Raw genomic sequence first — 72,089 nt, 5'->3', positions numbered from 1 at the left:
GTTTTATGTCTAAATGGGTTAAGTATTCATTTTGCATGGTCTCAGCTGCACTCCAGTTCAACAACCCACAAGCAAGCACTCTTCTCAGTATATTTGGAGTACATACAGTTGATATACCTTGTAAAAGTCAGTACAGTTAATGTGTCAAAAGTAGAAATAAGCATTTAAAAGCTCTATTCTCCAATGTGGATGATAATCTGCCAATGGTGAAAAGGAAACGACTATATATAGCATAATATTGTATAGTGCTGAGAGATGAGTCGGCGGTGGTGTCTCGAAGGAGAGCGGTATTTATTAGCACAACATTTTATATGGAAATCACAACATTTATATGGAATGTCACTGTAAACCAGTGTTAATTTTGGCAGCTATTTTCATTTTAGTTTTAGTCTTAGTAATGTGTCAAGTGCTCCTTTTTCGTTTATCATATTTAGTCATTTTCATTTATTTTTTTCGTTTAGTCAGTTTTAGTCAACTAAAATGTCTGAGCATTTTAGTAAACAGATGACATTTTTGTCTATTTTTAGTCAATGGAAAAAAACTTGGCAGAAGTCAGAAATAGTCAACATGGAACATATTCTGATTTAAATTGCGTATTTATTTTTTAACCTAGGGGAATCTGAGTCGGCGGCACAAGTAATACACAGGAAGGGTGCAGCACTCACTGTCGATCTGTGAATGGAGAAATAACTTAATAAGACAGTCACATTATGTCTGGCCTTGCTCACCTGGCAGCGATTTTTTTGAAAATATTAAATAACAGTAACAGCAGCCAGTGTAACAGTGTCAACAACACTAACAGGATACTGTGTTTTGTAAACAAACAAACACAGTAGTAGTTGAACTTGAGTAGATAATAGTACAGTACAATAGTGTATAGTACACACAGTAGCAATCTGATTGCAATCTGCTTGCATAAACATAAAATGATAAATCACATTTTGAGGTTGTTGTGTAAAGTGCCACATGGTGATGGAAGGTCTGGTTAGGGGTTAGATTTAGAGGTGTTCTAGGTTTGGTTAGGGGTTAGAGTTAGAGATGGTCTAGAGGTCTGGTTATGGCCTCTATTACGACCCTGGCTCAAGGCCCGCAACCTATGTGCAAAACCGACACCAAAACCTGTGTATTAACTCAAAGTGCTACTATATTAAGGAACTATTAATATAAATGTTAACTAAAGTACTAAGGTAACCCAACGGACAAGGACTAGAAGAACGTGACAGCTCTTTCTCTCAGCACAGACAGTGCATGTGTGTTACTAGCTCTGCCTTTAAAGCTCCCCAGCAGGTAACCAATCAGCACTAATTGGCTAATTGGCAGGCCTCACCTGCATGCCCGGTGACACAGGAGTGATCAGGCCTCTAGTACATAACACCTCCCCCACCAAACTGGTTGCCCAAGAGGCAACCACTACACAACAACCCATAAACAAAACAAAAAAACTACTGTGACCCCTTAGATGTCAGGGCCACTACCACAACAGCGATAACGGGTACCACAAACACCGGTACCATGATCGTGAGAGGGCGACTGCTAGCACGTTGTCCCTCCCACGATGTGGCGAATATCCAAGTTATACGCCTGGAGGAACAAACTCCATCGCATCAAACGATGGTTTGAGTTCACCATGCTGCGAAGAAAAACCAAAGGGTTATGGTCTGTATACACAACAAGGGGTAAACTGGAGGATCCAACGTAAACATCAAAATGGTTCAAGGCAAGAACCGGGTCAGCCCCTGTCGAACACGACCACCGATACCGATCTGTCAAAATTATACTGCAAACCAAAATCAACCTGAGAACTGCGCTTAACAGAACAGAACACAGCACAACAAAACCATAGATCACTGATACCACCACCGCACCCATATCCATCCCACCTGGCACTGGCAGTTCAGGATACTGCACACCGTGAACATCAAGAGTAGGCTGTACCGCCTCAGGTACAGCCCCAGTGTACCGGGAACATGGCAGTACGACAGTCACAATAACGTCTGGAACACCATCTAAAATGGCGTCACCCAAAATAACATTGTCCTGATCAAAATCAAAATGGCTGCCACTCAACAGACCAGGTCGCGAAGGCGGCTCCTGCTCCACAGGACACAGGTAACTAGGTTGACCATCACACCTAGTGCATGGCAGAGAATCAGTGTGGACATGTGGATCAATGTCAGAATCATCAACTGACATACTAGGACCATCCCTGCCCACAAGTGAAACATTAGGGACAATAGAGCTACTGTGGGAAGGCTGGCAGCCTAAGTCAAGCTTAGTAGCCTCTCCAACTAGAACGGTGTCACATGAAACAACAGCACCTCTCATAGCATCCTTCCCACACTCATCCTCCAATTCGTTCGTGGCCTCAGCCACCGTACAGGCTGGGAAGACCTTGAGACACTGCGCTGCCATATCATCTCCTGTCACATGCTTCTCCGGCACGCATGTCAACTCTGGTTTCACCACCGGGCCTAACACAAAACCACAATCAAGAGAATCATTATGCAGAGGTACATCCACAGTGTGCTTTCCAAAATTCTCAACAGGTACACATTTTAATTCAACAAAGAATGTGTCACTAAGTGTAATGTCCCAAGTCGAAGTATCAACAACATCACTTTTGTCCTTTGACATTTCTCGTGCCAGCTCATTAGAGACCTCAGAAACCACAGGAATGGGAGTTACAACCGGAGTAGCCAACACTTTGTCACCAGCCAAATCATTCCCTAGAATGAAGGACACCCCCTTTATGGGAATGTGAGAACATACCCCCACAACAACATTGCCTGATACTAAGGGAGAATTGAGCGTGACCTCATGCAAAGGTGCATCCACAAATCCACCCCCAAAGCCCCGAACAACGACACCGGAATGCAAAGAAGAGTTTTCTGAAAACGGCAAAACCCCCTCCAGAATGAGGGACTGAAAAGCGCCGGTATCTCTCCAAATTGTTATAGCCTGTTTGGACTCTAGTGCATTAGTCAGGGAAACAAATCCATTCATCATAAACCTTGAGGAACCCTCGAGCTCTTTGTCCACACGTTTGATACTTTCCCCATCCCCATCTAACGTTGGCATAGGCGTCCTGCATATGGTTTCTACCAGAGCCACGGTTCTGAAATTTTTCTGCTCAAGCACCGGGCACCCAGCAACGATATGACCAGGTTCTTTACAGTAATAATAGATAATCCCTTCTGGGAATGCACCAGCAGAACCACCCCGCCTAGGAGGTGAAGTTAACTGACCAGCAGACACAGGTTTTGGGAAACGGCCCCCCTGAACAGGACGCCTATCCCCGGACTCAACACGGTAGTCCTCCAAAAACACGGACTTGTGTGTCAACACAAACTCATCGGCGAAGACAGCGGCGTCGCCTATCTTCGATACCCCACGCTCATTTAGATGTGTGGAAACGGTATCAGGAACACATCTTTTAAATTCCTCTAGGAGAATCAACTGCCTAAGCTGCTCTCTTGACTCTGCCCTCTGAGAAGTGCACCACCTGTCAAACAGGTTCTCCTTCTCCCTTCCAAACTCAACATAAGACTGCCCCTCCGACCTGCGATAACCTCTAAAACGCTGACGATAGGCCTCAGGGACCAACTCATAAGCCCTCAAAATGGAAGCTTTAACCAGCTCATAATCAGCGCTTTGTTCAAGGGACAGAGCAGTGTAGGCTTCTTGTGCCCTACCAACCAAAACACATTGCAGCAGCAGTGTCCAGGCGGTATCAGGCCACTTCAATGTGGTTGCCACCCGTTCAAAAAGGGGAAAATATCTTTCCACGTCTTTCTCAAAAAATGGTGGCACCATCCTAATATTCCTGCCTACATCAAACCCGGAACGTGACTCTGGATGCAGAGCACCCGCCTGCAAGGCAGCATGCTTATATTCAAGCTCCTTCTGTGCACGCTCGTGCTCCAGCAACATTTGTTTCTCCTTAAACACGCTCACGCTCATGCTCACGCTCCTCTTTCCTCTCTCTCTCCTTAAGCTCACACTCCTCTTTACTCTCTCTCTCTCCTTAAGCTCACGCTCCTCTTTACTCTCTCTCTCCTTAAGCTCACGCTCCTCTCTCCTCTCCTCACGCTCTAGCTGCCTTTCCCTAAACTCCAACTCCCTAATCCTCCACTCACCCTCTACCCCAGGTAATAGCGGAGACGCGCCAGACGAAGGAGGCTCCTCCACCCTCTCCTCAAGCACCTGCTCTCTAATGAGTAACACCCTTAAAGCACTCAAGGCAGACGGCTTCAAACGTTTCTCACTGGAAGTAAGCTCGACCTTGTAGTGCATAGCAAGCTCGAGAAGCTGTTCTTTTGAAAACCTCTCCAAGATGTCATGTGAAGGGTGATCCACAAAATCCCTAATGGAAGCCATCTTTTCTGCACCAGCGCCACAACCCGTTCACTTTAGAGTCACCAAAAAGCTGCCAAAAGCACCCTAGTACACACACAATCCACCTAAAGAGCCACCAAAGAAACACTAAAGAACCACTGAAGAACGACTAAAGAACCACGACGAACCACTGAAGAACCATACAGAATGCCAAAGCCACTAATAATAACCATAAAGGGACGCAGTGGCAATGTGTGCTACGGAGCGCACATTTCTAGGACGCAAAAAAAACATAAAAATAAAACATACCCACCCCAAATAGACGTGTCATACACTCAGGGTGTTAGGTGCTACCAGGTATGCTCACCAAACACTCAAACAAACAAAATAAATCCAACAAACAAATCCAAACAGGTGCGCCTTCTAACCTGATATGACTACATATGCTTCTACGTCTAAACTGCAGAAAAAACCGGCCCACCACATGTCTACCCTAAGAAACACTAAATCAAGCCCTACCACACTACCTGTGTTTTCTGGCCGCCCTAATCTACCTACCCTTAAACTAATGCCCTGTAGACCTAACTTTCTTCAACCACACCTGCTACCAGTCAAAGATCATATACCAATCATTTCATTGACCGCCCCAGGAGTACGTGGTGCACAGGACGCTAACCAACAACCAGAAAATAACGTCCCTATCTACATGTGGAGCCCACTAAACTATATATTTTAACAGCATAAGTAGTCACATCAAATTACAAACAAATACGGCATACTCACCTGTTTGATGAAATGGCTCAGCCCCCACGTTACACCATATGTAACGAACACCACCCAAACCATAATACGTTGACACCCCGTGCAACACAAAAAAAAAACCACCAAACAAAGTTCTAGGGGTAAAAGATCCCGGACGAGCGCCCAATTGTTACAACCCTGGCTCAAGGCCCGCAACCTATGTGCAAAACCGACACCAAAACCTGTGTATTAACTCAAAGTGCTACTATATTAAGGAACTATTAATATAAATGTTAACTAAAGTACTAAGGTAACCCAACGGACAAGGACTAGAAGAACGTGACAGCTCTTTCTCTAAGCACAGACAGTGCATGTGTGTTACTAGGTCTGCCTTTAAAGCTCCCCAGCAGGTAACCAATCAGCACTAATTGGCTAATTGGCAGGCCTCACCTGCATGCCCGGTGACACAGGAGTGATCAGGCCTCTAGTACATAACAACCAGACCTAGACCACCTCTGACTCTAACCCCTAACCAGACCAAGACCACCTCTCTGACTCTAACCCCTAACCAGACCTAGACCACCTAGGCTCTTACTCTAACCCCTAAGTTAAGTTTGGTGATGGTCATTGGCAGTGGTGCAGTCGCGGTCACACCCGGTTACACGCCGTGTTACCAGATCACTGAGGCAGAAGTACGCGCGATCACGCACGGATGTGTACTTGCGTGTACGCGCACACAAAAATGCGCTGTATCCATTCATTGTGACAAGTACCCGGCCACCGTTTTACATAACAAAAAGCGCAGGTAGACTAAGTGTCTGGGTGTTGGCTATCTGAATGCATCTCCCCCTTCATTCTGTGTGACACAGGCAGTGGAGGTGAATACTAATGTGGCTCGGAATTCGTGATGGGGGTCTACCTGCTTATGATATTGAATCAAGCGTCTGTGCTGCGCGCCAGCTTTCCACGCGCACATTCACACAAATAGAGAGCAAGAAGAGCTTGTATGATAGAAAGATTGCACTTGCGTATATGCGCTTGTGTGTGTGTGTGTGTGTGTGTGTGCGTGTGTGTGTGTGTGTGCGTGCGTGTGTGTGTGTGTGTATAAATCAGTTCTGTGCGCATGCACGTACCCGCGCGCGCGTGCACGTGGCGTGGCGTGTTACCAGTTCCCATATTAGGACTGCACCACTGGTCATTGGTCAGTGCTGGGCTGCTGCTGGCAGCGGTTTATTCTATAACAACATGATACTGTAAACTAAACACAGTAGTACACACTGATTGTAATCTGCTTGCATAAAAACATACATTCTGAGGTCAGTGTACTGTTAAAGTGCCACATGGAAGAGGTCTGGTTAGTGGTTAGAGTTAGAGGTGGTCTAGGTCTGGTTAGGGTAACTTAGGGGTTAGATTTAGAGGTGGTCTGGGTCTGGTTAGGGGTTAGAGTTAGAGGTGGTCTAGGTCTGGTTATGGCCTCTATTAACCAGACCTAGACCACCTCTGACTCTAACCCCTAACCAGACCTAGACCACCTAGGCTCTGACTCTAACACCTAAGTTAAGTTTGGTGATGGTCATTGGTCAGTGCTGAGCTGCTGCTGGCAGCGGTTTATTCTATAACAACATGATACTGTAAACTAAATACAGTAGTACTAGTAGTACACACTGATTGCAATCTGCTTGAATAAAAACATACATTCTGAGGTCAGTGTACTGTTAAAGTGCCACATGGAAGAGGTCTGGTTAGTGGTTAGAGTTAGAGGTGGTCTAGGTCTGGTTAGGGGTTAGAGTTAGAGGTGGTCTAGGTCTGGTTATGGCCTCTATTAACCAGACCTAGACCACCTCTGACTCTAACCCCTAACCAGACCTAGACCACCTAGGCTCTGACTCTAACACCTAAGTTAAGTTTGGTGAAGGTGAGACTTCCGGTTTTGATGTATCAGTGAGCAGACGTGCAAACGAGAGGCTCCGTCTAAAACTTCATTTAAACCTTTCAAATCGAACAAACCTAAACGTTTGTGACCACCTTGCATTTAAACACTATTTGTACAAAAGTGCTGTGGTACAATGAGCGATACAAAGCAGAAACAACCGACTACTTCAACTCGTGCAATGAGCACAGCTGCTAAGCTTGCAGAGGGCAACATTGATGATGCCGGGGAACTCCCAATCAATAAAAACGACCTGGAGGAACTACTCAGTAGACAACGTGATAGCTTCAAATCCGACATAGCAAGCTTGATACAACAATCAACAAAAACTCTGAAAAAGTCGGTGGACTCACTGGGACAACAGATGTCAACGTTCAAAATCAGGCTCGACAACACCGACGTGCTGGTGGGAGACAACTTCGCAAAACTCACCGAGATGGAAACCACTGTTGAAGGGCTGCGGTCCACAACCGAGTGGATGATCTTGAGAACAGATCCAGGCGTTCCAATTTGAGAATCATCAACGTACCCGAAGGAAGCGAGAGGGGCAAAGACCCGGCGGTGTTTATATCCGAAATGCTGACGGCGTTGACTGGACCTGGCGTCTTCAGCAGTCCTCCGGAGATAGAACGGGCCCACCGTTCTATCGGACCAAGGTCGGGTGAGAGCCGTGAGGGTAAACCCCGAGTTTTCATAGTTAAATTCCTCCGTTTCCAAGATAAAGAAAAAATGCTAAGATGGGCAAGGCAAAATAAACTGGAATACGGCGGCCACGAGTTAAGAATGTACCCGGATATCAGCGCCGTTCTGGCCAAAAAGAGAGCCGCGTTCAACGCCGTGAAGAGCTCCCTTTACCACAAGGGAATAAAGTTCTGACTGTTACACCCAGCTCGTCTTCAGGTCTCGTTCCAAAACGATACCCTCTACTTCGAGTCCCCAGAAAAGGCAAAAGACTTTTTCGACCAACACATCAGTGGTAACTAATGACTTTCCGACTTTATAAATTGATAGCCTAGTCTTAATTTCCCTTATTATTATTATTTTTTTTTTTACTCTTCTACCTTCACTATGCGCTGGTGACTGGGCCCTCCTACCTGAGCATCTGCAGGAGGAGGGATCTCGCGTTTCAGCCAACTGAGGTGTGGGTGTGTGTGTGTGGGTGTGTGTGTGTGGGTGTGAGTGTGTATACGCGCGCGCATACACTATGCGCGGACCCATGTGTGTGGATCTGTGTGTGGGTACCATTCTTTTGCATATAATACCCCCTTTTTTTGTACTATAATTTATGTTTTCACTCCTAGTTTATATTTTTTTGTTAATGATATTATTATATATATATATATATATTTTCTTTTCCAATAGATTTTTTAATTGTATTATTATTTTTTATTATTATTATTATTAATTTTTTTTTCTTTTATATATACATGTATTTGTATCTCTATTTTGTTTATCTGATATAGTCCAATAGGGCTGCCATAGGCTATTCATTTGACTTTACCCTGCTTGACCTGGTTCCCTACCCAGGGGGGTTGATATTGTTGGCTTTCATACGGCCTTTCTTTCTAAAACACTTGAACGTGCTGTATCCAACCAACTTACTGCTTATCTCTTACAGAATGACCTCCTAGACCCCAATCAGTCTGGCTTCCGGACTGGCCACTCCACAGAAACGGCCCTCATTGCGGTCACAGAGGCACTTCACTTAGCAAAAGCGAAAGGCCTCTCCTCTGTCCTGATTCTCCTAGATCTATCTGCAGCCTTCGACACAGTCAACCATCAGATCCTCCTCGCGGCCCTCGCAGGAATGGGAGTGGCTGGATCTGCGCTGACATGGCTGACATCATACCTCAACGACCGCTCCTACCAAGTGTCATGGAGAGGGACTCTGTCGGCCACCCGCCCCCTCCGGACGGGTGTCCCCCAGGGCTCGGTCCTAGGACCCCTTCTCTTCTCCCTCTACACTAAATCACTGGGTAACATTATCACGTCTCATGGCTTCTCATATCATTGTTATGCCGATGATACTCAACTCTTCCTCTCCTTCCCTCCCTCAGATATCCACGTCTCTGAGCGGATCTCGGCCTGTCTGTCCGACATCTCCGCCTGGATGACGACCAACCACCTCAAACTGAACCTAAGCAAAACAGAATTGCTCCACCTGCCGGCCAAATCCTCCCCCCTGACCGACCTCTCCATCACAGTCGAGAATGCAGCTGTGACCGCGTCCCCGACCGCCAAGAACCTTGGTGTTGTCCTCGACGACCAGTTGAACTTCTCTGCTCACATCGCAGCGACAACCAGAACCTGCAGATTCCTCCTGAGCAACGTCAGAAGGATACGCCCCTTCCTGACAAAAGAAGCCACCCAACTCCTCGTCCAAACAACAGTCATCTCCCGCCTCGACTACTGCAACGCACTGCTAGCTGGCCTCCCGGCCACTGCCACCAAGCCTCTTCAACTCATTCAAAACGCAGCGGCCCGCCTGATATCAAACCTACCGAAGTCGGCCCATGTCACCCCACTTCTTAGGGACCTGCACTGGCTCCCCATTGCTGCACGTATCCGCTTCAAGGCCCTCGACCTAGCATACCGTGCAGCAAAGGGAACCGCTCCCGCCTACCTCCGGTCAATGGTCTCTAACTACACACCCTCAAGACCCCTACGCTCTGCATCTTCTGGCCGCCTCAGACCTACTCCTATCCAAGCTCCCGGAGGGTCATCAAAGAGAAGCCGCCTATTCTCAGTCCTTGCCCCACAATGGTGGAATGAACTACCCATCCCAGTTAGGACAGCCGAATCCCGTCCAATCTTTCGCCGTCGACTAAAGACTCACTTCTTCAACCATTATCTGAAATGATTAAAAAAAAAAAAAAAAAAAAAAAAAAAAAAATCTAACCCTGACTAACCTTACTGTCATGCACTTGTCCTAATAAACTAACCTACACTGTAACACGCAACACTTGATGAACATTGTTACTCAGCTGATAGAGTTGTACCCTTCTTGCTGTCTTGTCGTACAGAACTTGTAAGTCGCTTTGGATAAAAGCGTCAGCTAAATGACTAAATGTAAATGTAAATGTAAATGTATTCTAATATACTTAAATGGACATAACTGTGAATAAGACAGGAACCTCGTATGCTCAAGAATGTTAGTGATTATATCATACGGAAATGACACAGGAGCCCTGCTGCTAGTTCTAGTTCTTAGGACCTTATTGTCACTGCTATGGTTATAATTATTAAGGATATTTAAATATGATACTTGAGTATTATTATTTTGTATAAAAACAGGCGTAGGTATATGAATATATATGTAGATATATGGGTATATATACAACTTAGATATACATTTGGATATAATAATAATAATTTATTTATAAATAAATCTTGATTTTGTTGTTACTTACTCTATTTTGACTTTTCCATTTTTTGTTATATATAATGCCCCTTTTTTGTAGTATTTATGGTTTCACTCCTATTTTTTATTTTGTTAATGATATTATTGTACATATATATATATATACTCTCTCTTCTAATAGATTTTTTATTTTATTTTTATTTTTTTATTATTATTATTATGTATATATGTATGTATATATATATATATATATATATATATATATATATATATATATATATATATATATATATATATATATATATATATATATATATATATATATATATATATATATATATATATATATATATATATATGTGTATATATGTATATATATATTTTTTTTTTTTGTAAATTTATTTTTATCTTTATTTTTTCTATCTGATATAGTCCAATAGAGCTGCCATAGGCTATTCATTTGACCCTGTTTGACCTGTTTCCCTACCCAGGGGTGCTGATATTGTTGGCTTTCATATGGTCTATTCTAATATAATTAAATGGACATAACTGTGAATAAGACAGGAGCCTAGTTTGCTCAAGAATGTTAATGACTATGTCATACGGAAGTGACACAGTAATTGGAGCCCTGCTGCTAGTTCTAGTCCTTAGGACAAGCTTAGGGAGGTGTATGTTCTCCGCAAGGAGTGGTTGGGTGTCAGGGAAATTGGGTGTTAGATCCTACAAGTTTGTTTGTGTTAGTTTTGTCTGTGTTAGTTTTGTCCTCTCTCCTCGCCTCCTTTCAACAAGATCCTATGCTACCTCATCACATACCCTGATATCTGAATATGGCTAATGCATCGAATAAGAGAGGAGCAAGTCTAAGATTAGTCTCTTGGAACGTCAAAGGCATCAATGGCCAAGTCAAGAGAGGCAGAATATTCTCCCACCTAAAACAACTTAAAACCGAAATAGCTTTCCTGCAAGAATCCCATCTGACCACAAAGGATCATCATAGGCTGAAAGCCTCTTGGGTTGGACAAACCTTCCATTCCAATTTCAGTAGTAAAGCAAGGGGTACAGCTATTTTAATACATAAAACAGTACAGTTCAGACCAACTAAGGTTACAGCAGACCCCCAGGGCAGGTTTATTATAGTTTCAGGATCCCTTAATAATGTCATGGTAGTGCTAGTTAATCTATATGCACCCAATTGGGATGACGCAGCATTCATGGGAAAAGTAATAGCATGTTTACCTGATTTGAACTCTCACCATTTGATTTTGGGGGGCGACCTCAACTGTGCAATAGACCCACGGCTAGACAAATCTAATCCAAAGAATGTCTCTCCCTCTAAAATGGCAAAATCAATTACATCATTTGTGACCCAAATAGGATGTGTGGACCCATGGCGTTTTTTTAATCCGAGTAAAAAACACTTCTCTTTCTACTCTCAGGTCCATAAAACATTCTCTAGAATTGATTACTTCTATATTGATAAATATTTCATTCCGGCTGTCAATAATACAGAATACTCAACTATAGTGATATCGGATCACGCCCCATTACTACTTGACATCGCATTCTCACTCCTACAAAAATCACGCCCCCCTTGGAGGTTGGACTGCACATTGTTAACTCTTTCAATGCCATGCCTGGTTTTCCATTTTACCGCTTGAATGCCACCATCCGCGCCAATGTTAACGTTAATATCGCCTAATCTATGTTTTAAATTATGGCTATGTGTCTAATCTGCCCATCGCATTATCAAATACTATTTTCCAGTCAGTGCTGTGAAGGCAGATTATTTTTTTATTGCGTTGTTTCCGTTTCAGAGCAGAAAAGCCCCCGTTTTGATATAAAAAACAGCTCATTCTGGAGCATTCTATGAAAATCGTCTTTTAGTGGAATATTCCACAACGTTGATATTCGTCGGCCTTTTTATGAATCGTTTTCAAATAAACGCTAGATGATCAATATTATACGTGCACGCACGCACATTACGGCCGCGGACTGATAATCGCCCCGTTGATTTCCTCTCGGACTTTTACAATGAAACCGAAAGAAGACATTTCACAAAACAGCTTATAACTTCATCAAACTTACTCCGATTATCCTACCACTGATAACACAGAGTCCTTACCTGACATCAGATGGTATCCAACTGGTATATTCCAATTCCTGATCACCATTCGAAAAAATCGATAAGTGTATGGATCCAACGCGACACAGTAGATCTCTATGATCCGCGGGGATCTGAGGCTCCAGAATGAACTGTGGTAACCCCGGCTGGATCAGTGAACTGGAAAATGTGGAGTACCGGATTTTTTTCCCCATTCATTTTCATTGAGTCCATTCCAAAATCACTTATGTCATCTGGGAGACGACAGGGGGCGCTTTTTTCCACAGTGATCGTCGGCGCCCCTCGGCTATACTCGGGTAGGCTCGGGTGATGCAATAATTTTTCAGATCGCAAAAAAAAAAAAAAAAAAAAAATTCAGAGAAATCTCGTGAGTGGCTAGCAACCACCTATAAAAAAACACGAGACATCTCGTGAGTGGCACTGAAAGAGTTAAGTGATGATGGATTCTGCCAAACAATATCCAAGGTGATTGACGAATTCCTTATAACCAATAACCATGACAGCATATCCCCATCCCTACTCTGGGAGACCTTAAAGGCGGTAGTTAGAGGAGAGATTATATCCTACTCTGCAAGACAAAACAAACTGAGAAAACAAAAACAGGAGCAGCTCATGGAAAGTATTGCAAAACTAGACAGAAAATTATCAGTATCCCCAACCCCTGAATTAGACAAGGAAAGACAAAATCTCCAAATGGAATATAACTTACTTTCAACCTGTGAGACTGAAAAACAACTTTTAAGATTACGTGGGTCTTTCTACGAACATGGGGAAAAGGCATGACGCCTTTTGGCACACCAAATTAAGAGTAGATCGACATCCCAACAAATTGAACAAATAAGGACTCCCTCCGGAGAACTCACAGTCATCCCATCTCTTATTAATGAGACTTTTAAAACATTCTACTCCGAGCTTTATACCTCACAAACCCCTGCGGATGATACAGACATGACAAGGTTTCTTGACAACCTGGAATTCCCATCCATAACCCACACGCAAGCGAGCGAAATAGACCAACCTCTAGAACTTGGTCATATAGCAGACTCGATTGGACTGATACAAAGTGGCAAGGCCCCTGGCCCAGATGGCTATCCAATAGAGTTCTATAAAAAAATCATAGATAAATTAACCCCCCTCCTGTTAAAAATGTTCAATCACTCTCTGGACCAAGGGGCTCTGCCTCCAACTCTCACTGAGGCCTCAATAACCTTGCTATTAAAACCGGGTAAAGAACAATCTGACTGCAGCTCCTACCGCCCTATCTCCCTTTTAAATGCAGACTATAAAATCCTAGCAAAAACACTAGCCATGCGGCTAGATTTGGTTATGCCAGGTATCATATCATTAGACCAAACAGGGTTTATGAAAAACCGCAACTCCTTCTCTAATATCCGGCGCCTTTTAAATATTCTTCATTCTCCTGCATCCGGTGAGACACCAGAGGTGGTGGTCTCCTTGGATGCGGAGAAAGCATTTGATAGGGTGGAGTGGGGGTATCTGCTAGAGGTCCTTAATAGGTTTCGTATGGGCCCCAAATTTATTTCTTGGATAACACTTTTATACTCAGCACCTAAAGCATCTGTGAGTACTAATGGGATGATATCCCAGTACTTCACTCTTGGTAGAGGTACCCGCCAGGGATGTCCTCTGAGTCCTTTGCTATTTGCCGTAGCAATCGAACCTTTATCTATTGCGCTCAAATCCGCCAACTCCAATCAAGGAATCTTTAGATATGGTTCAGAACACATACTCTCCTTGTATGCAGACGACTTATTATTATTCATTTCTGATCCACTGTCTACCATCCCTCAGACTATCGGACTGCTGAATAGATTCGGAACCTTTTCAGGTTACAAACTTAACTTTTCAAAAAGTGAATGCTTCCCAGTGAATAATCTAGCCTTACAGATCCCTGAAAAGCAATTTAAAAGCTTTAAGATATCTAAAGACAGTTTTAAGTATTTGGGAGTGAACATATGTCGTACATTTTCAGACCTTATCGAGAATAATTTCTCACCCCTAATAGCCAAGCTTAAATTAGACCTGGAGAGATGGAATAGCTTACATATAACTATTGCGGGGAGGGTAAACTGCATAAAAATGAATGTGCTTCCACGTTTTCTATACCTTTTTCAATCCCTTCCAGTCTTCTTACCCAAATCCTTCTTTACTAAAGTAAATGCACTGATTTCCCATTTTATATTGGGAGGCAAGCCCCCCAGAATCAAAAGAGAGTTCTTACAGAGGCCTAGAGAGGGTGGGGGATTGGCACTCCCTGATATAAGAAACTATTATTGGGCAGCCAACATCCACAAGATGATTTTATGGACCCAAGAACCGGCACTGAGCTGGTGTGAATCTGAAGCAGGATCCTGCCAGACTACCTCACTATTGGCCCTGCTCTCATCTGAATTGCCAATCCGGCCGACCAAATTTTCAAGAAACCCAATTGTTGTATCGACTTTAAAAATATGGCTTCAATTCAGGCGCGCCTCTGGACTCCTTGGGTTCTCCAGCCACAGCCCCATTTGCAACAACCACCTATTTATCCCTCCCCACACTGATGCAGCCTTTTTGACCTGGCAAAGGTCAGGCCTAGTTAGAGTGAGGGACCTATACACCAATAAGGTTTTCTGCAGTTTTAGCGATCTGTGTGAAAGATTTGGCCTCCCGAGATCTCATTTATTTCGATACTTTCAAGTTCGAAACTGGGTTAAACAACACAATACCTCCTTCCCTACTATCTCCAACTCAGTAATTGACACCATTCTGGACATCCCCACAAATCAAAAAGGTCTTATATCAAGGATTTACACCCTGATCTCCCGTAACACAGAAACATGTCTTGATAAAAATCAAAGAGGACTGGGAAAAGGAATGGGGTGAGTCTATAGATGAGAATATTTGGAATGGAGTATTGGCCAGAGTAAATGACAGTACATCCTGCTCCAGGCTCAATCTGATGCAATTTAAGGTGGTCCATCGCATCTACTTCACAAACTCTAAACTCGCCAAAATATATCCCAATATTACAGACTCTTGTAATAGATGCCACATGTCCCCAGCAAATATGACGCACATGTTTTGGTCTTGTCCCCGCCTACACAGCTTCTGGACAGCTATTTTCAAACACCTCGCCGAGGCTTTTGACATGGAGCTAACTCCCAGTGCAGAAATAGCCATCTTTGGAGTCTTACCAAGACCAGATCACCAAGGGGTTAGGAGAAGAACAATAGATATAATTGCCTTTGCATCCCTACTAGCACGCAGAAGGATCTTGCTAGAGTGGAAATCACCAGCAGCCCCCAAAGCAGCCCTATGGCTTAAAGATCTCATGTTCTTTCTAAATCTGGAGAAAATCAAACACAACCTAAGGGGGTCTAGTGAAAAGTTTGAAATAGTATGGGGCCCTTTTATTGGTTACATAGCCAAGCTAAAGACATTAGGATAATGAGAAGGAAGGATGAGTGAGAGAGATATGTGTTTGTATGTTCTATGTTTCCTGTTGTGTATTTGTAGGATTGGGCAAGATAGGGGAGGGAAAATGGGAGGGAGGGGGGAGGGTTCGTACAAGGTCCTTGAAATGCTAAATACTTGTATTTTGACACAAGGTAGCGCTAACTGTCGGAGATTGGCTTTGAGCCATGAAATATTGGATCCGACTAAAGGTGTATTCTTTACTCTTTATTAATTATTATTATACATTTTTGCTATAGAAAACAGCACTTAAAAGTGAACTGTATCACTTTTATTTTCTAATTCTCTTTTCTGAGAAAGTCCTTGAATCTAATTTTGCAATGTATGTGGGAACCCAGGAGGGAGGGGGGAAGGGCGAAAATACAAAAAATGCCATTCAATGTGTAATGTATCCAGCTGTACCTTTGATGACTAATAAATAAATGTTTAAAAAAAAAAAAATTTGGTGATGGTCATTGGTCAGTGCTGGGCTGCTGCTGGCAGCGGTTTATTCTATAACAACATGATACTTTAAACTAAATACAGTAGTACTAGTAGTACACACTGATTGCAATCTGCTTCCATAAAAACATACATTCTGAGGTCAGTGTACTGTTAAAGTGCCACATGGAAGAGGTCTGGTTAGTGGTTAGAGTTAGAGGTGGTCTAGGTCTGGTTAGGGGTTAGAGTTAGAGGTGTTCTAGGTCTGGTTATGGCCTCTATTAACCAGACCTAGACCACCTCTGACTCTAACCCCTAACCAGACCTAGACCACCTAGGCTCTGACTCTAACACCTAAGTTAAGTTTGGTGATGGTCATTGGTCAGTGCTGGGCTGCTGCTGGCAGCGGTTTATTCTATAACAACATGATACTGTAAACTAAATACAGTAGTACTAGTAGTACACACTGATTGCAATCTGCTTGTGAGGTTTCTGTCCTTGCGCTCTCACTCGTTCTGTTCCTTTAACCACCCTCGCTATGTTTTCATTCAGTTTCTGTCAATTGGTTCTATCCCCTCGTTCACACGTTTCTCCCCGTTGACGTCATCAGAGACGTCGCTGATTGGTTCTCTCACTTCCCCACGCTTTTCAATCACATTCCCCAGCTGTCACTGCTTTCTCCCCGTTGACGTCATCAGAGACGTCGCTGATTGGTTCTCTCACTTCCCCACGCTTTTCAATCAATCGATCCCTCATTATTTATACCCCGTTTCTCCCCACCCTAAGTTGTTGGATCGTCTTGTTTTGTCGCCTTGATTTGTCTCTGGATATTTTTCCCCGTTGCTGTTGCTGCTGCTTTTTTCTCTGTGCTGTTCTCCAGGAATTCCTAGAAGCCTTCGCTTGGATACCTGCTCCCGTGGCGCGCGCTCGCCTCCACTGTTGATCCAGTTCCAATTACGCATCTCGTCTGGGTGAGTTATCTTTTTGACTGTTCTTGACCTATTCCATTTTTCGTGTGTAAATTTACACTGAAGACTACCACCTTTTTGTCAAACAGTCACTCACCCAGCCATTATCTATTTTTGCTATTTCCTTTATGGAATAATATTTTGGGATCTACCATCTCCCTCTGTGTGCTTGCTCACACCGAAGATATTATTTCACAATGGGACTGTGTGTTTACATGAAGAGATTCACTGTGTGTTTGCTCACACCGAAGATATTATTTCACAATTGGACTGTGTATTTACATGAAGATATTCACTGTGTGTTTACATGAAGATATTCACTGTGTGTTTACATGAAGATATTCACTGGGACTGTGTTTGGATTTAGCTCTCTGTGTTGTTAACACGAAGAGTTTCACTTGGGCTGTTTTTGGAATTGTGCTCTCTGTGTTGTTAACACGAAGAGATTCACTTGGGCTGTGTTTGGAACTGTGCTCACTGTGTTGTTAACACGAAGAATTGTACACCCTGTTCTCCTGCTCGTTTAAGACTGCTCTGTCACTGACTCGTTCCCTCTCTCCCTCTCTCGGTCTCGCAACAACATCTGAGAACCCACCGAGAGGATTCTGCAGAGCGGTTCAGAAGTCAACACCTGCTTCCCAAGACAACCCTCACGGGAGAAGCTGCAGAGCAGCAGAACTTTGCCCCTCGATCATTGTACCTGTCTTGTTTGACTTGCTTTCCCTGTTTCTCTTATTCCTAGTACCAAATAAACAAGCCCTCGTCTTTGGCAACTCTGTATCCTACTCTCTTGTGTCGTTGCGTTTGGGGTCGGTGTCAAACCATAACATTACGATCCAACCAACAATATGACGACCCCAGCCGACACAGAGAGGGTCAAAACCGCACTTGCTATTCAAGTCGAGTTGACCAGGGATCACGGTCTCCAATTAGAGCGGGCTGCGGCTGCGGTGCAAGACCTCAGGGACCAGGTCTAGCCTATGCAGGGTTCTATGGCCGCTATGGCGGGACAACAGTCCGAGATTCTCGCTCAGCTTAACTCGCTGGGCGACGCCGTTAACACTTTTCATCTCTCATACCCTTCAGGAACATTCCCCGCAGCCCCAGCAGATCTCGCACCTCGGGAACCCCATCTCTCCGTCCCACGGCTGTTCGACGGTAATCCCGAGGAGTGTGCCACATTCATCATACAATGTGAGTTGGTTTTCCGTCATCAACCAAGCCGTTTTTCTGCTCATGGGTCCCGAGTGGCTTTTATAACCAACCTACTTTCAGGCCATGCTGCCCAGTGGGTCACTTCCTCCTGGGCAATGGAAGCAGATTTTTTGTTCTCCTACCCAGACTTTGTGGCGGAGCTCCGCAGAGTGTTCCACCATCCAGCCCGAGGTCTGGACCCTGGAGCCCGGTTGGGGACCTTCCGACAAGGGAGCGGCAGGGTGACGGACTATGTCATAGAGTTTCGACTGGCGGCGGTGGAGAGTGGATGGAACGAACCTGCTCTTCGCCTAACCTTCATAAGGGGGCTCAGTGACGCAGTCCGGGACCAGCTCGCTACCAGGGAGGTGCCCGACTCCCTCGAAGAGCTGTTTAGCCTTGTCATCCGTATTGACGGACGCCTCCTGGAGAGAAGGCGCGAGAGGACCCGACTGTCACCTCCTGAAGCACCCCGGACTCCTGGACGCCCCGTCCCCAACACTACTGATGGTAACAGGCTTCCCCGTCCGGTGCGCGAAGAGGAACCCATGCAGCTGGGACGCTCTCATCTGAGCCAGGCGGAGCGTCAGGCAAGGCTCAGGTCCGGTCTCTGCCTCTACTGCGGAGGTGCGGGACACCGTATCGCCGACTGCCCTACCCGGCCAAAAGATCGGGCTCACCAAGACCCCGGGAGATCCTGGTGAGCCGTTTTTCCCAGTCCCAGCGCCGCGCACCACCTGACCATCTGATGAGCGTCACCCTGGCCTGGGGGGACCAACGTGCCACGGTGGAGGCCCTCATCGACTCTGGGGCAGACGAGAACTTCCTCGACTTCGAGTTTGCCACCCAAGCCAACATACCTCTTGAGGCCCTTGTGAGGCCCTTGGAGATCTTTTCGTTGGACCAACACCGCCTGGCCGACATCTCTCAACGCACCGGCCCAGTCGTGCTGACCATCGCTGGGAACCACGTCGAGGGAATCCAGTTCCTCATTACCCAATCCCCCCTTGTCCCGGTGGTCCTGGGTAGGCCCTGGCTCGCGCTGCACGAGCCCCACATCGCCTGGTCCTCCGGTACCATCAGGGGCTGGAGCTCCTCCTGTCACGCCCGCTGTCTGCAGGCGGCGTCCTGTCCCCCGCCCCGGAGACCGGCTGGTGAGTTGCCCCCGGACCCCTCGTCCATTCCTCCCGAGTACCACGACCTCATGGAGGTATTCAGTAAGACCAGGGCTCAGGCCCTTCCACCTCACCGCCCCTATGACTGCGCCATCGACCTCCGCCAAGGGGCTCCCCTTCCCGGCAGCCGCCTCTACAGTCTGACTGTCCCGGAGAAGAAGGCGATGGATCTCTACATCTCTGAGTCATTGGAAGCAGGACTCATTCGGCCTTCCTCCTCCCCGGTGGCAGCCGGGTTCTTCTTTGTTGGTAAGAAGGATGGGGACCTGCGACCCTGCATCGACTATCGTCAGCTCAACGAGATCACCATCAAGAACAAATACCCCCTACCTCTCATGAGCTCCACCTTCGAGCCACTGACCCAGGCCTCGTTCTTCACCAAGCTGGATCTCCGAAGTGCCTACCATCTTGTCCGTATTCGTGAGGGCGATGAATGGAAGACCGCCTTCAAGACCCCCAGGGGCCACTATGAGTACCTTGTGATGCCGTTCGGCCTCACCAACGCCCCGGCGGTATTCCAGGCACTCATGAACGATGTCCTCCGTGACATGCTGGAGGTGTTCGTGGTGGTGTACCTGGACGACATTCTTATCTTTTCCAGGACCCTCGAGGAACACATCCTGCATGTCCGTCGGGTGCTGGAGCGCCTCCTCCACAATCGGCTCTTCGTCAAGGCGGAGAAGTGCCGTTTCCACTCCAACTCCGTCGAGTACCTGGGCTTCATCGTTGAGAAGGGCTTGACCCGAGCGGATCCTCGCAAGATCCAGGCTGTGGAGGATTGGCCGGAACCCACCACTCGGAAGGAGTTACAGAGTTTCCTCGGGTTCGCCAACTTCTACCGAAGGTTCATCCGGAACTACAGTCAAGTGGCGGAGCCTCTTACCAAGCTGACCTCCCCCGCTCTGCCGTTCGACTGGTCCCCAGCGGCATGCGCTGCGTTCCGCTCCCTCAAGAGAAGGTTCACTTCCGCCCCTATCCTGCTCCACCCTGACCCCAAGAGACAGTTCATCGTGGAGGTGGACGCCTCGGATTCTGGTCTGGGCGCTGTCCTATCCCAACGTTCTCCTTCCGACCAGAAGGTACATCCTTGCGCCTTCTACTCGCGTCGCTTCCTCCCCGCCGAGAGGAACTACGACACCGGCAATCGGGAGCTACTGGCGGTCGTGGCTGCGCTGGAGGAGTGGCGTCATTGGCTTGAGGGTGCCGAGGAGCCTTTTACCATCTGGATGGACCACAAGAACCTAACGTTCATCCGCGCTTCCAGGCGCCTCAACGGTCGGCAGGCGAGATGGGCCAGTTTCCTCAGCCGGTTCGACTTCTCGCTGACCTTCCGCCCCGGTTCCCGCAACACGAAGGCCGACTCTCTGTCCCGGATGTACTCCAAGGGGGCTCCACCCTCTGAGGTCCCATCTCCCATCATCCCGGAGGCCCGAGTGGTTGGAGCCATCACCTTGGGCATCGAGGGTGTGGTGAGGCGTGCCCTTCGCTTCCAACGTGCTCCAAGCAACGTCCCTAGGAGCCGTCTCTTCGTCCCCGACTCTGTCCGGTCCCAGGTACTGCTGTGGGGCCATACTAGCCGGTTCGCCTGCCACCCAGGCGTCCATCGCACGTTCTCCTTCCTGGCTCGTCGTTTCTGGTGGCCCACCATGCGGAACGACGTCAAGGAGTTCGTATTGGCCTGCGCGGTCTGTGCCCGCAGCAAGGCCTCTCACCAGGCACCCTCCGGGCTCTTGCAGCCCCTTCCCGTTCCAAGCCGTCCGTGGTCACATGTGGCGCTCGACTTCGTCACTGGTCTACCCTCCTCCCAGGGGAACACCTGCCTTCTGACCGTGGTGGATCGATTCAGCAAGGGGGTCCACCTCGTGGCCCTCTCCAAGCTTCCCTCAGCAGCCGAGACGGCGGACCTCCTGACGCACCACGTGTTCCGCCTTCACGGCTTTCCCCAGGACATCGTCTCTGACCGGGGGCCCCAGTTCACCTCCCAGGTATGGCGGGCTTTCTGCAAAGGATTGGGGGCAACGGTCAGTCTCTCCTCTGGCTATCATCCCCAGACAAATGGGCAGACGGAGAGGATGAACCAGAGCGTGGAGTCTGCTCTTCGGTGTGTGGCAGCCGAGAGGCCGGCGTCCTGGAGCCGTTTCCTACCCTGGGTTGAGTACTCCATCAACTCAATGGTCAGTTCCGCCACCGGCCTCTCCCCTTTTGAGGCCTCCCTGGGCTACCAGCCCCCTCTTTTTCCCGCACAGGAGACGGAAGTGGCAGTTCCCTCCGTGCAGGTCCACCTCGACCGCTGCCGTCGAGTTTGGGAGATCACCAGGACCGCGCTGCTCCGAACATCTGAGCGCGCCTGTCGTGGTGCCGACCGGCGCCGGGTTCCCGCGCCGACTTACCGCCCTGGGCAGAGGGTGTGGCTCTCCGCGAAGGACCTCCCGCTACGGTCCTCGGCCAAGAAGCTCAACCCCCGCTTCGTCGGGCCTTTCGAGGTCCTGAAAGTACTCAGTCCGGCGGCCCTGCGCCTGAAGCTTCCTGCATCCATGCACATCCACCCCGTGTTCCATGTCTCCCGGGTTAAGCCCGTCTCCCTCTGTCCCCTTATGCCTCCGGCTCCTGGTCCGCCGCCTCCTGTGCTAGTGGATGGTCACCCCCAGTGGCAGGTCCGCCGGTTGATGGGCGTTCGTCGGCGGGGCCGGGGGTTCCAATACCTGGTGGACTGGGAGGGTTACGGCCCTGAGGAGCGTAGCTGGGTCTCCCGGCGGCTCATCGTGGATCCCGGCTTGATCACCGACTTCCATCGGGCCCATCCTGACGAGCCGGGTCGGCCTGGTCGCCGGGTGGCTCCCGTGGAGGGGGGGGTACTGTGAGGTTTCTGTCCTTGCGCTCTCACTCGTTCTGTTCCTTTAACCACCCTCGCTATGTTTTCATTCAGTTTCTGTCAATTGGTTCTATCCCCTCGTTCACACGTTTCTCCCCGTTGACGTCATCAGAGACGTCGCTGATTGGTTCTCTCACTTCCCCACGCTTTTCAATCACATTCCCCAGCTGTCACTGCTTTCTCCCCGTTGACGTCATCAGAGACGTCGCTGATTGGTTCTCTCACTTCCCCACGCTTTTCAATCAATCGATCCCTCATTATTTATACCCCGTTTCTCCCCACCCTAAGTTGTTGGATCGTCTTGTTTTGTCGCCTTGATTTGTCTCTGGATATTTTTCCCCGTTACTGTTGCTGCTGCTTTTTTCTCTGTGCTGTTCTCCAGGAATTCCTAGAAGCCTTCGCTTGGATACCTGCTCCGTGGCGCGCGCTCGCCTCCACTGTTGATCCAGTTCCAATTACGCATCTCGTCTGGGTGAGTTATCTTTTTGACTGTTCTTGACCTATTCCATTTTTCGTGTGTAAATTTACACTGAAGACTACCACCTTTTTGTCAAACAGTCACTCACCCAGCCATTATCTATTTTTGCTATTTCCTTTATGGAATAATATTTTGGGATCTACCATCTCCCTCTGTGTGCTTGCTCACACCGAAGATATTATTTCACAATTGGACTGTGTGTTTACATGAAGAGATTCACTGTGTGTTTGCTCACACCGAAGATATTATTTCACAATTGGACTGTGTATTTACATGAAGATATTCACTGTGTGTTTACATGAAGATATTCACTGTGTGTTTACATGAAGATATTCACTGGGACTGTGTTTGGATTTAGCTCTCTGTGTTGTTAACACGAAGAGTTTCACTTGGGCTGTTTTTGGAATTGTGCTCTCTGTGTTGTTAACACGAAGAGATTCACTTGGGCTGTGTTTGGAACTGTGCTCACTGTGTTGTTAACACGAAGAATTGTACACCCTGTTCTCCTGCTCGTTTAAGACTGCTCTGTCACTGACTCGTTCCCTCTCTCCCTCTCTCGGTCTCGCAACAACATCTGAGAACCCACCGAGAGGATTCTGCAGAGCGGTTCAGAAGTCAACACCTGCTTCCCAAGACAACCCTCACGGGAGAAGCTGCAGAGCAGCAGAACTTTGCCCCTCGATCATTGTACCTGTCTTGTTTGACTTGCTTTCCCTGTTTCTCTTATTCCTAGTACCAAATAAACAAGCCCTCGTCTTTGGCAACTCTGTATCCTACTCTCTTGTGTCGTTGCGTTTGGGGTCGGTGTCAAACCATAACACTGCTTGCATAAAAACATACATTCTGAGGTCAGTGTACTGTTAAAGTGCCACATGGAAGAGGTCTGGTTAGTGGTTAGAGTTAGAGGTGGTCTAGGTCTGGTTAGGGGTTAGAGTTAGAGGTGGTCTAGGTCTGGTTATGGCCTCTATTAACCAGACCTAGACCACCTCTGACTCTAACCCCTAACCAGACCTAGACCACCTCTAACTCTAACCCCTAAGTTACGGTTGGTGATGGTCAGTGCTGGGCTGCTGCCTGCTGGCAGCGGTTTATTCTATAACAGTGTAAACGTCCGTGCGGAACCAAAGTGCTCAACCATAATATACTATAATGTGTATATGTACTGTATATCACTTTATATACATGCCAACACTAATTTATTAATCATATTGTAAATAAGCTGTGTATACCAACTATGGGGTGCTCTTTGCCATGTGTGTATGGATATATATATATATATATATATATATATATATATATATATATATATATATATATATATATATATATATACATACACACACACACACATACATATCCATGGCAAAGAGCACCCCAGTTGGTGTACAGCTTATTATTTATAATATGATACAGTATTTATGGGATAAATATATATGCGTGTGTGTATATGTGTATGTATACAGTATATACAGAACAATGCTATAAACATCATGTATGAATATGTATCATGTATGAATATGTGCAGGTATATATGTGTATAAAAAAAGGTAGTCTTCAGGCGTAGGCCCGGCAAGCTATATAGTGCTTCTCCCTAGCCCTTTTCGGACAATGCTGCAACAGCAGCTGGTAAAACTTGCGATTTATGACCATCGTCATGTGTCCAATATAAAAATTAACTGAACTGAAAACAAGAATGTTATTCATCCTCTTTCTTCCAGTGCTGCTGTATCTTGTTTCGCTTCATTTTAGTCCTGATGGCTCTGGATTCTCTGTAATACACACAAACAGAAATACTATTTCAATCAACCTCATGGAGAAATAAAGAAGAAATTGCATCAGATTGATGTCCAAATCTTCAGAATTTGGACATGAGACCATTCTGATCTTGTGAGCTCACGTTTCACTGCCCACATCATTCTGGCAAATCTCCATAGAGAGAAGTTTGTAATCTACGAGAAGAGGTGGTTTAGGTGTGACAACAGTGAGAAGCAACTGTTCATTTCAAAACACCAATGGCGGAGGTTAGCGTAGATGCTGCTATTAACATTAGTTATATCTGAAATGAAATGAGTTTCTTAATTGGAAGAGCAAAGAACAGCACCGAAGGTTTTTTTTCCTGTGGAAACTGTATTCGCTTTACTCCCGACCTTGTGGTGGAAATAATTAGATTTACCTGAATAGAGGTTGATCCGATCACCTGCCAAATAGTTTTGAAAAAAGGGACATGAAATAAATCACAAGTAATCAAATGAATTAACAGCAAACTCACCAGTCACTACAGCCAGTCATGCTCTGATATCTTCGATATGAGTGACAGGACCTTGGGATTGACTGCGAGACACTTCTTATTGCCTTGTTTGTGGACTTTTGAGCCCTTGTCCGGATTTATCTTGAACATGCATCTGTAGAGGAGTGGTACATAAAAGGATTGACATCGTTATCAAATGGTGTACATTTACACAATTCCGTTCATTCTCACATTGGTGGGCCTTGGCTGCATACCGTGATACTGCTATAGCCTATGTGTGTGCTGCTCTCAATGAATGTTTGAAAGAATGGGCTCTGTCACTCATGCCCTGCCTTCTGCACTGCATTGATTCACTCTCAAACTGCTACAAGGACTCTATGATTAAAAGTTCATTATGCTGGTAAATGAATTAAAAGATGAAAAAAATATACAATTACCTTTGAAGAAACTCCATTGTTGCACCCAGCTCTACAGGATAGTCGATGTTGAGGGCATAATAGATCATGAACATGGCATTGACTACTTCAGTGAACGTTGAGACTCCATCATTGACCACCACCTGGTCCACTGCTACCATGAAGACAGATGCAGTCAGTGGGCTTTGTCCTGTGAAGGTATGACAGACGCACGCGCACACACACACACAGAAAAATAGACAAAACTGAGCTTACAAGTTTTAACATTAGCCAAAATGCGGGCGGCTAGGTGGCGCAGTGGGCAAGGCGTTCGCCACCAACGCAGGAGATGCTGGGTTCGAGCCCAGCTCTCGGCGTTGCTACCAGCTTGGCTGGTTGTTCATACTAATACAATTGGCAGTATTAGGGGGTGGGAAGCTGGTGGGTGGGGATTGGACGTTGTGGACAGCGACTCCTACAGGTCGGTTGGTGCGCCTGCGCAGTAGAATCAGGAAGCAACGAGGGCGGCGTGTCTCTCCCACGCAGACCCTCGCCGCTGAGAGATCGCGCTGTGCAGGTGAAAAGATGCGACGGCTGCCTCCTTGAGTACCGGAGGGGACGCGTGAATATTAAAGGCAACCAACTTGTGTTCGGCTTTTCTCTGATTGGCCGCGCCCCCCCGCCCCCACGCGCAAGCAAGCGCACGTCCCAAATGAAATCCAACGAGCAAGCGAGCGGCAGCGCGGCAACCTGCTGTTCCAAGTCCAACCAACTTGTGTTCAGCTGCGGTAGCAGTGGACATACAGTACACCTCCTATCTATGTTGGGATTATGTTTGGTCATGACAAAACAATAAAAATCGCTACTGTTAGTAATGCTGCCACCACCCACTTCAATGACAGAGCTCTCATATAGTTTATGCATTTGCAAAATATGAGAGCGCGCCGCTGTCATTGAAGGGCTTCTACAACAGAGCACCGCCGCTGGGCTGCTGCTGAAGCTGTATCAAGCCGGCGGCGGTGCACGGACGCCGGGGAAAAACCACCGCGTCGCCCCGCTGGCGCTTCAGGCTCAGCAGCCTCCACGGGCGAAATAACATATAACGTTACAGTTCCACACTGATGTACAGTGACTCGTGAGTGTCTAATATGGCTGTCGCAAAGTCATGCCTCTCCCTCTGAAAGTCGATCCACGCTGTGTATCATAGACTACCAGATTCACTCGTGTATAAAAGCCCACACAGTTATGAAATGCGCTGAACTAGAAAGCGTAACGTTATTATGTTTCGCGTTCCATTGATTAACGCCATTACCTGCTGTGCTGTAGGAAGCAGAGGTACAGTAAGTTACAGTAGGTGTAGGTTACATGTTTAATCAAAGCCCATACAATTTTTTAGATGAATGATTGTGGATATAATATAGAAAACACATCATTATGATATTGTCAGAGGGAGAGGCATGACTTCGCGACAGCCATATTAGACACTCACTGTACATCAGTGTGGAACTGTAACGTTATATGTTATTTCGCCCGTGGAGGCTGCTGAGCCTGAAGCGCCAGCGGGGCGACGCGGTGGTTTTTCCCCGGCGTCCGTGCACCGCCGCCGGCTTGATACAGCTTCAGCAGCAGCCCAGCGGCGGTGCTCTGTTGTAGAAGCCCTTCAATGACAGCGGCGCGCTCTCATATTTTGCGAATGCATAAACTATATGAGAGCTCTGTCATTGAAGTGGGTGGTGGCAGCATTACTAACAGTAGCGATTTTTATTGTTTTGTCATGACCAAACATAATCCCAACATAGATAGGAGGTGTACTGTATGTCAAATGTCGGTCATGTGGTGGAAGTGTTGAACACCGCTGTAGAGTACAGTCACACAACAGAACACCGCTGCTTTTGCCGCGTCTCTCTTTGCGCGAGGGCGTGTGCTAGTGGATTGATTGATTGGCCGTGTGGCCAATCAGAGAAACGCTGAACGAAAAGCTGAACACAAGTTGGTTGCCTTTAATATTCACGCGGAGGGGACATGTGATGCAAGGCTTCGTCCACATTGCAGCCGGCTTGTGGGAGGCATGGCCTAACAGCGTTCGAGACAGGGGAGGGTAGGGGGAAGGGTAGGGTAATTGGACAATACGAAATTGGGGACGGGAGAAAAATAGAAAAATGGAAAGAAAAAGTAGATAAAAAAAATATTTATTTCTCGATAATTCACCGCTGTCATGGGCAACGCGCAATAATGACCGCTGTCAGGGGCAACAGAGCGCTATTGACCAATCACAATCAAGCATTTTGATCGCAGTCACGAAAGCTAAGCATTACCATTATGCACAACTGCACTACATCAGTGCAATCAAGTCCACACACCTGCCGGGTGCCGGCGATGACAGAGGAGCCACAGAACAACTGAGTCTGCATTTGATCTCGTCTTGTCGATGGTGTAAAATGAATTAGGTATATTGTTAGTAAGTTAGCCATGTAATAAGCGGGATAATGTATAGCTATACTCTGTCAATGTCGCAAAATAATTGACCTTCCAGAACGCAGTGTCGGTCAATTATTTTGCGACAATGACAGAGTATAGCTATACATTATCCTTTACTTAAAGGTCAACCTCCACGTTGTATTTTTGTTCAATAAACAATGTGGACTAGGCCAACAGTGGCTTTCATGAAGAAGGGGGAAAAAAAGTATTGAAATTGACCCAGTTTTAGCGTTTTTATCAAACATTTTGTCTGCCCAACACAATCACCACGCACGTGCATATTTTAATCAATGGTTCATAACGTGCGTGTGTAATCGAAATGATCATCACAACAGGTGCAGGACAACAGGGGGCTCACCAGGGGGCGCTGAGAGTCACACAGCTAGTGGCAGGCAGAGAGCCTTGCTACCATAGATATATGCTTGCTACTACTAGCCAAATGGAAATGTATCTGTTTCACCTCACTATTGCTCCGTGATTATAGCCATCCATCCATCTCTAAAGCTAACCACTATTTGTAAAAGCCACAACCACATTACCATATTTGTAATAATGTAAATCATTGTGTCGTTGTACACATATTGTGTTTATAACGTTAGTAGATAACATAGCTTAGCTTGGTAGCTATTGTGCTAACAACATATCCCGACATCCGGCTCGCTGGCCGGCATGAACGGCCGACCCAAAATGGTTCTCTCCTCTCTGTACACCCCGTCCCCACGGATGCCCTGCCGGGGGGCCCATGGACGCGACGGCGGCGGCAGCCGTAGGGTGCTCGAGCCCGTAAAGGCTAGTGTTACACGATAGCTATGAGCTAACTAGCGCTGCGGGCTCCGCTGTTGTCGAGTCCACAAGCTCCTCCGCGGGGACGGGGGCACACAAAGAGGAGAGAACCACCCGCAGGGACGGCGGGCTATAGGCTAACGTCAGTGAGTGTAGTGGTCCCGACTGCGTGTAGCAGGGACGGCGGAGATATAGGCTAACTGTGATGCACCGAGTGAGCCACCATTGATCTAGTACTATGACCCGGACGGACATAAGGCATACGTTTCCTGAAGTGACGTCACGGCCGTGCTAGGCATAGCTATGGTGCTAGGTGCTAGCGTCTGATAAGCTTTTAGATTCGGCTCATTAATATGCACCTGTTGACCTGTTGTGACGTCGGCGTTTGATAAGCTTTTTTGATTAACTCTTTCAGAGTGGCATTTCTGGTGTCAAATGGAAAAAATAAATAATGAAATTATATACCAATGATGTAAACTACCCATAATTGATCAGTAGGGTTTAACCTAGAGGTTGGGCTTTAACTTACCACACAGCAATATGCATGGGGTTGTGGGAAGATCCTGACAGTTCACATCTGCTGCAAGACAGGTATCGTCAACATTTATGAGCATCTTGTTTTGGTCTTCTTTGAAGTGAGCTAAAAGCAGTAACACAGTCCCAACGGAGTGATCACAACCCGCAGCCTGGATTTGAGGTTGGAGTTTTCCTGCAACACTATCTCTTTCTGGGCGCAGACACTTGAAAAATCCCAGGACTCTTTTGTATTTTACATTCATGGCCTCTTGGAATTCTTCATTTATCTGGACCCCGGTCAGTTCATTGAAATGAGCCTTCAAGCCAGTTGTGTTGAAAAGATAGGGCCATTCTTTTTTCAAAGTCTGTGTGTCTTTCTCATCTAGGACATCTCTTCTCTGGGAGGCAAACGTGTTAGTCATCAATGCTTCTATTTTCTTCTCATCTTTCTCATTTTCCTCAAACATTTTATGTAGGTCCTCTTTCATCTTCCTCTGTGATTCGTCATTTGCAGCACGCAGTTGAGGTTCTGGGCTCACACATCCATAAGACATTTTCCTTCGTGTCTTTCCCTTGTCAACACTGCTGGGCTGAGTCATCGTTGGTGGACCTATCCTTTTGTGGTTGTCCACTCTGCATTGTAGTTGTTTTACTAGAGAATCGTAGCCACTACCTATGACTTGATCCTCCATCACATCCTTGAAGGACTTAGGATAATCCAGTACCATCTTGCGGGCAATTTCATTCAAATGTTTCTTTTGAGGATGTTTGCAGACAACCAGGATTTCTGCGGAAATCAACCTGCCTATTTCTCTTCTATCCCTCGCCGTTGGCCGCTCTTTATTCTCCAATGTTTTTAGTATATGCGACGGCATGATGTTCCACTGTATCTTGAAACTGAAGTGCCAGTTATTGTCCAGTGCTGCTGTTCCCTTCTCACGGCTGATGGAGCACTCACTGGTGGAGGACAATGAGGACATCGGCAGACCTGGAATACAGTAAGCCATAATTAGCACAGATATGAGAGATTAGTTGTTTTGCCTCTGAGACAATATCATTTGTATTTTAAATGAAACATTTAAACTATGAGGTAAAAGTTCAGAATGTCTGCTTTCAATTCATGCGTTGTTTTTTAACATACATTGAACCATTTTAGAATAGTGCCATTCTGTATGACAGGTTTTTCTTTTTTTTTTAAATACATTTACATAGTCAGTAAGAACAGTTTTGGGCCGACCATTTACCAATTGAATTCAACATCCCCAACAGTATACATGGTAAATGTACGCACGTTTATTTGTGATGGGGCATAGTCTTGGCGTGGACGGAGGTGACAAGGAGCTTGTAGGCGAGCTTAGGCAGGAGTCAAACAGCGCATCCGCATCTCTGTCTGGAGTGGTGTTGGAAAAGTCTGTAGAGGGGTCCAAAATGGTAGTGAATGATAACGTTATTTTCAAAACAGGCACAGAGGAGTATTATCATATTGTTTGGACCACCACCTCTGCAAGTACACTACTCAGTGCGACCATGGTTGGATGTTAACAGTGAAGACGGCAACAAATTGAGCCCACAATATGAAACTCAAATTTGAAGCTTAAATCAGTGTATTTAAGGGGGGTAGGCTCCCAGATTTCTATGTACTTTTTATTATAATCTCTGCATTTGTCATAATGTCTCGATGGTAATCAATAGATTATGATGATAGGTGCATTCTGGTTCGGCTTCTGACGCACAACTAGGCCGTCCAATTAAACCTGCTGGTTTGAGTTTTGATTGGGTGGAGGTAAATCTTCCCCTGACCCCTTATCCATTATGGATTTTGATTTGACATCATAATTTATTGATTACCATCGAGACATGACAAATGCAGAGGTTATAACCAAAAAAAAGTACACAGTACATTTTACATCATTCTACTCAAACTGAGTACATTTGACTCAAACTGAGTAAGATTTTACCCAAACCAGTTTGAGTAAAATGTACCGTACTTTTCGCACTATAAGCTGCACCTGAATATAAGCCGCAGCAGCTAAATTGAATGATGTGTACATATATAAGCCGCACTGGACTATAAGCCGCAGGTGTTTTAATGTTTAATTACCATATGTAATTAGCATTGGGACACAATACTGTCGGACAAATAACAAGAATGAACTCATTTACAAGTTGTATTAAGTTTAGAAAATAAGGGAACAGATAAATAACATTTCAATGCAGTCAAAAAAGCAATATTTCGATTTTTACATTTTCGGGTTTGGTCACGTCGAGTCACATATAAGCCGCACCGTTATATAAGCCGCAGGGTCAAAAAATGGGGGGAAAAGGCACGGCTTATAGTCAGAAAATGATGGTATTCGTCTGTAGCTGTTGGCTTTGTTTGTGCATTAACTGCACTGATTCAGTGGGATTTAATCTCCAATAAATGTAATGTTCAATACGTTTAAGAAATTTGAAAAAGAAAAAAGATATATATAAATATATATTCAAATATTGATATGCCTTCAAATGCCCATCCCTATTCCATACTAAATCCACTCGCACCACCCGCAAAAAGGTCTCGTCGAGTTGTCTACCTGGCTGAGGTATCTTCTCCTGGTTCTCCAGGTTCCGACTCATTGTTAGGTCCAGAGGGGCATCTGGGTTGGCAGCATCTGAGGTAAATCTCCCCCTGACCCCTTATCCATTATGGATTTTGATTTGACATCATAATTTATTGATTACCATCGAGACATGACAAATGCAGAGGTTATAACCAAAAAAAAGTACACAGTACATTTCACAGAGTAAATTCTACTCAAACTGAGTACATTTGACTCAAACTGAGTAAGATTTTACCCAAACCAGTTTGAGTAAAATGTACTCAGTTTGAGTACAATTTACTCAGTTTGAGTAAAATTTACTCTGTGAAATGTACTGTGTATATCTGGGAGCCTGCCCCCCCCCCCCCTTAATAGGAGAACCCATTAGAACCCTAATACTTGAACTCATTACATGTGTACCTCATTAAGGCAGCAGCTAATTATGTAATGAGCACAGTGCAATCTCCTTTCTGGTCGTAACAGACCTCTCAAGTATTGTCATTTGAAAGGAAAGTGTGCACAATGGTTTTACTTACTGCTGCTGACAGAAGAAAAAATGCCTGAACTGGCAGGAAAGGCTGTAGACGGGCTACTGGAATCTTCTTCCGATTCACTGCGGTTGTAACCTAAAGATAGATACTTTATTAATCCCATTTTGTTAAACAAAAGTCAGTTTGACATACACTCTACTATATAAAAATGAAGATATGCTCAAATAGAGTGACAGTCAATGTTTCACTTACTCTTGGCATGAGCAAGTAACTTTCTGGATTCCACCGGCTTCAGTACACCTTCAAGTTCATGCGGTTGCAAAAACTGTAGATCATCCACACTAGTCACTCCGAGGCCGTCAAGTAAATCCAGTAGTAAAGGTTGTAGTCCAGAGCCTGGAAGCACTGCAGTTATGTAACTGGCCAGGTCACCCATGACTACAAAGAAAGATAAACACAGCTTGAGCCCAGATTTAGCTAAAAGCTAGCAGGTGAAAAGATGCGACAGGCTGCCTCCACATGTATCAGAAGGGACATGTGATGCAAGGCTTCGATCCTCCCTACAACCGACCAGTGGGGGGCATATGCGAGCAACAATCAGGACAGGGGAGGGAGAATTGGCACAAGAGGTAAATTGGGATGGGGAGAAAAATCACAGAAAAAGCAGAAAAAGTAGAATTTTTTTTTAAACAGTAATGAAAGCTGTTTAGGATGGTAGTTCAATGCTAAATAAATACGGCTGTTTTTATTGGCTCACCTGGGGTGGCATTGGCTGAGGGGCACAGCTGTTTGATGCCAGCTCCTCCTTGCAGTGTGTGGAAGTGTGTGAAGACACTGAACGCCCAATTGCTGACACCTATCCTGCCACTTTGCCTGAGTCTGTCCTCAGTGTGTGCGTGTGTGTGTGTGTGTGTGTGTGTATGAGAATGATTTGGATGCCTATACTACATGTTATATATGCCTCGTGCAGCAATTTAGAATTTAGAATGTATGTACCCAATCAATTATGAATCGAATCATTACTCCCAAGAATCAAGATCAAATATAACTGAGATTCCCATCCCCTCCCCAACTAATCAGCCACCCCATATATCGTCAGTAGCGAATTCAGTAAGCTACTGATCCAGAACACTGTGTTTAAGGGACAGGACTGTCATTCCACATAGACTATATGCAGCTAGTGGATAAAAGTCCAAACACTGTTCAGCATTGATGCAAACCATTTGTGTAGCTGCTTCTCCAAGGTTATAGAGGCCATACTCTGCCAGATAGGATGACGAGTGTGGTATCACCAGGAAGTACACACACTTGTTTTCCTTCATCAGAATGAGCTCAATTTGTCCAAATTCCACTGACTCTTCATTCTTAATGCATAGAAAATAGCCTTTCCTATACAGGGTACCCTTCCACTGCACTTCTGTGGACACCAACTCAGGATGTGGGAGCGAGCTTGCTTTAACCGATTCACGCACTTGGTCACTGTACAACTCAGTGTGGTAAGGAAACATGTTTTTTACTTGCAAAGTTGCAGGAAAGAAAGAGCTGGAGTTCAGATATGACTGAAGCAGCTGATGATTGTTTGCAAGTGTCTTACACACATTTTTGAAGTTCTGTGTCCTCCTTATGCATCTTTTGAAGTATGAGTCTTTGCTCTCAAACCTCATTGTCCACAACCGTATGAGTGGACCAAGTTTCATGATCAAAGAGGGATAGTGGACGAGGTAGTGATGTTTTGGTTTGAGTTTCTCTGTGGGAAATAGTTGTTTCCTTGTTTCAAGATAATCTTGAATCTGAACATTGAGGAAACAGATTTGAGGGACAGATATCTTGGGGGCACAGACCAACTCACAAAGCTCTTTCAGCAAGATCAGTAACTGCCACACTAGATCCTTAGTATCCGACATCTTATCCCCAATAATCACTGGTAGAAGTCTCAAAAGACACCAATTCTCAGCCGCCTGCCCACCAATCTTCATACCACTTATACTTACTTCACAAGGAGCAGAACCAGCATCAGAACCCACATATTTGAACTGTGCGATTTGTCGGTTCAGCTGTGTGTATGTGAACCATTTCTTCACCTTTACAAAATACCTCAAGTAAAGGGTAAGGTCATAGGCTACTACGCCTTCAAACAAGTCATGGCCTATGCATGGTGGGAGCCCTGGCTGGCATACATGGAAATACTTAAGAGAGTTGAAAACAGAGTCAAACTTGAGTCCCTTTACATGTGTTGCCTCAGAGTCCTGTAGTTGTCGCAGTGCTTCCTTGTAGGTCTCAACTGTTCTTACCGGAAACCGGTCTGTCGGGTTGTCCATTTCATTTGTAGGCACTAAGCAATACCTGCAGCAGTGACTAGGAGTACTGAAATTCTCAGTAAAGCCACCGATCGAGTGAGAGCCTAAATTGTCCCCCAGAATACATACGACTGTTGCCCGCACCACCTGGCCAGATGAAGTGACCAGTATCTGACAGCATCCGTGCAAACAACTTTTCATGTGCAAAGTACTTAAAGTACCTCTCAGGACACAGAAGCAAAAGCTGCAAGTTGTCAACACTAGAACGATAGATGGCCTCGAAGTTGGCAAGTGTAAAGTAAACTCCTACAATTTTGTGCTTCTTCTTTGATGATCCAAGAGGGTTCACTACCTCAAATGCATCCTGGTACAAGATAAGCTTTAAGCTTATACCTGGCTCCATGAATAAGTCGTTGGACTTGAAAACAGATCCATCGCAAACATCAGTGAACACATTAGTAGAAGCAGCATTATTTTGTGGCTTCACACACTCTTGCCACACAGCAGGGTCTTTTAACATGGATCGTAAAGTATCCTGAAGTGGGATATATTGTGCATAGCACTCCCTTCTATTCTCGTCTGTGCCAAGATAAATAGCCTGTGGGTGCACATATGAAAAGTTCTTTTGGAAGAACATCTTTCTTCTGTGCCCAGTGGAAAGGTGAGAGCTGCACAGCGAATGCAAATCTGCTTCTCCCAAAATACTCAAAACACTGTCAATATCAGTCTCAGACAAGTTTGTTTTAGCTCCCATTAACTTTTTGAATTCCTTCTTAGTGTACCGATGACACGTATCATTCAAACTGTCAATTTCTTCAACAATAATCTGTATTGTTGATGATGGAATGAGGCATTTAGCCTGCAGACGCATGTAAAAAAGGCATAGATTTTTTTGATACAGGGCTCTCATTTCAGTGTCATCTGGCATGTCGTCAGATGAACTTGCTCCATGACTTTCATCTAAATCCCTTTGCACCTCAGCGGAATCCTGAGTAGACTGCGATTGTGTAGGGCCAGGGGTTACAAACAACTCTGTTTGATTCATATGCAACCTTGCGATATGGCTAGTGAATGATGATTTTACTTTATAGGTTTTGTCACAATTTGCAAATGGACATTTTACTGTCTCTTGTTTCAATATATGCAATTTCAGATGTGCAATGACATCCCTGAGATTAGTATATTGCTCCTGACAACTTGCGGCCTCGCATTTGAATGAACATCCTATATAATTTCTTTGTGAAGCAGAGATGGTCCTGTGGTCACGGTACATATGTGTTTTCAAAGCAGTATACTTCAGAAACTGATGTTTGCAGTCAGCCACACCACAAGGGAATTGCTTGTTTGCTTCATGTCTATGAAGTAACTGATGGTCAATGTTACAAAGGGTCAGATTAAACCGAATATATATATTTATTGCTTGATATCCCTTGTATAATATTTGTATATCGTTTGATATCCCCTGTATATTATTTGTGTATATACACGGAATATCCCTTTACCTGCGTACAAACCAGAGTAATATGCGCTCTCCTATTGGACACCCCCCCCCAGGCTCCAGGCAGTCTCGTACTCAGACAGGTGCAGTGGGCGAGTTTGGGGCATGTTACAACATGCCTTTGGCAGTGTAGTGATTCAGAACCAAAGAGTGACCAGGTTGGCACTAGATTGTCACTTACGTATAAATACGGCGCAGGTGTAAACAGCAGCACTTCGTTCATTACTAGTAAAGCCTTCACCACGAGTCAACGACCAAGTGAAGTGAGCACCTTGCGTCTAAATAGAGCACTTAGAACATGTGCGAATAGGATAGTAAAAGTGTCAGAGTTTAGTGAAGTAACGTCAAGTTCAACCTAGTTTAATGTGAAGTATAGTGCACAGGAGAATCTACACCGGCGATTGCAGAACCCTTTCTGGTTGGATTATATTGCTCAGGGACCGTGCCGCTGGAGAATAGTACCGTGGATTCCACTATCGTTTGGGATTTACCCCCCGTGAGGATCATCACTCGAGCCCGCCTCTAGGAAGAGGCTGGCTGGCTGTCGTCCATGCTGTCGAGCATACTTGGATTACAACTGCTGCTTTGTCTGCCGATCAAGGGAGTACATGTACCGACTCCCGTAGCTGGAGCCTCTTTATTCCTCGTTGACCCAGACTTTGTACCCGAACATTCCTCTACCCCTGCCGGCCTTACACCCGGAGGGAACCCCCCAGTGTCTCCAGCTGGTACTAGTGTGCCCTATGTAATTGTTATGCCACAGGTGGCGTCAGTTTAGACCCATCTTAGTATTCTCATTGACTTACGCTCTTGACTTACTTTACGTGTGTTCTTCGCCTTACAAGCGCGAGTATAATTCTCAATCTGTAACCTAACGTTGCTTGCTTGATAATAATAAATACCCTCCAAATAGAACTTTATGTGTCAATGCCGTGTTCTTGTGTTGGTGTTCACCATATATATTCATGTACTGTATGGCCAGTAATTAAAGTACATAACTAAGTAGTGGTTTAATATACCATACTCTCAATACAGTCAGGGAATTGTACCCCTCAGTTACAGTCAACATAACGTTTAAGCGATTTGAATGACAGGCCACAGGACTTACATTTACATGTATGACCAGGCATTTTTCAGAAGTTAAGTATTCCCTCAAATCTCATGTTCCATCTAACAATTCCAGGAAGTTCTGTGTGTGCATGTGTATGGATATGACAAGAAGTAAGGTATTGGTGTTTAGCAAACTTGTGTATACATGTGGACTAACCTGTCCTAAATCTGCAGATAGGCTAAATGTTGCAACTGATGAAGCGGAACTGCAATCCAAACTGTTGAGACAAAATAAGTGTAAGTGAAGCACAAATAAACTTCAAAAAAGGTTATTTCTAGTGCCATCAGGCAATTAAAAAAATCAATCTAATTAATCGCATTTTAACCGCATAACCATTTTAGGCCTGATATTTTATATTCTATAATCATATTTCAAATTGCATGTGTCCGGATGGCAGAATTCAGTACTGTATCTACAAAACCTTCTGTTTAATCATCTTTAGTCTAGTAGATAGAGGGGGGTATCATGCACCCCCCGGAAATATACTTCTAACCAGTGTTTCTAGATTTGAAAAAAATTATAGGCTATGTTAACAAGTTGTCAGAGTGTCCCATGTATCATTTATATGCAAATTAAGGACATGATTATCAAAAAACCGCAAACAAATCTGTTTAAAGGGGAACTATTTTACTATTTCTTTCACTATTTGGGCACTTTTACACAATTCCTGTGAGTCTATGGAACACCTCTGTAATATATATATTTTTTTTATTCATTGTTTTGTATTTCTAATCAAGTCCTCAAAAACAGCATTTTTCTACCTCAAGATCTCGAGCTGTTTTGAGCCTGGGCTCCTAAACCACTGCGCTGGGCCTGCTGAGCGTCGTGTTCGCCTGAACATTAACATGCAGCAGTGACTATATGACATCACATATAGGCACATTTTCAAACGACTCAGTTCAGTCAGGGTGAATATTGTGAGAGGAGAATTGGAAGAATGCGCCAATATGAGAATTTTGAGACATAGATCATATTAATATAAGTTCACATAGCTAGGAAACAATGCTAAACACTCAAAAAGGCCATTTATAAGATAGTTCCCCTTTAATATATCTCAGCCAATATTGCAGATAACTGAACCAATGAGGTGTCTAGACTCATGTTTCGAGGGTCAAAGATCACAATAACACTATCCCTAGAGTGATCACATGTTTCTATGTAAGTGGCCTATGCAAATTTGTGCCGTCAATACAAATTAATCACATTTCTACCCATTAGTTGAGTAGGAAAGCGGATACTATCATGCACCCCCTGGAAATATATTGTTAACCAGTGTTTCTAGATTGGAAAAAAATTATAGGCTATGTTAACAAGTTGTCAGAGTGTCCCATGTATCATTTATATGCAAATTAAGGACATGATTATCAAAAAACCGCAAACAAATCTGTTTAATATATCTCAGCCAATATTGCAGATAACTGAACCAATGAGGTGTCTAGACTCATGTTTCGAGGGTCAAAGATCACAATAACACTATCCCTAGAGTGATCACATGTTTCTATGTAAGTGGCCTATGCAAATTTGTGCCGTCAATACAAATTAATCACATTTCTACCCATTAGTTGAGTAGGAAAGCGGATACTATCATGCACCCCCTGGAAATATATTGTTAACCAGTGTTTCTAGATTGGAAAAAAATTATAGGCTATGTTAACAAGTTGTCAGAGTGTCCCATGTATCATTTATATGCAAATTAAGGACATGATTATCAAAAAACCGCAAACAAATCTGTTTAATATATCTCAGCCAATATTGCAGATAACTGAACCAATGAGGTGTCTAGACTCATGTTTCGAGGGTCAAAGATCACAATAACACTATCCCTAGAGTGATCACATGTTTCTATGTAAGTGGCCTATGCAAATTTGTGCCGTCAATACAAATTAATCACATTTCTACCCATTAGTTGAGTAGGAAAGCGGATACTATCATGCACCCCCTGGAAATATATTGTTAACCAGTGTTTCTAGATTGGAACAAATTATAGGCTATGTTAACAAGTTGTCAGAGTGTCCCATGTATCATTTATATGCAAATTAAGGACATGATTATCAAAAAACCGCAAACAAATCTGTTTAATATATCTCAGCCAATATTGCAGATAACTGAACCAATGAGGTGTCTAGACTCATGTTTCGAGGGTCAAAGATCACAATAACACTATCCCTAGAGTGATCACATGTTTCTATGTAAGTGGCCTATGCAAATTTGTGCCGTCAATACAAATTAATCACATTTCTACCCATTAGTTGAGTAGGAAAGCGGATACTATCATGCACCCCCTGGAAATATATTGTTAACCAGTGTTTCTAGATTGGAAAAAAATTATAGGCTATGTTAACAAGTTGTCAGAGTGTCCCATGTATCATTTATATGCAAATTAAGGACACGATTATCAAAAAACCGCAAACAAATCTGTTTAATATATCTCAGCCAATATTGCAGATAACTGAACCAATGAGGTGTCTAGACTCATGTTTCGAGGGTCAAAGATCACAATAACACTATCCCTAGAGTGATCACATGTTTCTATGTAAGTGGCCTATGCAAATTTGTGCCGTCAATACAAATTAATCACATTTCTACCCATTAGTTGAGTAGGAAAGCGGATACTATCATGCACCCCCTGGAAATATATTGTTAACCAGTGTTTCTAGATTGGAAAAAAATTATAGGCTATGTTAACAAGTTGTCAGAGTGTCCCATGTATCATTTATATGCAATGTTTGTTATTAGTACAAAACGTAACACAGCAGCTTCAATTTGGGTCTTCGAGAGATGGCCATGTTGGACAAGTCAATCAGGGCAAGCTTATTTGACGCATATCTCGCCTAGAAAGGCTTTCGAAATAGTGAAATACCATGTTGGCCTCAATATTTTCAAAACAAATCGTATGAAAATGTTATGAAACAAACAAGAATGTGATAAAACATGTAATAAAAACGGAGCTCAACGCATACATTTGATGGTAGAAATTTGTTTGTTTTCACTCATAAGATGGCGGCGGTCTCGTAACATCAGTGTCTAACCTGCAAACCATCCACGTGGTACATACATGTACATAGGCTACCACTAGGTGGCAGTGAGATCCTGTAACAACCTCTGTGGAAATATTATCACATTTAACACTTGGTTATAAGTTTAACCTTAACCTAAACAAACGTATTGCTGCAGAGAACTTTTTCATGGCAAATAAGTAATCTGGTCTTTCCAAAGACATGCGGGACACTTGTGCACGAATACACCTTAAATGATTTTCGAATATAATGCAGCGTTTTGTTCATATTGATTCTACCAAGTGTATACTTTTTATTTCTGAATTTCCCATTCTTAATTCTTACATGTGTGCATGAACACATTCATTGCTTTAGCTGCTTTGCAAGAACAAACATGAACGCTAGCATATATTAGTGTTACGGTAAAATACGTGGAAATGTACATTTTAAGACAAGACGACAGTCGCAGATTTCTATTATATAATGACTATTTGAAAACCATGACTTAAAGGGGAACTATCTTATAAATGGCCTTTTGAGTGTTTAGCATTGTTTCCTAGCTATGTGAACTTATATTAATATGATCTATGTCTCAAAATTCTCATATTGGTGCATTCTTCCAATTCTCCTCTCACAATATTCACCCTCACTGAACTGAGTCATTTGAAAATGTGCGCGATATGTGATGTCAGAAAGACACCGCTGCATGTTAATGTTGAGATACAAGATGAGCTGCACACAGTGGCACCTGCACCTGCACCTGCACCTGCAGCCCAGGCTCAAAACGGCTCGAGATCTTGAGGTAGAAAAATGCTGTTTTTGAGGACTTGATTAGAAATACAAAACAATGAATAAAAAAAATATATATATTACAGAGGTGTTCCATAGACTCACAGGAATTGTGTAAAAGTGCCCAAATAGTGAAAGAAATAGTAAAATAGTTCCCCTTTAATATAAATGTCTTACTGGGTCTTGCTGCTGTGGCCTCACGCTTCGAAGTTCCTGCTTTTCAGGGCGCAAAAGGTTTTATCTCTGTGTGATGAGGATTTATATAGAACCTCCCATGCATCCCATGCATGCGCAGAACGATGGCCAGCTTGCATAGGTATCTGTGTCTTTTGCCGGTAGCTAAATGACAATGTAATTATAATGTGATTGATTGATTGATTGATTGATTGATTGATTTAAAAGTTTATTAACAGATTGCAGAATGGGTACAGTGCAGTACAGCTCAACATACAGTGCAGTACATACAATTGTTAAGGGGATGCAGACCAGAGAAAGACTTTCGTCTTGTTTACATCAGGGTCCCCCATTTTCAATTCATCATATACACGACTTACAGATAGACAGTACTGCTACATCTATACATTTATGACATACCAGATTTGCAAATACAGTACTGTTTGTGATACAAAAAGTGTCCAGAAAAAGAGTGTATATACATTTGACGTAGAAACTGTATACATTGGAGGAGGTTGGGTAGGTGGGGTGGGGTTGGGTGGGGTGTGGGGGGGGGGCTGTACATTGGAGGTGGGGGGGGGGGGGGGGGTTGGGCAGGGGGGGGGGGGGGGAACTGGGTTAGGACATTTTTCAACTCATTCAGACCGCAGCAGCCCGCCTGATCTCAAACCTACCGAAGTCGGCCCATGTCACCCCACTTCTTAGGGACCTGCACTGGCTCCCCATTGCTGCACGAATCCGCTTCAAGGCCCTCGACCTAGCATACCGTGCGGCAAAGGGAACCGCTCCCGCCTACCTCCGGTCAATGGTTTCTAACTACACACCCTCAAGACCCCTACGCTCTGCATCTTCTGGCCGCCTCAGACCTACTCCTATCCAAGCTCCGGGAGGGTCATCAAAGAGAAGTCGCCTATTCTCAGTCCTTGCCCCACAATGGTGGAATGAACTATACCCACCCCAGTTAGGACAGCCGAAACACGTCCAATCTTTCGCCGTCGACTAAAGACGCACTTCTTCAACCATTATCTGAATAAAAAAAAAGAAAATCTAACCCTAACTAACCGTACTGTCATGCACTTGTCCTAATAAACTAACCAGCACTCAACACTTTGATGAACATTGTTGCTCAGCTTGTGCCCTTCCTGATGGCTTGTCGTACAGAACATGTAAGTCGCTTCGGATAAAAGCGTCAGCTAAATGACTAAATGTAAATGTAAATGTAAATTTGTAGGGGCCATGTTTCGAATTGCAGTATCCCGTATAGGTGTTCTTTGAGGGTGTTTTTGAAAGTGGGTAGTGATTCACATTCCTTTACAGCTTTGGGTAGGGCGTTCCACATTGATGTGGCATAATTGCGAAACGTGTTTAGTCCATTGTTTGAGCCGAATCTGGGTTTAACATGATTTGTTGAGCTTCCTCTGGTGTAGTGGTTGTGGTATTCACTGACCTTTGGGAAGTATTTTGACATGTACATGGGTACCTTAGTCGTATAGTGTATCTTGTAGACCAGGCCCATTGCAAGTTGCTGTACTCTGTCGTCTACTCTAAGCCATCCTAGGTTGTCAAAGTGGGCAGGGGTGAGGTGGGTTCTGGGGGTAAGGTCAAGTAGTAGTCTGACCAGTTTGTTTTGTGATGTTTGTAATTTAATTTTAAGCGCCTATGAGGTGCTTTGGTACCATGAGGTGCACGCATAGTCGTAGTATATTGAATGAGGGCTCCTGCCAGAGTCTTCAGGGTATTCTTGTTTCTTGAGAGGAGATCCGGTACAAGAATCTAGTTCGTTGGTTGACTTTTTTTATTACATTGGATGCCATTTTGTCACAGGAAAGATTTGCCTCTAGGATGGAACCCAGGTAGGTAATTTCGTCTTTCCTTGTGACAATATTGTCACCCACTGCAACTGAGAAGCCGTCGGTCTTGCTGAGTTTGTTATTTGAACCGAAGAGAATGGACTCTGTTTTGCCCATGTGTAATGATAATTTGTTATCAGCGAGCCATATGCAGATTTTGCCTAGTTCCGAGCTGAGGGTTTTTTCAACCTGCAACTTGTTCTTGTCAGAGACCAGCAGGGCTGAGTCGTCCGCAAACAGGAACAAGTTGCAGTCACAGGCTGACGACATGTCATTTGCATAAATTAGGAAGAGTAGCGGTCCTAGTATGCTTCCTTGTGGAACACCACAGCTCACTGTGAGGGGGGGGATAGAGTACCGTTTACCTCTACCATCTGTTCTCTCCCCTCCAGGTAGGATTGCATCCAGCTCACTGATAAGCTATCAAAACCAATTGCTTTTAGCTTGTCAATCAGAATGGAGTGATTGACAGTATCGAAGGCCTTTTGTAGGTCCAGCATGACCATGCCGCAGTATTTGCCCGCGTCCACCTCTTGTTTGATGTGGTCGTTCAAATAGAGGAGGCATGTGTCAGGGAGCAGCTAGCTATATAGCTTAGCACAAGGGCTGGAAGCAGTAGGGAGCAGCTAGCTATAGCTTAGCACAAGGGCTGGAAGCAGTATAGGGACCAGCTAGCCTATAGCTTAGCACAAGGGCTGGAAGCAGTAGGGAGCAGCTAGCTATATAGCTTAGCACAAGGGCTGGAAGCAGTAGGGAGCAGCTAGCTATAGCTTAGCACAAGGACTGGAAGCAGTATAGGGACCAGCTAGCCTATAGCTTAGCACAAGGGCTGGAAGCAGTAGGGAGCAGCTAGCTATATAGCTTAGCACAAGGGCTGGAAGCAGTAGGGAGCAGCTAGCTATAGCTTAGCACAAGGACTGGAAGCAGTATAGGGACCAGCTAGCCTATAGCTTAGCACAAGGGCTGGAAGCAGTAGGGAGCAGCTAGCTATATAGCTTAGCACAAGGGCTGGAAGCAGTAGGGAGCAGCTAGCTATAGCTTAGCACAAGGGCTCGAAGCAGTATAGGGACCAGCTAGCTATAGCTTAGCACAAGGGCTGGAAGCAGTATAGGGACCAGCTAGCCTATAGCTTAGCACAAGGGCTGGAAGCAGTAGGGAGCAGCTAGCTATATAGCTTAGCACAAGGGCTGGAAGCAGTAGGGAGCAGCTAGCTATATAGCTTAGCACAAGGGCTGGAAGCAGTAGGGAGCAGCTAGCTATAGCTTAGCACAAGAGCTGGAAGCAGTATAGGGACCAGCTAGCCTATAGCTTAGCACAAGGGCTGGAAGCAGTAGGGAGCAGCTAGCTATATAGCTTAGCACAAGGGCTGGAAGCAGTAGGGAGCAGCTAGCTATAGCTTAGCACAAGGGCTGGAAGCAGTATAGGGACCAGCTAGCCTATAGCTTAGCACAAGGGCTGAAAGCAGTAGCTCCTGCTACTCCTGCTACTCTAAACATATATATATATAATATACACAGTCTTGATAAATTGCATACGAGGTTTTTTGAATATTTTGATCGTCTTCTTTTTAGAATTCGCTGGCAATCATTGCCACCCCCAAGGCTATCAAGGTGAGTTAACTAACACATTCTCAAATCATGTTTTTTTTTTACCACCAGACATGCGCTAGGTATATGGAGCTAGGTACACTTGCTACTGTAGGTTATATGGTGCTCATTGATAACTACTTTGATGGTGCTTATTTTTTCCTTATTTTGTTAATTATGTTGCTCTTTCTCTAGGAATGCCAATGTATAACTCCAGCCCCTATTACCACACTGCCATTGATTCAGCTCAGTAAGTATTATCTTTCAATTCAATATTGTCTGTCTCTCTCACCCCACTTCAAACTTCACACCTTTATCTGTGTTTTCATCTCTGTCTTTCTGTCTCTCTCACCCCGACCCCCTCCACTTCACACAACACCTACATTGCCAAAGCCTTTGTCATTTGATGACACAGCAGTGCTATGTCTGTCTCTCCCTCTATCTCCGTCTCCCTCTCTCACTGGCATAAACATTTTATTGTCGTATTCAATATTTCAGAGATTCTTCGCCAGAGGAACTTGAAGCCATTCCTGCATTACCACCAGAGACCAGCAGTTGCACGCAGGCAGAGACTGCCTGTAGCGTGAGTTGAATTTTATACACAAGTTCACTGGTGTTTATTCTTATATAAAACGTCTCTAAAGACGTATGTTTACCTTTGCATTGATTGGCGGATTTTTGACTGAAGACATTGGATCTTTCCTGCTCTCCCATCCAAGTCCCAGGTTGTAATGACGTAATCATGACACTTAGTTGATTTTGAGTAGACAATTACTCGTTGCATCTGGGCTCATAGTCATAGCCATATAGCCATATAGGAATGACCGCTACACCGTCGCGCCAATAGCGGCCGAGGGAGGGATAGTTAAGCGATTTCTTTGTCATTCAGACAGATTCTCCTATCTGCACCTATCTGACACGTATAGCCACTGATGGTGGAGAAGTGCTGTCCAATTAGCCATTTTGGGGAAATTCAGGCATAAAATAATATTCTGTTGTGTGTCACTGTCAATCCAATATTTCAGAGATTCTTCGCCAGTTGCGGGAAGTTTGTCACCACCTGAAGACGCAGACCACCACCTGAAGCCCATGTAGAATTGTGAGTTGAATTTTATACACGATAGATCAGTGGTTCTCAAACTTTTTACACCAAGTACCACCTGAGAATGTAGCTGGCTCTCCAAGTACCACCATATGACCGGCGTTAAAATACAGTCTATTCAGCTATGCACAGTTCACGCAGGAGGCAAATGTATTCCTAATACCATTATTTATTGTTAACTTTTGTCAGACACAGCCACAATGTACAAAGGGATAGCACTAGAACTAGCAAACGCTTCCACACAACTCATACAATGCAAGGGGCATTGAGAACATAATAACTAACATTCTCACATAGCAAGTGAGAAAATTAAGAACAACTGTATTTGTGTCACCTAGCAGCGCTTGCGACCACAACTCGGCCCGCCCCTTTGTTGGCTAGACCTTCTAGAGTTTTCTCTTTTTTTTGTATGTGTTTTTTTCTTTTCTTCACATTATTATAAATTGAATGTATAAGTACTTGTTTACTATAAAAACGAACAGTTAGAATATCTAAAATAGTGTCAAACCTGTGTTTAAATTTAGGTTGTTCACGGACTTTATTTCAATGAAACGGGGGCGTAATTACTGTATTTGCATGTGAATCAAACCTAGCCTGCAGCCCGCAGAGATTTACATTGGGGGAGTGTTTGAAGCGACGCACTGGCTGTTTACACTTTCAATGGGATTAGCACTCTGGATCAGAAAGAGATGAATGCATTGGATCTAATGAACGAGTACATGAACTTTGTTAAACCAGTTGATTCAGTCTCTGGCTCTCTGCTCACCGGTGAAAACACCGCGCTATTCAACGAAATTAACTGAGATCGGTCGAGATGCGTCTGCATGGGTAAGTTTAAGAATGTTTGTTTATGTTTACAGTAGCATGTTTACAATTCCGCATCTTTGATAAAACTACACCAAGTTTTTCTGCCGACCACAAGTCCAACCATGTCACGTTTATTACATTAACGTTAGCGTTCGTCTTGTTTACATCAGGGTCCCCCATTTTCAATGCATCATAACATTGACATACATGAACACAACGCATTGTAACGTTAACGCAGCTGTCAACTGTACTTTACTATGGAATATACATGTATATTATCGCGACGCGTCGTCACAGACTAAACAGTGTTGTGAACACAACACATTGTAACGTTAACGCAGCTGTCAACTGTACTTTACTATGGAATATACATGTATATTATCGCGACGCGTCGTCACAGACTAAACAGTGTTGTGAACACAACACATTGTAACGTTAACGCAGCTGTCAACTGTACTTTACTATGGAATATACATGTATATTATCGCGACGCGTCGTCACAGACTAAACAGTGTTGTGAACACAACACATTGTAACGTTAACGCAGCTGTCAACTGTACTTTACTATGGAATATACATGTATTGTTAGAAAATGTTTTGGATCTAAATCACTTGGAGTTTGAAAGTGATATCAGAAGAAACTACTCAACCTCGGCTGTCTTTAACTATGATTGAACACAACACTCTAACTCACCATGTTTAGATAATAAAGTACTCAACCTCTACTTGTCTACTGTCTGACTGAACACAACACTCTAACTTACCATGTTTAGATAATGAAGTACTCAACCTCTACTGTATTTAACTATGAGTGAACACAACACTCTAACTTACCATCTTTAGATAATGAAGTACTCAACCTCTACTGTATTTAACTATGAGTGAACACAACACTATAACTTACCATCTTTAGATAATAAAGTACTCAACCTCTACTGTATTTAACTATGAGTGAACACAAAAGTTAGAGTGTTGTGTTCACTCATAGTTAAATACAGTAGAGGTTGAGTACTTCATTATCTAAACATGGTAAGTTAGAGTGTTGTGTTCACTCATAGTTAAATACAGTAGAGGTTGAGTACTTCATTATCTAAACATGGTAAGTTAGAGTGTTGTGTTCAGTCAGACAGTAGACAAGTAGAGGTTGAGTACTTTATTATCTAAACATGGTGAGTTAGAGTGTTGTGTTCATTCATAGTTAAAGACAGCCGAGGTTGAGTAGTTTCTTCTGATATCACTTTCAAACTCCAAGTGATTTAGATCCAAAACATTTTCTAACAATACATGTATATTCCATAGTAAAGTACAGTTGACAGCTGCGTTAACGTTACAAGGTGCAAGGTGGAGAGCTGTAAACAAGACGAAAGTGTATGGATGCAGGGTCCATGTGTGTGTGTGTGTGTGTGTGTAATAACAACAAGTTTATAATCTCAGCACAGATTGCAGAATGGGTACAGTACAATACAGCTCAATACACACAATTGTTAAGGGGATGCAGACCTGAGAAAGACTTTCGTCTTGTTTACATCAGGGTCCCCCATTTTCAATGCATCATAACATTGACATACATGACATACAGGTAGACAGTACTGCTACATCAGTGTCTAAGAGAGGTGATGAGCATCAGATAGCAAGGTGGAGAGCTACATAACATTAGGTTGTGGTGGCTAGGAGGGATATGAGAACTGTGTGTGTGTGTGTGTAGTTTAAGATGCTGCATCACCGCTTAGCCACTGAGTCCAGCTAGTTTAAGATGCTGCATCACCGCTTAGCCACTGAGTCCAGCTAGTTTAAGATGCTGCATCACCTCTTAACCACTGAGTCCAGCTAGTTTAAGATGCTGCATCACCTCTTAACCACTGAGTCCAGCTAGTTTAAGATGCTGCATCACCTCTTAACCACTGGGTCCAGATAGTTTAAGATGCTGCATCACCTCTTAACCACTGAGTCCAGATAGTTTAAGATGCTCATCACCTCATGACATGAGGACCGTGCGTATGTGTAGCTAGGAGTGATATGATAAGCAGTGTGTAAGCAGCTTGCAGAGCTACATAACATTAGGCCCATGCCACTGAGTGAGGACTTTGTTGCTTTTTCTCGTTGTGACATAGATTTAACAATAATTCTGGTGTCAAAGCAGCATGGGGGGGGGGGGGGTACATAGCTTCACATTCCTATACAGTCCAGATAGGGGGTCCTGGAGAGACAGGGGTCCTGAGGAGAGAGAACTCTGATTCAGCAGCACTTAATTATGTTAATGTTATTCAGGTGAGGGGCGTTGCTGGAGGGGGGTTTGTTGACGCCCAGTTGAAACTGTCTGAAGTGTGAAAAGTTGCCTTCCTTTGAGACACCTTTTCACCTCTTTGGTAATTTAGAACACAGCCAGTTTTAGAAGTTATAATTGGGCACATCGTGTTCAAAACATTCTCAGATGTCAACATATGACACATCATTTGAAAGCTTAGATTCTGTACTTTAGCAATCTGGAATAATCTGAAAAATGAAAATGTAGAGATCTGGCATAAAGCGCTGTGAGGTGACACATTTCAGCAAATGTACTTAATCTCTATCTCTCACTCTCTCTCTCTCTCTCTCTCTCTCTCTCTCTCTCTCTCTCTCTCCTCTCTCTCTCTCTCTCTCTCACACAGCAAGCAATTGTCCATCATTCTCTCTCTCTCTCTCACACACACACACACACACACACACACACACACACACACACACACACACACACACACACACACACACACACACACACACACACACACACACACACACACACACACACACACACACACACACACACACACACACACACACACACACAATTATTTTGTTACAAAAACTTAATTTCCTGCATTCTGGTGCAGGACTTTTTGAAATTTTACCCTTTAAATGCCAGTTTGTGTGATGGCATCACAAATTATTGTTAAAATAAACACACAAAGTAAAATATGTTCAATAGGATAGGAGCCCCGCATTTAGTGATCTAGGAGGCAAGTATTTTGTAATAAGATCAGATAGATAGAGCAATCACAAAATAAAGAAATGAGGCTCATCGTGCTCGCAAGCCACTGTCTAAAGTCTAATTGTGTTCTCAGAGGGATGACACTGGTGATCTACACCTCTACCAGAGGCCAGCAGCCAGAGGGGGACCCTGCTGACCACAAGGCCATCTGAATCATCCTATGCTGAATTGACATGGATGGCATCTCCCTTAAGCTGATGTGAGTATAACTTCCATGTACAAACACAAACACACCCACTCTATCTATATCTCTCTTCTAGGACATGTCATCATCATCAAACCTTTATTTAATTCTTGGGAGAACAGTAGGGTTGTAAAAAAAAGTGTAAACATCTTCAAATCATTATTAACACATCCACGCTGTAAAGCGTTATTGCCCGCCATGCTTTGACCGCCAGATCTCGCTGTACAGCGTTATTGAGATCAATATTGAATTTGTTCGCCATGGCATTCAAAATTCATATATACCCCCATGGCCGCCTAGATATAGTTGAAAGTGGGGGTGCAAGATTATTTTTACATTTAATGAACACCTGTATATGCAATTTCCTGCAATATAGAGCCTTCAATCTTGACCAAAATAAAGCTGCTCTTTTCACTATAAAACTCAGTTTATATTGCAGTATGATAGCTATAATAATAACTTCACTGCGAGGGCTCTTTTAGCTAACACGTATGGCACGTATAATAGCCAATTACTATTATAATAATAATAATAACTTTCCCATCCTCCCAAAGCCCCTCCGGCCCCGTTCACATCCGCAGCGGCAGTACCAACAACAACAACAACAATTAATTGACGCTATCAATAGCCCCAGTGAGCGCGGCGGCTGAATGAATGAATGAATGAAAACTTTATTTAACAGATTGCAGAATGGGTACAATACAGTACGGCTCAATACACACAATTGTTAAGGGGATGCAGACCAGAGAAAGACGTTTGTCTTGTTTACATCAGGGTCCATACTAGCCCCTTTTGTGACTGTGCTGCACCGAGTGAATCCACAGTCACTTGCTCCTCAATGGGAAACCAACCTAGATTTACCCTGAAGGACTGGTTCTGGCCGAACCGTTCGTTATACAAGTATCACAGAGACATTACAAATGTGCTCACAGTTGCACGAGGGTTTCGGACAGAGAACTGTGATCACCCAACGGCGGAAATAATGCCGCTTTGAGCAGTTTATAAAAAAATATTAAAAATATTTATTAGCAACGCCGAGCTTTCAAACCATCCCGTATCTCTGTCCGAACCCCTCGTGCAACTGTGAGCACCTTTGTAATGTCTCTGTGATACTTGTATAACGAACGGTTTGGCCAGAACCAGTCCTTCAGGGTAAATCTAGGTTGGTTTCCCATTGAGGAGCAAGTGACTGTGGATTCACTCGGTGCAGCGCGGAGGCTCACCATACGAGAAATATTCAGTTTCAATCTGTTTGCGCATTTAGTATACAGTCACAGTGTTCGACTTACGTGATGATTTGCTCCATTTTGATGTAAACGCAGAAGAATAATCCTCACAATGTTATCCAATATCCAGCCTGAATTTTTCAATGGCATTCGAAAAAGCCGCCTCCTCCCCCAACATGTCGTATACGTCATGCCGACGAACCGTGGCCCTGTGGGCACTGGATCAAACCATTAAAGTGGGGGGTCACACAATCTTTGGAAACTTAAAAACGTGCTATTAAGTGTCATTGCGTATTATTAATTTGATTGAAATTACGTAGTTATGGTTAGATTTATATATGGGAGGGGGGGGGTATATCATATTTTTCATATGATCAAAAAGTGGGGGAGCAAAATCAGACGTTTGCCCCCCCATGTTCAATAGTCGTAGAGCAGATGCTTTGCGTGCTATATTGCGCAGGCGTCTATGTATACACCTCCGACGCTGCAGCTGGACCCTACGGCTCAATACAACGACGGCTCAATACCGCCACCTGGTGGATGGTCGGGCGAGTTACACTCGAACAACAGGAAGTGGGGGCTGTGCGTCGATTAAATTCATCCGGCCGTCAGACATTGTTGCAAGGCTCCCGACAGACACTATAGTACATATGGATCGCTTTATAAACTTAATAATCGATATGATTTCGGCGTTTATTGCGACATACAAACCGGAAATGGACCTAGGCGATCGACGTCCTATACTTGGGATATTTCACCGCCAGTCTCTTTGACGCACGGTAAGAGGACACTAATGTTATTTTCAGCCCAATTTATTCATTTCACTGCAAACCATCTGATCAATATATCACCCATACTACATAAAGCATTTACTGACGATCACGTAATTATAAACGCCCCCCCCCCCCCCCCCTTTCCTCCGTGCATGATGACGCATAACGTATACGATCATATACAGTTGAATTTTTTTATATAGCGTGTCTAGGGAATAAACGGCAATCGATACGTTTAGGTCTATAACTCACGTTCTAGGAATTACTACAGAAAATGATAAAAACATACTTATATTCTAGAAGGTATTTTTGTATGAATGTATGAATGAAAAAGTATAACGTTCCTACATCCTGAACAATATATAATCGATGTTGAACGCAGGCATTAAAGCGTTCCGTCTCAAGACGGATTTCCGTCAATTTGATTGGGGAGATCCGTCAATTTGATTCGCAGTCTAACGGAATTGACTACCTGGTATAATATGATTTGTAGATGCATACAGATTGAAACAAAATTGAGCCAATCAGAGGCGCCAAATATCATTAAAAGGGAATTTTTTCTACCGAGGCGGCGCCAAGCAGTCATCACTCAGTGACTCGAGTGGTTGCAGCTGGAGGCTATTGGGCGAGTGACATTTGCGAGGTCTGTCCGCCACATGGCAGGGTAACAAAATAGTTGTGTCCCCTGCTGTGGTTGTGAGTATACCAGGGTTAGAAATAAAAAAAAAAATTCAAGGGCTTTTTTTGCCCCCCTTAATTGATTTTCGGGGGCTTTTTTGTATTTTGGGGGCACAACATTTTTATAATGAAAATTAACATAAAGATTATAAAACATTGTTGATTTTTTACAGTCTTCGTCCCTATGTTTGATAACGTTGTGGGATATTTGTGGATATCCTGATGAAGAATGTTCTCAGTCAACCGAGGTTTGGATAATAACAAAGGTTTATCAACCAAACAGATAGATTACATAGAGAGAATGGCTGAGGGCTTCCCCCAGGTGATCAGCTGAAATGACCCAGGTAAGAAGACCTCGATTGTGGTCGGGAGGAGCCCTTTATAGTTCAACAAGGGGGGTGTGTGGTCCCATTTGATAGGTCAATTGAGGGGGGGGGGTACAGGTTTGGGGAGAGGAATGTCTTATTCCACAGAGAGGGGGGGGGGGGTGTATTTACATGAGGACATATTATACCACAATACTCACTTTTCTTTCTTATAATGTGGGTGAGATTAATGTATAATATACCAGGATTGTTTGGAACAGGTAAAAGTGAAAATAGAAAACAATTAAAATAATGAAAATTTTGGCCGATGTGATGTTGGTTGGCATAACAGTTTAAAATAGAATTATTTACATCTATGATTCATGACATGATCGACTGGACTGCGGTCTGTGTTATTTTGATATCAGAGATGTGGGAATAGATATCACCCTTTTCTTTTATTAATTGCTCAAAATACCTATGTCAATGAGTGGTCCTCAACTCTGATATCAAACCACAATTAACATAAGCTATAGCTGTGCATATATCTTGGCATACCTTCAGTCGTTCATGTCGTGACTCAGGGGAGCTAATGTGATGGTTGTACATACAGGCATCGTAATAAACCAATTAAATACATGCACTGTCTCTGTGTGGTCAGAGTGCACAGGGTGAAAAAACAAAATTGTGTGCATAATTATTAGGAATAGGATTTACACATAAGGCTAATGTGTACAAAAACATTTTAACAACCGTTAACCTGGTGGTTAATAAAACTAACATGATTGATTATGGGAAACTGTTCAAAAATATATATATATATATGCACATTTTATAATGATTCTTGATGAAATTACTTAGGATCCAGTTGTATTTAACCTGAGTTTGAGTGTCACTTTCATCTGTGATTGAAAGATTGATCTTTACTTAGAATCAGGCAATTTTGTAACCTAAGTAATTCAAATGTGATGTAATGTGATCATGTGACCACTTCTTCCTTCAGCAATACATTTTAGCTCATTATTACTAACCATTGTTAATGCTTTCTCATTGATTTCTTTTCATCACATCCCTAGTTCATCATTTTGCAGATACATACAATTGTGTGAAAAGTTTCCTGCTTGTGAAGGTATTAATCTGAATGATGTTGCGTCATTGTTGACAAGGTGTTCTCTGTCGGTCGTGTGGCAGGGCCAAACAGTAACACATACAAATTAAATAAATACATAACAATGTGGACACTGTGTGTTCAGAAGTCTCTTGGTTCACAGGTCTCTGATGATGTGTCTCTTGTTGACGATGCAGTCGGGAACATTCACTGGTCCATCATTCAGAGGGGGCCTACAGGAGGTCGCCGTCCACTCCCTGTGTACCTTGTCAAGGGTCACCGGTAACAGTCAACTATAGTGGCCTTGCAGACTCTTTTCCTGGAGCCTATGTTGTTCTCCACCACCATCACATGTCTGCCACTGTGCTCACGCTTGACCTTTATCAGGCCTTGAGGCATGGCGGTAGGGTGGTCTTGAACGTGCTGTGTGGTGGTTGGTCCCCCGCTCCCCGTCATCGCGGTACCAGAGGGGCGAGGGTTTGCTGGTGTAGTGGCCTGTCTGTAGGACGCTCTCTCTCACACGGATGACAATCTTGTCATGGGAATCCATCTTGATGGTCGGGGTTTTGGTTCCCATCTGCAGGTGATGGGTTTGGTCTGCCGTGGTCTGCAGTGCCGGGGTGGGGCTGCATGTCGTCCTTTCTGTCTCTGCTCCCCTTCCTTTGGGGACGTCTGTGTTGTGTGGGCTGGTGGTTCTCCCACGGTTGTTGTCGTCGTCTCTGGTTGTGTCCGCAGCTCCTTGGCGGCGTCCCTGGTGATTCTATGCTGTCGTTCGTGGTTCAGGTCATGTGTCGTCTCACTCGTCCTGTCCTCTCACCAATTTGTGATCTGAGGATGATAAAAACTGCCTTAGAAAACTCCTCACATAAATGATTCAACGCCTTTCTGCTACAGAGGAAAATCATTTAGGGTTAATTAATTTCATTGTGTAATACCATCGTGCATTTGATATCGTTTGGATCCGATCTTTGCATGGGATCAGAAACATTTATTTTTTATCTTTATAATCTGTGATGTCAAATTTAATTTGATCTTACCTCAGGATGCGTTGGGTGTATCTCAGGATACTTACCTCGCCACGCCTTCTCTGGCGTTATTCACGTCTCAGTGTGGCTCGTCATAATTTAGCATGGGGAAAAAACATAAAATCTAGGTAGCCAGTTAATTTTGCATGAAAAACAATCATTCATTTTCTCGTCTACTCTTAAGTAGTATTAATTTAATTACCTCTAATATACCTTGTGCATTTTGATAATCATTGTGTAAATGATTATCCTGCTTTCAACTGATACAAATAATTCTAACCCTAGCTAACCTTACTGTGATGCATTTGTCCTAATAAACTAACCTACACTGTAGCACTCAACACTCTGATGACCATTGTTACTCAGCTGATAGAGTTGTGCCCTTTTTGATGTCCTGTCATACAGACCCTGTGAGTCGCTTTTGCAGTCATGGAAATGTATTAGTTGTTAAAAGAATAGTCTAAGGAATCATGCATGTTATTGGTTATAAACAGAGAATAGAAGGAGGAGATTGTAAGTAAAGTTGTTTTCATCATTAATCTTTCATCTCGGGCACTTCTACTTTGTCTGGTTTTATTCAGAATTCATCTCTAATTCGTGTGCCTCCTGAAAAGAGATGATGAAAACGACTGGTTAGTTATTGTTAGTATGGGAATTAGGTAGATTTTCATGACTGCAAATTCATCACTATTGTCTGATTCATGTTAACTAAGTGGTTCCATCCATTGTCATGTGAGTCCACCAAGCCTGTGGTCAGAGTGTAGGCATACCCTGTGGGTTTCAAGTGCCCATCCTAAATAGTGTTTGCTATCGTCTCACAATTGGTTTCCCTTTAGCTCCAAACTGCTTTGTTCTAATGTAGATTAACTCAGTCCCTTTCTGTCTCTTGATTGTCTGTTTGCTTCTTGTAAACACAATTTACATGTGGGTGTTTGGATGCAGATTTGTTTTAAATGGTCAATCGATTGTCTCTCAGCTCCACACCATCTTCGGTTGACATGCAAATTGTTGGAGTTTCAGTCTTTTGTGATACAATTTTGGGTGTAGGTCTCTGCATCTCGCCTCAGAGCCTGACTGAAAATAAAAACACATGTTCATTTTCCACTCCTAAGACCATTTGAGTGGGTTCTTTGTTGATTGTCTGTGAGCTTAACAAAACATCAGCTATTTCTCATCCATCCCATCCTAGGATGTAATGATAGTGTTATAATTTATCAATCATATCGCATATGTACACAAGCATCATATGAATGTGGAACCACACATTTTGTATCATGTTTAAAAATGTCTTACAATGGAAAGGGCTAGTTATCTTTCATTGGTTCTTTAGATAAACACATTAACTCAAGTGAATATAACCTAAACATCTTACTTTTAAACATAATCTATGTTGTTTGTGCCCAAGTTTTCAACATTAAAAGCGTATAAAGTCTAATCTAACGCTGTTTATGTGGACTACAATTCCTGTACTGCCATATACCGGAAACCGGGAGTGTTTGTTTAGCTCCCCGTATTGGTCAGTATGACCGGTACGCCCACAGATGTATTATAATTCTGAAACAGACATTGTAATTAGCTTTATGTGACTTATAATGTGTAAATTAAAGCAACATAAACACTCAAGTGATCTGAGATAGTTGTAATTTACTGTAACTGAGATGATAGTTGTGTATGTACAGTTACTCCCTTTTCTTGACTCCTTTTGTATCACAAACAGTACTGAATTAGCAAATCTGGTATGTCATAAATGTATAGATGTAGCAGTACTGACTATCTGTATGTCATGTATGTCATAATATGTCCTGATGAATTGAAAATGGGGGACCCTGATGTAAACAAGACGAAAGTCTCTCTCTGGTCTGCATCCCCTTAACAATTGTGTGTATTGAGCTGTACTGTATTGTACCCATTCTGCAATCTGTTAATAAAGTTTTCAATCAATCAATCAAAGCATCTATATTTATGATTTTCATACTCACCGGGGAAAGCTGTTGTGTTGACGTCGTATATTATAATCGAATAGTGGTTCCAGAGGCTGTAGCACGTTACGTGTCGTCAATGCAATGTTCGGCTCGTTTCTCCGGTGGTCTGGGAAAATGCAACCCTGGAAACACTCTTCTGCATCTCGCCACCGCAACTCAACATTTCCCAATAGCAGCGCGCACATACATATACAAATAAAACATATACTACACGTGGATTTCACGCACCCTCGGCCTTGGGCACATTAAATTTTACGTTCGCCTATGTATGGATAGTTTCATATAAAATCATAACTTCACGGCGCGCATAGCGTGACGTCATCGCTCCAAGCGACGTTCGTGCGTTCTCATTCGCCTCGGAAATAACGCTTTGCAATTCATACAGTATTTTTCCCACGAGCTCTCAATAGCCTGGAATTCCTAAACCAGCGTTTTGTTACCGAATGAACGCGCCTGTGCATATGTGAAACGTAAACAAACTGAAACGATAAAACTATACTTCCCCAAATGGTCGTTCCCGTGGGCCGGTTTTGTTGATTCCGGAAATTACTATCCTAGTTTGTCCCGTGAGTTGCACCTCAATGTTATTCTCTGTATAACGGTACTAGTCTCTCAATGCTCGGCGCGATATCAGTCGGCATATTGTGCGTATACAAACGAGACTTTAAACAGACAAACAAACATTAATACATATAAGTTAACGTGTGTGAATATCTGACTGTATTGGATCGCTGTACGTTTAGTCGACCAGCATCTGCTGCGACAAGGCATTTATCCCTTGATATAACTACACATCGTTATTAAAGTCATAACGACCGAACCTGACTTCGAAATTTACCAGCGATATATTAGATTATATATACCTTTTAATCATACTCTCGGTCCCTTCGACCCGCGACTAATGTCCCGTTAAATGTACATTCACGTACTGCCGAGGCATCGCCGGTCATCTTCCCGCTATCTGTATAATCATTTGGTTAATTCAATCCAAATACATCGTTTTCAGGAATGGAAGAGATTGTGGGCTTAGTTTGAGGTTGAAACAATGAATATTATGACGCTACTCTGGTAATTAATAGGTTCCAATAGAGTAGCGTTTTCCAAGGATATCACATCATAATAAGCCCACGTTTCTTGCCTTGTTGCCTATATTTTAGTCTGCATCAGCTAGACTTGGGTTAGCAATTCAACAACCTGTATTGTGCCCTAACTTTCGGTTTGGCAACAGCTCAAATCCGGGAATAGCACTAACAACCCATCCTCTCAGAACATCTGTCCAGATAAGGACCCAGGTACACGCGTTTCCCCGGTACGATTCTCAATACAGATCAGATATATTAATGCACATTATTCTTACTCAGCCATGATCTCAATATTTGACAACATTCTGTAATGTTCACCTGGCACAGAGAAAAGCGGGAAGGTTTTAATTCCTTGCCATACATTTTTGGTCGACCATCTATTATACTCACTTTTCTCTGTATAGCTGAAACGATACAGCACGCCGGGAGGACGCAAAAAGTCCGTCACAAGTTCGTAGACGCCAATTGTGGGATATTTGTGGATATCCTGATGAAGAATGTTCTCAGTCAACCGAGGTTTGGATAATAACAAAGGTTTATTAACCAAACAGATAGATTACATAGAGAGAATGGCTGAGGGCTTCCCCCAGGTGATCAGCTGAAATGACCCAGGTAAGAAGACCTCGATTGTGGTCGGGAGGAGCCCTTTATAGTTCAACAAGGGGGGTGTGTGGTCCCATTTGATAGGTCAATTGGGGGGGGGGGTACAGGTTTGGGGAGAGGAATGTCTTATTCCACAGAGAGGGGGGGGGGTGTATTTACATGAGGACATATTATACCACAACGTAATGTTAATGTCTCCATATATAGGGCTCTATGCTAACCTTTTTCCCAAGGAGCACATGTGCTCCTAAATAAAATGTTAATAAATAAAATCTAAATACAAATTTAGGAGCACACAGAAATTTAGGAGCAGAGTGACAATTTTTCAAGTAACACACACATTGATTGATTGATTGATTGAAAAGTTTATTAACAGATTGCAGAATGGGTACAGTACAGTACAGCTCAATACATACAATTGTTAAGGGGATGCAGACCAGAGAAAGACTTTCGTCTTGTTTACATCAGGGTACCCCAAGTTACTTAACGTTACACAGGTCGCGCTATGCAGATGCTTAGCTTGCTAACGTTAAGATAGCAGTGTAACTTAATGTTACACAGCACTATGCATGCTTGCACCCTTAACACGCAGCGGCCCCGCCTCCCTCCCCCCTCTTTGCATTCCACCCAAAAACTGAATTTCAGTCCAGTTTCTTAACTATTAACAGCGGAGCTGTTTTGTAATCTTCACTCTGCAAGTAAATGATTTTTCCGGTTCGCACACACACATATTATTAGGGGCAAATACGGGGGAAATGCTCGCACTGTAGATATATATATATATATAATTATATATATAATTAGTAAACTGTCGGGGGCTTTTATTGCCCCCCTTAACTGATTTTCGAGGGCATTTGGTATATTTTCGAGGGCATTTTGCCCCAAGCCCCCGTTAATTTCGAACCCTGGAGTATACGTTTATTAGCTTAACTCCGTAGCAACATCACACAGGTGTATCTGTAGACAGTCTCCTCCCCACCGTATGTATCTTTTTTCCTACCACCCACCCCCTCCTAATGTACAGTCCCGGACTTTCCAGTGAATCATAGTGTCCTTTTTTTTCATTTTCCCAGATGCACCATGCACCAAGGATCCAGCTGATTACTGCCAATCTGGAGGATTGTTCCTTATCTGCTCTTCACTTGTGCCACTGATTCATTGACCTTTTGTGGTGTGGTATGTTTTGATTTTTACTTAGTAATACACTGTATAGTTGGGATTCTGAATTAAACAGTATAATGTTCACATATATTATGGAGCCCCCAGGGGTCGGGAGAATATTGTGGAAAACAATATAAAACTGAAATGGTAAAGCTAAAAAACTGTAGACCTGACCACAACCCCCTCGGTTCAACAGCACAATATGTTGCTTTCTCCGCTTTTAAAAGTTGAAATCATCTGATGACATTGAAGGGATAGTTCAGAATTGTGGACATAAAGTTGAATTTACTACTTGGCCATTATGTTATGTTCAATGGACTGCACTTATATAGCAATAGCGCTTTTATCCAAAGCGTGTATGGCCTCTCATTCACCTATTCACACACATTCACACACCAATGGTGGCAGCTGCCATGCATATTGATCCATAAATAGTGTTTAGATTGTACTTCTATAGGTTTTTAACTTTACATACTGTATTTAAACATTACATTTGAACAAACACTGCAAGCTAAAGTTTTAAATCATTTGAATCTGTTTTATACAGCACACTTGCTTCCAAAATAAAGCAGTTTTACAATCCTGAGCGTTTGTTAACACTTGAAGCTTTTTGTTTCTAACAATCTGTACAATAAAAGTGTCTGTCTGATTAACTTTTAGTGGTGCCAATTTATTGAAGGAGTTTGATTGTAACAATTTAGGAAAGATCTGTAAAATAACAGTGTTTCTCTGCTGAGTTTTTAGTGGCATAACTTTATTGAAGGGGTTTGATTGTAATAAGTTAGGAAAAACCGGCCAAATAACAGTGTTTCACTGTGTTTCATCGTAATAATTTTGGAAAAACTTGTGGAATAACAGTGTTTCACTGCTGAACTTTAAGTTCTGTCACTTTATTGAAGGAGTTTGATTCTAACAATTTTGGAAAAACCTGTAAAATAACAGTGTTTCACTGCTGAACTAAGTTCTGTCACTTTATTGAAGGAGTTTGATTGTAATAATTTTGGGAAAACCTGCCAAATAACAGTGTTTCACTGCTGAACTTTAAGTTATGTCACTTAATTCAAGGTGTTTCATCGTAATAATTTTGGAAAAACCTGTGAAATAACAGTGTTTCACTGCTGAACTTTAAGTTCTGTCACTTTATTGAAGGAGTTTGATTGTAACAATTTAGGAAAAACCTGTGAAATAACAGTGTTTCACTGCTGAACTTTGAGTTCTGTCACTTAATTGAAGGAGTTTGATTGTAATAATTATGGGAAAACCTGTAAAATAACAGTGTTTCACTGCTGAACTTTAAGTTCTGTCACTTTATTGAAGGAGTTTGATCGTAATAATTGAGGAAAAACCTGTGAAATAACAGTGTTTCACTGCTGAACTTTAAGTTCTGTCACTTAATTGAAGGAGTTTGATCGTAATAATTTAGGAAAAACATGTGAAATAACAGTGTTTCACTGCTGAACTTTGAGTTCTGTCACTTAATTGAAGGAGTTTGATTGTAATAATTATGGGAAAGCCTGTAAAATAACAGTGTTTCACTGCTGAACTTTAAGTTCTGTCACTTTATTGAAGGAGTTTGATCGTAATAATTGAGGAAAAACCTGTGAAATAACAGTGTTTCACTGCTGAACTTTAAGTTCTGTCACTTAATTCAAGGAGTTTGATTGTAATAATTATGGAAAAACCTGTGAAATAACAGTGTTTCACTGCTGAACTTTGAGTTCTGTCACTTAATTGAAGGAGTTTGATTGTAATAATTATGGGAAAACCTGTAAAATAACAGTGTTTCACTGCTGAACTTTAAGTTCTGTCACTTTATTGAAGGAGTTTGATCGTAATAATTTAGGAAAAACCTGTGAAATAACAGTGTTTCACTGCTGAACTTTGAGTTCTGTCACTTAATTGAAGGAGTTTGATTGTAATAATTATGGGAAAACATGTAAAATAACAGTGTTTCACTGCTGAACTTTAAGTTCTGTCACTTTATTGAAGGAGTTTGATCGTAATAATTTAGGAAAAACCTGTGAAATAACAGTGTTTCACTGCTGAACTTTGAGTGCTGTCACTTAATTGAAGGAGTTTGATTGTAATAATTCTGGGAAAACATGTAAAATAACAGTGTTTCACTGCTGAACTTTAAGTTCTGTCACTTTATTGAAGGTGTTTGATCATAATAATGTAGGAAAAAACCTGTAAAATAACAGTGTTTCACTGCTGAACCTAACCTGTCAATTAACAGTGGTTCTCTGTTCTCTGGTTCTCAAATAATAAACAGAATTATCTGTAAATTTATTGCTTTTCCACTTTATTTTAATTAGGGTATTTCAATGTAGATTTTACAGTAAATCTCTGTTGCCAAGCTGCCAGACTTTTACCGTTTTTTTACCGTTTTTTTTTCTTACAGTGTATACTGGATATTATATTTCATTCATGTTGTTAAAATAGCATACGATAAACATTCCATACTGACGATTTACAGCAGATTAATAACTAAATGTGCTATATATATAGCCTTCAGAAAAAATAAATAACACACATCCTCCGTTTGCTGAGCCAAACTGTAAACACAGTAATATATAAGACAAAGCGGGGCTCGCAACTCATTTGTAGTTCCAAGGTGTTTATTTGACAAAAAGGCAGATGCAACGTTCCGACCCTTCCGGTCGAAAAATGCACTGTTTTCTATCACCCAACAACTGGGAAAGAGATAAAAATAAGAGGCAAAATAACATGTACAACTACCAATGTAATCTATATGCTTAAGTGCCCATGTGGTAAGGCATATGTCGTAAGACAACACGTGCTTTAAAGACACGTATTGCTGAACACAGGAGTACGATACGGAATGGGGATGAAAAAAGCCCAGTAGCTTTACATTTTAAAAAGGCACACCACAATGTCTCATCACTAAGATACCTTGGAATAGAGAGAGTGCATCTTCCAAGACGAGGGGGAGATATAGATAATCTCCTACTGAGGAGAGAAGTATGGTGGATCCATTATCTTAAAACGATGGCACCAACAGGACTCAATGAGGACTTTGACATTAGACCTTATTTGTAAATTTAACTTATAGAGGGAGACAGTCAATGGACTTTGTTTTTTTGTTTGTGTTTTTTTCATTTTTGTTTTCAGTGACTAGGACTTGTACCTTACACACTGCTGTCTATCTGTAAATTATGTCTTAATGTTGTGTTTAATATAGATATTTCCCAAATCTTCTAAAAAATTTCAAATGAAAAGAAATTGTTACTTAATCATGTATAAAATGTATCATGCAAGTCTTGGGACCGCCCCTGATCACCAGGTGGGGCTGATATTCAATTTAGTTCACTTCCTGTATAAAAAGATGTCAGTGTTGTGTTGTCTTCATGCTTGAAGAAGACCGGAAGGGTCGAAACGTTGCATCTGCCTTTTTGTCAAATAAACACCTTGGAACTACAAATGAGTTGCGAGCCTATATACAGTATATAGCTTACCATAGGTGTCTAATATGAAATCAAGGCATTTAAATAATAAATTAAATAATAAATCATATATTTCCCCCCTCTCCTACGTGTCCCGCATTGTCCCGCAAAAGCAGTTCTGCTGTCCTGCGACTGAACAATTTTGACCTGGTCACCCTAGTAGCTAGTGTCCGGTAGCAGTGTCTGCTGTGATTCTCTAGTATAGAATCTGTATGCATTTAGTAGTGGTTCATCTCAGCAGAGGCCTGTAGCTAGTGTCCGGTAGCAGTGTCTGCTGTGATTCTCTGGTATAGGATCTGTATGTAGTGGGTCATCTCAGCAGGGATCTATAGCTAGTGTCCAGTAGCTGTGTCTGCTGTGATTCTCTAGCTTGACTATATGATCTGTATGCATTATTTAGCTTGACTTGTGATCCAGTATGTTATGCCGTGTGTCTTGAATTACTGTGGGTGATTTAATTGCGTGCTAACATCGGTTATGCCGTGTGTCTTAAATACAGTGATTTAATTGCGTGCTAACATGAAATGTTGTGTGTCTTGAACTACTGTGTGTGAGTTTAATTACGTGCTATAGTTATGCCATGTGTCTTAAGTCACTGTGATTTAATTGCGTGCTAACCTTTTGTGGATACAGGGAAAATTGGAGTTTGAACCCCAGGTCGTAGGAACAGTGGGTGAGTTACTTGTGTTCAGGATTGAACTATATCCCTTTTGTGCTACACCGTTTGAGTGGTGCACAGTTAATTGTTGTATCTCCTTGTTGTCATTTGCTGTGGATACTGGATAGTAAGAATGACGCTGGACATGGAGGATTTTGTTGCGAAGCCAACAGTGGGGAAGGTGAAGAGATGTTCTAAGGATGAGTTGGCGCAAATAGCTGCTCATTATTCTATATTAACGTTTGATGCAAGCCAAAGTAAGGAGAGCTTGCAAATTCAGTTGCTTGGAGGTTTGACTATGGTCATGTATCTTGATGCATCCTCGTTGCCTATAATGGAACAGGAGGAGATATTGCTAGCTGAAAAGGCAGAGCTTATGAAAGCATGTGAGATGGCAAAGGCAGCATTTAACCGAGAGATGGCAGCTGTTGCCAAGGCAGAACGAGATGCTGTTGCCAAAGTTGAAGTAGCCCAGGAAGCTATTGAGGTCCCGGACCGTGTGATGGCGCGGTATAAGTTAAGTAATGCAGGCAGGCCCGGACTGGCCATCGGGAGCACCAGGAGTTTTCCCGGTGGCCTGGCCTGCACAGATAAAAAAAATAATAATTAAAAAAAGATTATAATTTTTTTTTTTTTATAATTTTTTTTTTTGTTTGCCAGGCCATTGTTTCTAGTTGTGGCGGCGGCGCAGCGCGATAGTTAGATAACCTAGGTGGGTGGGGAACAACCAGGATTTGGAGTTGGAGAACTATCTGACTCTCTCCCTCGGATCACACACACCCAATGGAGCCGTGCTGCCGCTTGTGATTGGTGGAGGCGGGACCAGGCGATACAACTGATTGACAGTGGAGGCGGCGAATGGAATGGCAGATGGCACTCTGCAGAATACTGTAACAGCCAGGCAGTGAGCCAGGTAGTTTTGTAATAATGAAATGTCTGTTATTTAAGGCGAGACACTGCAGGTGAATAGTCAAATATACTTTTTTTGTTGATTTTGAGATTTTGTTATATTTTGCTTCCTAAACATGTCTTCTATGAAACTAGTGACAATAAAACGTCAATAACACACATTTAGTTGTTTATTTTACATCATTTTGCCTTATTGCATCCATACATGTGCACATATTTAATGGGGAAGTGCCTCATTTGCATATATAAACATAAATTTCAGAAAACTTGCAATATATTTTTTCTTAGTTTATATGTACATAACAAATTGGGAAAGTTTCATAGTGATATCTATTCAAATATTTTTTGCCTATTAGGGGGTACTACACTGTACTACACTGTTTGTAGCCTGTGTGTAGTTCTGTTCAGTTCAATAACATCATTATTATTATTATTCAGTTATCAGGCATGTGTTTAGGTTGTCTATTACTAATGGTTTGATTAGGTATTGTGTTTGTAAATATCTGTTTAAAAAAAAAAAGTATGGCATTTTACAATACAGAACTTTGAAGGCGTTTTCCCAAAAATTAGTTTTAAGAGTTTTTCCTCATACTCTGAGCCAGAAATCTCCACTTCAGTAGCACTCACATACACCAAACCTTCCAGTTATATTCATATCTATGTTCTGAAGGTATTTACAGAAGGGTTTGTTGATATCGCATTCATACCCTGATTTATATCACATTTTATTCCTAAAAACATGGCGAAATATGGAATTTTACCATAAAAATTTACTGAATGGAGTATTTTCTGATTTATGGAGTGATAAAAAGAGATATCCAAAATCCCCTCTGTAATAACCTTTGGCTCTAATATGTCAACAAAATGAAACTATAATTTTGAAAATGGCTTTATCCAATGTTCAGATTTCTGTCCTGGAATTATATGCAAATTAGTGCATATTTAAGTAGACCATGCCTCATTTGCATATTTAAACATACAATTTCAGAAAACGTGTAATACAAAAAAGTCTTGTCTTAATATAAGTAATCAACTGGGGAAGTTTCATTGTGATATCTATTAGTTATTTTTTTTACCCTATTCACCTGCAGTGTCTCCCCTTAATGTTTGTATAAGGGCTATTTTAACTGTTGATGGGTAGTGCATCAGTAAAGTGAATATGGTATTGTGCTCTTGCTCTGTTTGAATAGGTGGAGAGAGTGGTTAACTGTATTATAATAGTAAATAGACAAATATGTTGTTCTCTTGCTTTTTTCTTTTTGAAGGTGGAGAGAGTAGCATTGCTAGTGCCAAAACAGTTTTATTTGAGGTTCATAACAGTACATTGTACTAAGCAATTGTTGGCTCATTAGTTTGTGATTCACATGCACTAAAATTCACCAGAATGCAGGAAATTAAGTCTTTGTAACAAAAAAAATCCTGGTGGGGGACCCCCAGACCCCCCGCTTAAAAAGTGGCCTTACTGGGGCTATATTTCGCGCTATATCTCCCGGTATGAATTATTTCCCCAGTCCGGCCCTGAATGCAGGTGCAGATGTTGTTGTTGAAGATTTTGGAATGCACACTATGAATGTACCTCTGCATAATTTTTTTCTTGATTGTGCCCTAGTGTCAGGCCCGGTGGTGAAACCGGAGGTGACATGCATGCCAGATACTCAGGTGGCAGGAGATGATCTTGCGGAGCAGTATCTCGAGGTCTTCCCAGCCTGTACGGTGGCTGAGTCCACAAACTAATTGGAGGAGAATGAGGAGGATGAGAGTGGGAAGGATGCTATGAGGAATGTTGCTAATTCATGTGGCACCATTTCTGTTGGTGTTTCTGATATTTCATGTGGCACCATTTCATGTGGCACCGTTCTGGTTAAAGAAGCTACAGAATTAGGCTGCCAGCCTTCCTATGGCTCTAACGTTCATGATGTCTTACTTGTCAGCAGTGATGATCCCAGTATGTCAGTTGTTACAAAGGATCAGATTAAACCGAATATATATATTTATTGATTGATATATATTGCATAGTATTTGTATATCGTTTGATACCCCTTGTATATTCCTTGTACATATACACGGAATATCCCTTTAGCCTAGTACAGACCATAATATTTCATTCTCCTATTGGACAGCGGTCCACAGGCGCCAGGGCCATGCCTCCAGAGTCAGGTTCAAGGCCACCGTCAAGACATGTCTGTACATGCCCGGCCTTGCCCAGGGATACGAGACAGAAATGAGGTTGGCACTAGATTGTTCGCCGTGCATATAAATATGGCGCAGGTGAATACAGAAGTAGAGTTACCCAATAAGTTGAAGCCTCACCCACGATACTCCGTGCGGTGAAGTATGGCCTGTTTGGCCCCAAATAGAGCATTGAGACCGCGTGCGAATTAATAACTGAATTGTCAGAGTTTGGCGCTATACCGTCGAGTGCGACATATTTCTATTAAGTCAGTAATAGTCTATTTGTGTATAGTGTATCGTGCGGCTAAAGTTCTACAGTGACCAGCATCACCAACGCTTCCTCGTACCAGCTAGAGTGCTTATCCAGGCTGGGCTGCTTTCATGGCGCTTTCACCCGAGGAGACCTAGACGAGAACCGTGTGGACATGTACACTGGATTAATCTACCCGACGACTACATAGCCCTTTGCGGCTGGATTATATTTGTTTTGGTCCTGTGATTTATGGAGCGGAGAATCGCCGACGCCTACACGTGTGGGATTTACCTTGTGAGGAGCCACGTCGAGTCTGCGCCTCAGAGAGCCTGAGGCCGGCTAGCTTTCTTCACTGTGGAGCTACAGTCTACGGAGAACAGCTGTATTCGTCTGTGGATCAAGAGACTATTGCACCGTCTCCTGTACTTGGAGTCTCCTTAGTCATCGTTGACCAGACTCTCTACTACCGACAGATCCTCTACCCCTGCTGGCTAACAACCGGGGGGACCCTTCCAGTATCTCCCGCTATATTACTAGTGTACCATAGATATAATTCCCTAAGATTCAGGTTGTATAATTACCTCCTGCGTAACCAGAGAATGGACATTCATTATTGATTTGCCTACGCACATTCCTTTGCCTTATAAGCGCATCCAAAGTAAAATAGAGAAGTATATTATGTACCTTTTGCTGCAATAAATACTTAATTACCACTTTGTGTGGAACTGATTCATTGTGGGAAGTGTTCATCATATTTATATATCATGTACTGTATGGCCAGTAATTAAAGTACATAAAGCGGTAGTGATTTAATGATACCATACTTATCAATACAGTCAGGGAATTGTACCCCTCAGTTACAATTGGTCCTTCGAGCCGGAGGGTAACTAGTGTAATATTAATATAGTGGTATTAATATTGACATGGCCTATGATGAACACTCCACAAAACGGTTCTCCTAAAGTAGATCGCCCGCAGCGTAGACGGCAGACACCTCAGTACTTAGAGGATTACGTTGCCAATATACTACCTAGCTTTCTACAGACGGTAAACGCGGAAAAAGTAGATAGTAAAATTATGTCCGACCCTATCGACCAGGCTACCCCGCCAATAGAGGCCCTAGTGGGTTCTAACGTAACTGACCAAGCTCACGGTAGGGACCAGGAGGGACCCGACATGACTTTACCCCCCGCCAAGACCGAAGAAGTAGTCCCCGGAGAGCTCCAGGATAAAGACAGCTCTCCAGGGATGGAACTCTACCCGCTACAAGAAGAGGAGAGCACCCCGGAGATGGATCTCCAGGACTCGCCACAGGAGAACAGATCTCCAACGAGTACTGCCAGGAGCGGATCACCTCAACCAGCGTCTTCCCCCAGCGAGGCGGACAAGATGCTGGCACAGGCATTCCTCGCCAGCCTAGCAGCCTCAACAGAGCGCGATCGACTCCAAGCACAGACGCTTAGTGAGCGCGAACATTCTTCCATGGAAAGAGAACGCCTTCAGGCGCAGCAACGGAGCGACGAAGATCGTATACGTCTAGAGATTAGACGCCTTCAGACGGAAGAGAATATGGTAAGGGACCGGGCCGAAGCCCAGCGCGCCGCCGCCGAAGCCCAGCGCGCCGCTGCCGGTGCCCAAAGAGAAGCAGAGCGCGACCTCGCTCTCACCAAGCGCGAAGCCGAGCGCGACCGATTACAAGCGCAGATAATGGAGCAGCTGATCACCAGGGCAACACCCCCTCCCTCCGCACGGGATTCCAGGGCCTCGTCAAGACAAGGGTCAAGGGCACCCTCCCCTACCCGATCAAGCGACCCTGAGCCCGACCACCAGAGAGAGCCTATACCCCCCTCCGAACCCCTTCCCCGACCGGTCCAAGTGAGACCCAGCTACAAGGAAGAAACGGTCTACACCACGGAGAGGCTAAATAGACGACTACAGGATCTAGAGGACCTGCCAGAGGAAGAAGAAGAGGGAGAGGAGGAGAGTCAAGCCCGACAGCAGCACAGTACTCCACAGGACCAGGAGGTCCAGTACAGCCCAGGCTCTACCCCCGCGGCTCTGCGCTACAGACCCCCGACTCAATTCACGGGTGAGCTTGACGCACGACCAGCCCCGAGGAACAGCACCTGGATACGCGGGCCATGGTACCCAGCAGGTACCAGCCCACCAAGAGGCGTAAGAGGAGACTCGCCTAGGAGGCCTCTCTTCCAACGCTCACCGATGTGCCAGCCATCCATGGCATCATACATTGGCACACCGACGTTTCCGGACTTCACCCACGAGAACAGAGCACAGTACACGGAGCTACGAATGTGCTTAGAGACAATGATGTCCGATGTAGCTGATGAACCGTACAAGTATGCTATCCTACTGAAGCACCTCAAGGTGCCCCGAGCGCACAATATAGCGCTGGCCTATGCCACCTCTACTACCCCATACACAGCGGCTCTAGCAGCACTCGACCAAAGATATGGACGCATATGGGACTACGTAATACAAGAGATAAGGCATATTGACCGCCTACCCCCAGCCACAGACAATCGCTCACTAGATGACCTGTCTATCAAGGTACAATCCCTGGTAGGGATGCTGGGGGCGCAAAGAGAAAAGGGTATGCACGAACTGTACGCGAACTCTAATGTCGAGAGGATTTTAGAGAAGCTTCCGCCCGCCCGACAAGAGCGCTTCAGGCGGCAAAGAGACCACCGTGATCCTAACGGTCCCGAGCCATCCCTCCTAGACCTAGCCGACTTCCTGGCGAGAGAAGTCAACAGCCTACGGTTGGATACGTTCATGCGGAGCACACCAAGCTCCAGAGAGGGACGTAGGAGAGCAAACGATGGCCGCAGATTGGTGACCGTCATGCACCAATCAGAATCAGTACCGAGCAGCAAGAACCACAGTACCCCCTCGATGAAAGAGAAGTGGAAGATGGTGTGCCCGTACTGCGAAAAGGAACACTGGTTGTCACAATGTGACACGTTCAAGAAGATGACCGCCGACGAGGTGAGTCAATGGATAAAGTCCAACCGACGCTGTTACCGATGTGCGCGCAGTCACATGGCAGCCGATTGCCGCTTAAAGAAGAGGTGTAGTCGGTGTGACAGTAACAGAAGTAACAGAAGAAAGCCTGCACCCTCAAGCAGCACAAAGGCAAGTGTTATGTACATTGACCCCGCCAGCAGCGGGGGCGCCCGGGTGCTCTTAAAGGTGGTCCGCGTAACACTGAGTTACCAAGACAAGGTCATGGACACTTACGCCGTCCTTGACGACGGGTCAGAGAAGACCCTTCTCCTCGCGTCCGCTGCGGCCCAGCTGGGGCTGCGGGGGAGCGAAAACCAGATGACGATTCGGACAATAAGAAGAGATCTAAAGACGATAAAGGGCGAGAATGTCTCCTTCACTATCGCAGCAAGCGGGCAGCCAGAGAGACGGTATAGGATTACTAATGCTTTCACCAGCCAAGAAATAGGCCTGTCGCAGTACACCTACCCCATCGCCAAGCTGATGGATAAATATGTGCACCTGCGTCAACTACCTATACAGCTCATAGACGGTGCCACCCCGACCCTGCTGATAGGCTCTGACCATGCAGACCTCATCGTCCCGATAGACCGGGTCCACACAGGGCCCAGAGGCTGTCCTGCAGCAGTCGAGACCCGCCTAGGATGGACATTACAAGGCCCCCTCGCTAAGTCTCTTAACCGAACAGCAGCCACTAACTGCCTCCACTCCAGAGTGACAGAAGAAGACACCACCCTCCTACAGCATGTCGAGAGGCTATGGACACTAGAGACAATGCCCTTTAAGAACGAAAATAAAGACATTCGTTCCAAGGAAGACATTTACGCTATAGCCCTCCTCGAGCAGGGGACAAAGAGAGTCAAAGTCAACGGAGTGATGAGATACGCAACTCCACTCCTGAGGCGAGAGGGTATGCCTACCTTCCACGCCCCAAAAGAAGCGACGGAGCGGTATCTATTGAACACAGAGCGGCGCCTAGCCAGAGACCCCGCTCAAGAGACGGTGTACCGCGCTGAGATTAACAAGCTAATCACAGCGGGACACATAAAGAAAATTGACATTAAAGAGGCCGATCAGACGACCGAATCATGGTACGTGCCGCACCACAAAGTCCACCACAACGGCAAGGATCGTATTGTGTTCAACTGCAGCTACCAGATCGGATCACAAAATCTGAATAAAGAGCTCTTGCCCGGCCCAACACTCGGCCCCTCTCTACTAGGCGTGTTACTACATTTCCGCCAAGACAAGGTGGCCATCAGCGGCGACATCAAAGGGATGTTCCTGCAGGTGAGACTAGTGGAGGAGGACAAGCCCCTGCTGCGGTTCCTATGGAGAGAGAGGATCGGGGATGAGCAACCAGCCATCTATCAATGGGAAGTCCTCCCTTTCGGAACCACATGCAGCCCATGCTGTGCTACGTTTGCACTGCAAAAGCACGTCGCAGAGGACCCAGCAGCTGATGAAGAGGTCCGACAAAGTGTAGGAAATAGTTTCTACGTGGACAACTGTCTGCAAAGCGGCTCGACGCCAGAAGAAGCCGAGGCCCTTCTACTCAAGCTCCGCGCCTCCCTGATCAAAGGCGGCTTTGATCTCAGGCAGTGGGCCAGCAGCGACCCGCAAGTATTGCGCAGCCTCTCCCCCGAGGACAAGGCAGCAAGCAGCGAGACCTGGATGGCGA

At 43.9% G+C, this 72,089-nt stretch overlaps 1 long non-coding RNA gene across 1 annotated transcript; it reads left to right on the top strand.

Annotated features, from left to right (window-relative positions):
- Positions 1-45,889: 45,889 nt before the first annotated feature.
- LOC311232191 lies at positions 45,890-59,940 on the top strand. The gene is made up of 3 exons (XR_014619929.1): positions 45,890-45,963; positions 49,875-50,000; positions 59,841-59,940. It is a non-coding gene; the product is annotated as an uncharacterized lncRNA (long non-coding RNA).
- The last annotated feature ends 12,149 nt before the right edge of the window (positions 59,941-72,089 follow it).

Source organism: Notolepis coatsorum (assembly GCF_963971535.1).
Source record: "Notolepis coatsorum genome assembly, chromosome: 7".
NCBI classification, from domain to species: Eukaryota; Metazoa; Chordata; class Actinopteri; order Aulopiformes; family Paralepididae; genus Notolepis; species Notolepis coatsorum.
Note: the sequence above shows the minus strand (reverse complement) of the source record. Positions and strands in the feature narration are given on the sequence as shown.